The 71654-nt window shown below is 46.4% G+C and overlaps 2 protein-coding genes across 2 annotated transcripts; one reads left to right on the top strand and one right to left on the bottom strand.

The window, feature by feature from the left end:
- The first annotated feature begins 8065 nt into the window (after positions 1–8065).
- HSD3B2 (hydroxy-delta-5-steroid dehydrogenase, 3 beta- and steroid delta-isomerase 2) lies at positions 8066–15149 on the top strand. The gene is made up of 3 exons (XM_036090113.2): positions 8066–8210; positions 12018–12182; positions 14338–15149. Exons 1-3 carry the CDS (start codon positions 8066–8068, stop codon positions 15147–15149), a joined length of 1122 nt encoding a protein of 373 aa, XP_035946006.2.
- Positions 15150–31104: 15955 nt separating this feature from the next.
- Positions 31105–56507, bottom strand: ZNF697 (zinc finger protein 697). Its single transcript, XM_036090066.2, has 3 exons — positions 56395–56507; positions 33954–34234; positions 31105–32557 (listed from the first exon to the last, which is right to left on the bottom strand). The coding sequence occupies exons 2-3, from the start codon at positions 34195–34197 to the stop codon at positions 31143–31145; spliced, it is 1659 nt and encodes a 552-aa protein (XP_035945959.1). The 5' UTR covers positions 34198–34234; positions 56395–56507; the 3' UTR covers positions 31105–31142.
- Between the last annotated feature and the right edge of the window lie 15147 nt (positions 56508–71654).

Here is a 71654-nt window from a genome sequence, read left to right as displayed (position 1 = left end):
ATCTGTACAAAATCTATACGAGGAAAATTACAAAACTCTGAGTAAAGAAATCAAAGAGGAACTAAATAAATGGAGAGATGTTCCATGTTATGGATAGAAACACCCAATATGTCAAGACATCAGGTCTTTCCAACTTGATCTATAGATTCAATACAATCTCAATAAAATCCCAGCAAGTTATTTTGTGGATATTGACAAACTGATTCTAAAGTTTATATAGCTAGTCAAAAGACCCAGAATAGCCAACATAATATTAAAGGAGAAGAAAAAGTTGTAGGATTGTCACGACCCAAGTTCAAGACTTACTATAAATCTCCAATAATCAAGACAGTGTGTATGGGTGAAAGAATAGATAAATAGATTATCATGGAACAGAATAGAGAGCCCAGAAATAAACCCATGTAAATATAGTCACCTGATCTTTGACAAAGGAGTAAAGGCAACACAATGGAGAAAAGATCATCTTTTAAACAAATAGTGCTAGAACAACTGAACACCCATATGCAAAAAAAAGAAAAGAAAAGAAAAGAATCTAGACACTAACTTTATACCCTTCACAAAGATATTAACTCAAAATGGATCACAGACCTAAATGTAAAATGCAAAACCAAAAACTCTTAGAACATAACATAGGAGGAAATCTAGGTGACCTTGGGTATGGCAATGACTTTTTAGATACAACACCAAAGGCACAATCCATGAAAGAAATCATTGATAATGTGGGCTTCACTAAAATTAAGAACTTCTCTGAGAAAGAAATTGTTAAGAGAATAAGAAGACAAGTCACAGACTGGGAGAAAAATTTACAAAATATGTATCTGATAAGGAATGTTATCCAAAATTTACCAGAACTCTTAAAACTCAACAATAAGAAAGTGAATAACCTAATTTTAAAATGAGCAAAAAAATGAGCAAAAGGCCTGGACAGACTCTTCACCAAAGAAGACATAGAAATAGCAAATAAGCATATGAAATGATGCTCCACATCATATGTCATTAGGGAGCTACAAATTAAAATGACAAGATACTACTTCATACTAATTAAGATGGCAAAAAATCGGGTGCCTGGGTGGCTCAGTCGTTAAGTGTCTGCCTTCGGCTCAGGTCATGATCCTAGGGTCCTGGGATCGAGTCCCACATCGGACACCCTGCTCAGCGGGAAGCCTGCTTCTCCCTCTCCCACTCCCCCTGCTTATGTTCCCTCTCTCGCTGTCTCTCTCTCTCTGTTGAAAAATAAAGAAAATCTTTAAAATAAATAAATTAATTAATTTAAAAAAAAAAGATGGCAAAAAATCCAAAACACTGACAAGACCGAATGTTGATGAGAATGTAGAGCAACAGGAATGCCCAGCATTAGTGGTAGGAATACAAAATGGTAAAACTTTGGAAGACAGTTTGATAGTTTCTTATAAAATCAAACATACTCATACCATCAGATCCAGCAATTGTGCTCCATGGTATTTACCCAAGTAAGTAGAAAACTTCTGTCCACACAAAAACCTGCATGTGCATGTTTGTAGGAGCTTTATTCATAATCAACAAAATTTGGGAGCAACCAACCTTTAGTAGGTAAATGGATAAAATGGGGTACATCCACTCAACGGAATATTGTTCAGAGCTAAAAAAAAAAATGAGCTGCCAAGCCATGAAAAGACATGGAGAGACCTTAAATGCATATTACTAAGTGAAAGAAGCCAATCCAAAAAGGTGCATACTATATTATTCCAACAATATGACATTCTGGGAAAGGCAAAACTATAAACACAGTAGTTAAAAGATCAGTGGTTGCCAAGCATTAGGGGAGAGGAGGGGATGACTAGGTGGATCAGAAAGAACTTTTGGGGCAGTGAAACTCTTCTATATGATATCATAATAGTAGAAGCATGCCATTTTGCATTTGTTATAAGCTATAGAATGGACAACACCAAGAGTGAACTCTAATGTAAACTATGGACTTTCAATGATAATACAATATGCCACTTCACTGATTGTAACAAATATACCACTGTGGTTTAGGATGTTGTTAATGGGTCAGGCTGTGCATGTATACATGGGAATTCTTTGTACTTTCTGCCTGATTTTGCTGTGAACTTAAAAATGTTCTAAAAATATAGTTTGTATTGAAAATGAAATGAGATATTACATGTAGGTTCCACACATAAGGAGCTTGGAAATCACCACTCCATCCTAACAATAGGTGAAAAAGGTGAACAAACTGAAAGATTAATAACTCTTCTTGGATCTGTAAGAGAGGGGAGATTACAGGGCAAATTGCTGCCTCCAAGACTGGAGAGACAGGCAGATATGGGGAGTCCCATTAATATGGGCAGCTTTCTAGTACACTTATTTCTGTGATCACTGCTCTCTTCTATTTCCTTTTACATTTATGTATTAGTCCATAAGGTTTTCAAAAGCATTAAGACATTTTGGAAGACCTTGATTGTCCATGTATCCTTTCATTCATTCATTCATTCAGCAAACATTAATTAAGTGCCTATAATGTGTCAAATGATGTGTATTTCTTATGGGAATATAAAGATGTGTAAGACATAGACACTTCATCCAGTAAAACATTCAACAATTTTTGAACATCTACTATGTGCCATTCAGCAATGAAGGGAGCATCCCATTTCAAAAACAGTGTGACAACCACAGCAACAAACTCTTGACCCCACTGGCTTTAACATGTCTCTAGGGAGATCTTCATGGTGCAACTCCTTGAAAAGGTGAGGGTTTTGTTTGTTTGTTTGTTGGGTTTTTTTTGTAGTCACTCTCTTAACTCCTTTTGGACTCAATGCACTCCAATTGCACTTTCAATCCAACACATTCCAGTAGGACTTTCAACATACCTTTTCATGAAAATTGCTCTTACCAAGTTAATTATGAACTCTATATTGCCAAAACCAAAGGTCAATTCTTTTTGTCATGGCATTTGATGCCCAGCACCATTCAACATGGTTGACCACACTTTCCTTCTGGAAATACTTTCTTCACTTGACTTTCATAGAGGCACACTCTTCCAGTTTTCCTCCTGCCTCACACTGCTCCTGCTCAGGCTCATTAACTGGCATCTCTTCCTCTGTTAAACCTCTAAACATTGTCATCTCTGTCCCAGGATTTAGTCCTGAGGCTTTTCCTTTTATCCATGAATATTCTCACAGTACAGTTCATCTAATCCTGTGACTTTAAAATTATTGTATGCTTCCATTTCCCAAACTTACCTCTCTAGACGGCATAAGGGGTATAATTGTCCTAAAGTGATCCAGGAGTTTAGCAAGGTACCAAGAAGAGGGATCCACTCTTCCCGGCATGAAGGACTACATCCTGAATCACTCTCTGTGGAACCAGTGGCTTTCTTCCCAAACCCAGACCGTCTGGCACCAACATCATGTGCGTTGCTCCATTGATAAAACTGCTCTCTGTGTTTATATGATACAAACATAGAATAAAGGAGGCTAGTGTCCCTACACTGGAATGCAGACCCACACTGTGCACCACTTATGCATCAGTGTAGAATGGAAGGATGGGAAAATCATGCCTTCTATTTCTTTGCCAATTCTTGGTCTTTGTGAGTTTTCCTAACACAACATATTGGTTAACCCATGCTATGGCATATTGGGGAATTCTCAAACACTCATGTCAACTGGTAGTGATGCAGATGGGCCACACCTTACATGACATGTCCTGATCTTCCCTGAGCGCATAGACTCTCCAGCTGTCCCAGCACCATTTGCCTTAAAAAAAATCCTTTTCCTCCGTTGAATTTACTTGGCATCTTTGTCAAAATCAAGTAATGTAAATTATTAACTCACACCACAGGCAAAAATTCCTTCAAAATGGATCATAGACCTAATGTAAAGGCTGAAACTATACACCCCTTGGAAGAAGACATAGGTGAAAATCTTTATGACCTTGGGTTGGACAAAAACATGAGTAATAAAAGAAAAAAAAGTTAAGATTTATTTATTGATTTTAGGGAGAGAGTGCACCTGCGAGCAGAGATGGGGCAGACGGAGAACATCTTCAAGCAGACCCCCTGCTGGGTGTGGAGCCCAGGGCAGGGCTCAATCTCATGACCCATGAGATCATGACTTCAGCCGAAACCCAGAGTCCACGTTTAGCCAACTGAGCCACCCAGCACCCCCCAAAGAAAAGAATTTTTAAATGGGATGTCATCAAAATTAAAAATGTTTGTGCTTCAAAAGACACCACTAAGAAAACAAAAAGATAAGCCACAGACTGGACAAAATGTTTTCAAATCATTTATCTATGGAAATTAATAAAAAGAAATTTCATTTAGGATGGAGTCAGTAGGCCAACAGGGGTAGCGATTATGCCCAACCACTCATCGTCAATTGCATACCCAACAGGAGAGGCACCTTGCAGGTAGATACCACTTTACTACCCCAAAAGGCTTTCCTCCTCCCCCAGCAGGAGCCCAGCCAATGAGACTGTCACAGCTCAATCAATGAAAAGTTACTATGCTTCAAAATGGAAGTTTGCTCCAATGGACTTTCTGACTTTCTGTTTATAACAGCATCCCAGCTTCCCCTTTTCCTCAAAAAAAAAAAAAAAAAGTGTTCTTATTCTTTGTTCTATGCACTTGCCTATGGTTCTGTCCTAGCTTGCTTGTCTAGGATTGCAATTCTCTGCTATTCCTAAATAAACCCATTTTTGCTGGTAAATTAACTGGCAGTTTTATTTTTTAGGTTAACTTATCTATTAAAGAACTTGTATCCAGAATATGAAGTACTCCTACAATCCACCAATAAGAACGTAAATAACCCAGTTGAAAATGGGCAAAAGATTTGAACAGATATTTCATCTAAAAGGTATAGGAATATCCAATAAGCACATACTCAGCATCATTAGTCATTAGGGAAATGCAAATCAAAAGCATGATGAGACACCACTTCTTACCCACTAGGACAGCTATAATTTAAAAAAAAAAAAAGGTGCACAATGTGGAAAAAAATTGAAACATTCACTCAATACTGGTGGGAAGTATAGCCATTTTGAAAAGTTTGGCACCTTCTTAAGTTAAAGATAAATTTACCGTATGTCTCAGTGATTTCACTCCTACCTATCTACTCAAGAGAAATGAAAACATAGGTCTATACAAACACTTTATGTGGATATTCATAGTAGCTTTATCCGTAATGGTCCAAAAAGTGGGAAAAGTCCAACTACCCACCAACTGGTGAACCAATAAACCAAATATGGTATATCCATACAATGGAATAGTATTCAGCCCCTAAAAGGAATGAAATATGGACACATGCTACAACAGAGATGAACCTCAAAAGTATATCACGCTTACTACATGGAGCACTGGGTGTTATACGCAAACAATGAATCAAGGAACACTACATCAAAAACTAATGATGCAATGTATGGTGATTAACATAACATAATAAAAAAAAAAGAATATTTGCTTAAAAAAAAGTATATTATGCTAAGTAAAACAAACCAGATGCAAAAGACAAAATATTGTATGGCTCCATTCATATGATGTCCTGAAAAGGCAAATTCACAGTCAGAAAGTCAATTTGAAGTTGCCTAGAGCTGAGAAGTGGGAAGGAGGAGTAGCCGCTAATGGGCACAAGAGATCTTCTGGTGGTGACAGAAATGTTCCAAAACAGGATTGTGGTGATGGTTACACAAGCCCATAATTTTATTTAAAATAGTAGATTACACACTTAAAGTAAGTGGATTTTATGGCATGTAAATTATATCTCAATAAAGCTGTTTGGAAATAAAAGATATGTGATATTGTGGCCGCCATCTGCCTTGCCCTTCATTTATTTCTCATTTTCTATAGAATTTATAGAATTTATTCCACTCAGAGACTCTAAACTCTTGTTCTACTGGCTGTTTGGCTGAAAGCGATTCCCAGAGAGACACTGGCTAAATTCTGCCAGCCTCCAACACTTCCAACAGCTAGGGGAATGAGTACTCCAGTCCTGAACAGGATAGGGGGTGTGTATGGTTCACTTACAGCATTACTCTAGCAGGCAAAGCTGTATGATGCACGTTGGTAGCCTCAGGTAGGGCTCCACAGGTCTTCAGAGAACAAGCTGCTACAACTCAGTGACTACAGTCCATCTTCCCTAGCCAAGTGTGTTTGCAGCACGAGGAGTCAGGTCTCAAGTGGGAAGAGGAGAATGGCCACAACACAAGGAGAAAGAGAGACCCAGAGGAGGGTGTCAAACCCAATCTTTGTAGGGCATTTTTCCCAACAATTTAAAAAAACATTCTTTTCAAGCGCGTGTGGTGTTTTCACCAGGACCATATGCTAGACTTCAAAACAAGTCTCCATAAATATCTAAGAGTCAAAATCATACAGAGTGTATGCTCTGACCACAACAGTATTAAATTAGAAGTCAATTAAAAACAAGATATTTAGAAAATCCCCAATTTTTGAAATTAAACAACATACTTTGGAATAACTCATGTGTTAAAGAGGAAATCACAGGTAAATTAGAAAATATTTTTACCTGAATGATGATAAAAATCCAATACATCAAAATTGTTGGATGTGGTTAACCCAGTGCTTAGAGAGACATTTATAGCTTTAAGTGTCAAAAGAAAAGGGGTAAAATCAATAAGCTTTAACCCTAAGAACCTTGAAAAGCAAGAGTAAATTGAAGCCAAAGCAAATAAAAGGAAACAGGTTATTAAAAGAAGTTGATGGAAGAGAAAAGGGATAAACAATAGAGAAATACAACAGTAAATTTCTCTGTAATCCACACGGAAAATTTAATTTCACATGGGTTCTATATGTAAATATATCTGGAACCATAAAGACTTTAGGAGAAAAAAATAGAAGAGCATCTATTGGGACTAAAAATCAGAAAGTCATTGCTTCTGGGGTAGATTGGTGGGGGGAGGTGGGAGCTGACTGGAAAGGGGCAGGAAAGAACTTTTTGAGGTGAAGGAAATGTTCCATATGTTGTCTTGGGTGGTGGTTACAATGGTGTATGTAATCATAAAGGTTCATTGAACTAACACTTAAGATCTGGATGTTTTAATGCATGTAAATCACACCTCAATTTTTTAAAGTAGAAAAAAAGAGCTTATGGTGGTGGTATTTGGACAGCTCTGGGGCACAGGCTCCAAAAGCATTCACAGCATCCTCTGAGACTCTGCGGAGAGTGGTTTTGCAACCAAAATGTGAGATGTGTGCAAACGTCCGTAAGATCCACTGTGGCCACAACTACACCTATTCTCATTATCCAATTTACAGAACTAAACAGTCATCACTAGAGGGCTTCCCTTCAACGGAGATCTTCCTCCCCACCCCAGAGCTCTCCAAAGGTTGCCAGGATTGAGGTTCTGGATATATGGGGTTGGAAAAAAGTCCCTTCCCATAGAACTTCAAGGGTGACTGGAGCTGCCACCATTGCAAAGGTCTACACTTTGCGAGAGAGTAACATTTCAAATGGTACTCTGAGAGAGGAGCTAATGGACTGCACAGTGGATTTTCTCCCCAGATGCATTTACTTCACAAGGCAAAAATTCCCATTGTGCTGGCAGATTTTGTCTTTTCATTTAAATCCACAGACTGTGGAGCCCAGACACCTGGCACCGACTGCCGGATGTCTTGTTGTGGGGAGAACCAAGCCTTTATCACACTGTGGCCCTGAAACATGCTTCCTGTGCCTGGGAGGAATGAGAGATATGTTAAAGGTCACTACTTTTGGGGGAGGAGGGAACCTGGAGAAGGCATGAGCAATGAGTATGTGGTAAGAGTTCAAGGTGAAAAGGCTGAGCCAAGAACAAGAGTGCATAAAACTCCAGTCCTGCCTTTGGGAGATAATGAGACCAGAACCCAGGCTCTTTCAACTGGCTTCCAACAGTCTAACAGGTTAGAGTTTTCTCATTTTCTTTCAACTATTCCTGGGCATGGGAGTTTTGCAAAAACAGAGTGGAGGGAACAAAATGGTTTTTGTAAGCCTATAACAACTTGACCTCTCTTTCTGACCATCCCAGGGTCATCCTGTAATCTAATCTGCCCCCCATTTTTCTGTTCCTGGAGAGTGCTTCTTGGCAACCAGATCTGACCATGGCTGGGTGGAGCTGCCTTGTGACAGGTGCAGGAGGGTTTCTGGGTCAAAGGATCGTTCGCTTATTGGTGGAGGAGAAGGAGTTGCAGGAGATCCGGGCACTGGACAAAGTCTTCAGACCGGAACAGCGGGAGGAATTTTCTAGTAAGTGAACTTGAGTTCATGGATGGGTAGCTCCATCTTAACCCCCTCACAGGTATAGGGAAGGGGTTCTTGTCTAGCAAATCAAGGAAAGTTGTAGCCAAACCGAGGCTGATCCCCTGTCCAAAGTCATCAGAAAGGAAATCACAGGTGGTGTGGTATAAGAGATACAGGGCTGTCAGGAGACTGGGTCTGACCCTGATCCGGAACTAGAGATCCGGATGACTGTAAGCCAGCCACTCTGGCCTCTAGGTCTCTTTTCTTCTCATTTATAAAATCACGTTATCTCTCCCTTGTCAACAACTCTTTAATGTTCTGAGGACTGTGGACTTGGCCATGGCTGTGCAACATCTGCAAAGGTCAAGCAAGCCCCGTTACCCTGGAGACCCTGCTAGGGGTTCCCTGCCCTGCTTGAGTGCCCTGGTCTTTCTGTGGCTTCACTCAGCATCTCCAGTGAAGGTGAAGCTGAGTGTGTGTGTGTGTGTGTGCGTGTGTGTGTGCGTGTGTGCATGCGTGTGCGTGCGTGTGTGTGTGAGAGAGAGAGAGACAGGGTGCGAGGGAGGAAGGTGAAGAGGACACACAGTGTACAGTGTGGGAGGGAGCCAGAGACAGAGTGTGAGGCTCCAGAGTGTGGATTCCTCATGTGGATTCCCTGTACATCTCTTCTTCCCATTTGTCCCTGCTCATCACCACAAGAAAAGTGACTGCAGAATCTGCTCACTGCTCTGCTGTTTTCCCAGACTGCTGCCCCTGGTGCAAAAGCAAAAGCTAGATTTATAAAACCTGTTTCACCCCCCAAATCCTCAAAACAGCCCTGTGAGGAAAGTAGGAATGGGGTCTCATCCAACAGCATGTTGAGGAAATTGAGGTATACAAAGGTAAAGCGACTTGCGGAGGCCTTCTGATTAATGGACCTCAGGGCTCAGAGTAGAGCCTCATCACAGACGCCCCAGTCATAGGGCTCCAGGGCTGCCTCTTGGCAAAGTGAGTCTTCAGTCTCTCCCATTTCCCCACTGTGTGTCCCCAAAGCAATCCCTGTCCCCCTCCCCAGCCCCTGCGGTCTGGACGTCAACACACAGGCCCTGGGTGCCCAGAAGACCCCACCTCCCCACACGGAGACCCCCCACCCACACCGCCCTCCAGGACTGTGCACACCACTCTTCTCCTCTTCTTTCCTGTGCTCTGAACATCTCAGATGTCTTATTTCCTCTACCCTCTGCTTCAACGATGCCTCTGATGAACACACATGAACATACATGATCAACATCAACTGTCTGCAGCCCTTACGTCTCAGTAATACTTACGGTCTGACAGCTGATGCCCGGGAAAGGCAATGTTCAACCCAGACGAAGGGTTCCCCTGTGGGACCAGTCAGGTGGTGTCCAGGACGGGCAGGGCCTCTGTACAGCTCACAATGGAGAATCCTCACAGTGGTCGTTCTGCGCCAGGCGCTGTGCTCAGTGTTCTATGCGTGTCAACTCTGCTCCTCGTAACATCTCTGGGGATGGGTAATATTATCCTCCTCTTTTTTGAAGATGAGAAAGCAGGCACAGAAAGTTGTCTTAGTCTGTCAAGGCTGCTACAACAAGATACCACAGGCTGGGTGGCTTAAACACATCAGAAATTTTATTTCTCACAGTTCTGGGGGCAGAAATCCAAGAGCAAAGCAGAGTGAGGCTCTGGTGAGAGCCCCCTCCCTGGTTCAGAGCCGTGTCTTCTTGCTGTGCCTTCACACCGTACAAGGGGAGAGGGCTCTTGCTGGGATCTCATTTATAGGAATACTGATCCCCTCATGAGGGTCAAACCCTCACGACCTGATCACCTCCCAAAGGGCCCATCTCCTAACAGCATCACATTGCCATTAGGATTTCGACACGTGAATTTGGAGGGACACAAACACTCAGACCACAGCAAAGACTAACTTGTTCAAGGTCCCCCAGCTGAAAAATGGCAACACTGGAATTGAACCCGAAGGTCTAACTGCAGAGGCTGTGCTCTTAGCCACTAATTTGTCTAGTAGCTTCTCTTTGGGCCTCCCTACAATGCGGCCCACATAACATAAGCAAGTGTATATTTGAGCTACGCAGAATACTTGTCCCGTCCACAGAGCCTCGAGGAGGGAGGGAGCTCTACCTCCACCACCAAGACATCTGCAGCGCCCTCTTCTGGTCTCTCTGCACCCTTGCAAACTAATAGGTTGATCTGAGCCTGTCTGCTGAAGTCAGCACCAAAGAGACAGAAGAAGGTCGGGGAAAGGCAGAGGTGGAGACCCAATCAGAGAAAATCCTACTGATTCCCAGCAGCTTCTCCCCTGCCTTTCTCCCACTTTAGGGCCTTCTTGGAGCTGCCCAACCATGGGAACTAGCTCAGGGCAGAGCAGACTTGACAGAGGCTTAGGGAGAGCAGATGGTTCTTCCAAGTTGTAACCCAGGAAGGACATTTCCCTGCCCTGTATTTTTCACTCTGAGTTTCTCTCTCACTGTTCTCTGGCCTCCGTTGCCGATTTCAGTTAAATTGCCTTATCCTTTAAATACATACATACATACATACATACTTAGACTTATCCTTAATCTGCCTCAGAAAAAAAAAAAGCGCGAGTCCTGCACTTGGGTGACAGGGGAAAGAGAACAAAGCTTGAAGGCAGGGAGCAGGCTTGAGTCTTCACTGGAGGTGTGACTCAGACCTGCCCCTTCACCTGTCTCCTCCGGAGTTGCCTTGCCTGTATAGTGGAAATCGGAATACCTATGTCATGAGATAGCTGTGAAAGAAGAACCAGAACGCTGTGAAAGTTGTGTGCAAAGCAGAACGCACAAAGTAGGGTATTTATCCAAACCGTATGTAGCACCATGTTTAGGTCATGGGCTCGTCTGAGGTGATGATGTTACTGGCAGTACCGCCCCTTCCGGTGGATTTCAGAGGAGCTGAAGACCCTGAGGTTGAAGCCACTGTCCTTAGCTAGATGGCCAGAAAGTTAGTCCCTTGGTGGCGGACTCATTTTCAGCACTGATGTCTGCTTTAGATGATATCTAATAAGGTTTTTTTTTCAGTTAGACCTCTCATTTGGGCACTTCCTAAATTCCCCGTTACTGGCTTCCCTATCCTTCTGGTCACCTAAGCAGGAAATACTCAGGCTGACATGGACTCTTGCTCTTCCTCTCGGCCTCTCTCCAGTAAGAACAAGGACCCGGCTGCATAAGGTCTGAAAAGTCAAGGGTGTGTATCCCTCCCCTTCCCTGCTTCTGCTGTGGGAGCCCTGGTTCTGTCCTCCTCCTCCGAACTTTGCTGCAGACATTCTCTCGATTGCTCTCTCGATTGATCTCTCGATTGCTTTGCTCCCTCTTAGATGCACCACACCGATCCATTTCACGTACTGCAGCCAGGGTTGGCTGCAGCTGCACCACAACTCTGTTTATGTTTCTCTTCTTGTGCCAAATCCAGGCGGGATTCCTCATTCCCTACAGAATTAAATTCAGATTCTTTCCTCTTATATCCACGCTCCATAATCACCCCACTCTCCTTAATGAATTTTATGAACTTCCCATGAATCTCTTTAACAATTTTCGTCCCAGGCATACTTGACTCCTCACTGCACAAATTCTTTTTTTTTTTTTTAAAGAATAAAATGGGGTGGAAACGGATGTTTGCTCTTTCCCAATAAATGCTACACATTCTGACTTCTGTGCCTTTGTTTACTTGTTCCTCCCATGGATTTATCTCCCATCTCCACCCTCCCCCTGGGTAAACACCACCTTTATCAGGAAACTTCCAGATCCAGAAAGCCTTCCAATGACCTGATTCATGTTCACACAGAGCTCCAGAGCAAGACCAAGGTGATCATGGTGGAAGGAGACATTCTGGATGAGCAGTGCCTGAAGAGAGCCTGCCAGGGCACTTCGGTTGTCATTCACACCGCTTCTGTCATTGACGTCATGAATGTCATTCACCGAGAGACCATCATGAATGTCAATCTGAAGGGTATAGTATCCCAGGGAGGATATGGAGTGAGGTGGGCGAATGAGGCTCAGAAAACAGACCAGGAAGGGAGGAGAGGCCCCCATCACTGAACACCCGCTGAGCCTGCTCCAGCTGCTTTTTCTTATCACCACTGAGAGATTCAAGGCTGTTATGCTCAGTTTTTTAGATGAGGAAACTGGGGCTGAGCAAAGCTAAGAAACTTGTCCAAGTCCCCCTGAGTAGGAAAGCTAGAATTTAAACCCACACCTGTGTGTCTCCAAAGGCCACAAAAGCTCTCTTTACTGCAGCTCCAATCAAGCATCGACTCTAAGCCAACCTTGAACTCTCATGATCCAACTACCTTCTGCTTCCCCTGGGCGAAGACCAGATCTTACAAGTGCCTCCCTGGTCATCATTTTAGCCCTTCTGTGCGCCTCTAAGCTGGTGGTCACACAGTAAGGCCAAGAACTAAGAGCTCTGTGATAGAAGGGCCCCCGTGTCCACTGTGAGCGAAGGGCCACAGCTCCAGGCCAGTTTCCTTCAGGCAGGACTCCTGTGCAGGATCACCCAGCGTAATGAGAACATCTAGCACCTTCCTGCTCACCCCAAAGAAGGATTCCTCTCAAGAGACCTGCAAAGCTAGTTCACAGCCGTCTGGCAGGACAGAATTACCCAGGACTGGCCTCCCCATGATATCTTCTTAATGGTAATAGCTTCCCCTTCTCCATAAGAGTACTTCTTCAGCTCACTGCTGGGTCTGCTATTAAAGGGTCGTTTCTAGCTAGGTGCCCAAAGTACACCCTCCTTAGATCCTCATCCCTTAAATGCCTGGTGGTTCTTTCTGGATTGTGGCTTTCCAACCTACTTTAAAACTAGACACCTTTATGTAAGGGATTAGCTTAAATCCCTTATTAGCTTCACAAGCAAAGTCATCCTTCTGAGCCCTGGAGGCCAGTCTCTCTAGGACCACAGTACCCCAACCCCCAATCGCATCTGGTTCTCATGACCTGCTCTACAAAGTTAGTCGTTAGATAGAGGCTCCTTTTCTAAAGCAACTCATTGCTTTAGGGTCTCCAGCCTAAAGTAGCACAGTCTCAAAAAAGACCCTTTCTAGTTTCTACTTAGCCGTACCCTCATCACTCCCACACTGCAAGGAGGGTGCTGCTAAATTAACCAAGTTTTCCTTTTTAGCCCCCTCTGCTAATTCCTGCTCTCCAGGACTCCCAACAGCAGAGGATTTGAAATCCCTGAGAAGTGGTAGAGGCATCAGTTAATTAAAACTAATGTCAGTTCCGGGTTTAGAAGATACTTCAAATAATGGTCATTTTTCCCTCTGCAGGTCAATTGGCCCCAAATTTTCTCAGCCTCTAGTTTTGATTTTTTTTAAAAAATGAGTCTGTCTCTCCCAAAAATCAAATTGCACAAAGACCTTAAAAAGGATTATTTTTAATACCAAAAAAAAAAAGAGAGAGAGAGAGAAATAAAAACGATGCTTTGCGGGGAATGTTCTTTCTTGTGGAGAAGGCGCTCTGCATTACCTCCCCCAGCTAAAGGGATTCTGCAAGATCCTCCCATTATAGGTGTTAACCACCAGAGGGCACACTTCCCCTTCCGGTTCTCCACCAAGCTCAACATAGAAGGCCAGTGCCAGCCTCCAGAATACTAAGTAAAAGGAAGGTTTATCACCCTCACTTTTCAGACCTGGGTAAAGGGAGTCACAGTCAGAATTAGGAGTGGCCTTTGTAGGGAGCACTCAATCAGGACTAGGTAAAATTCCAGTCCATATTCTGAGAGTATGGCCTCATAATTTTTTTTTTATTTAAAATAAACTGTTTTTAATGAAGTGGTAGGGATAAATGATAATTTCCTAATGTCTTCCCTCAGCAAAATATAAAATAGCAACCCTCTGTCCTTTTCCAGAATTCAAGGTACACACACAGGTCCAGGAAATCCAAAAAGCCTAGAAATTCTTGCTCTCCAGAACCCAAAGGTCGGCTTCTTCTCATTTTGGCAATTTTGCATTTTTCCTATGGCTATAGCATGCTCAGATCTTAGGTCGGAGACACAGAGGAATGCACTCCTGATCTGCAATAACCACCTCACCTGGGGGAGGCGGTGGGCATGGCTGGGCCTTCGGGTTGTTTGCTGACCCTGACGGTGTCCTCCCCCCGGGCAGGTACCCAGCTCCTGTTGGAAGCCTGTGCCCAGGCTAGTGTGCCGGTCTTCATCTATACCAGTACCATAGAGGTGGCTGGGCCCAACTCCTACAGGGACATCATCCAGAATGGCCGCGAAGAAGAGCATCTCGAATCAAGATGGTCTGCTCCGTACCCCTACAGCAAAAAGCTCGCAGAGAAGGCAGTGCTGGCCGCTAACGGGTGGGCTCTTAAAAACGGCGGCACCTTGCACACCTGTGCCTTAAGGCCCATGTATATCTATGGGGAAGGAAGCATATTCCTTTATGACTATATATACAAGGCCCTGAGGAACAATGGCGTCCTGACACATCATAGCAAGTTCTCTGTAGTCAACCCTGTCTATGTTGGCAATGTGGCCTGGGCTCACATTCTGGCCTTGAGGGCCCTACGGGACCCCAAGAAGGCCCCAAGCGTCCGAGGACAGTTCTATTACATCTCAGATGACACACCTCACCAAAGCTATGATGACCTCAATTACACTTTGAGCAAGGAATGGGGCTTCTCCCTGGATTCCAGAATGAGCCTTCCTATATTTCTGGAGTACTGGCTTGCCTTCCTACTGGAAATAGTGAGCTTCCTGCTCAGTCCAATTTACAAATATCAACCCCCCTTCAACCGCCACACAGTGACATTGTTAAATAGTGTATTTACCTTCTCCTATAAGAAAGCTCAGAGGGATCTGGGGTATAAGCCACTCTTCAGCTGGGAGGAAGCCAAGCAGAAAACCATGGAGTGGATTGGCTCCCTGGTGAAACAGCACAGAGAGACCCTAAAAATGAAGACTCACTGATCTGGGGGTGACAAGGACGTAGATGCAGATGTTGTTGGGAGACAGCTATCAAGCTCTCCCCTCTGGCATCGTACGGAAAGAAACAAGGCCACGAGCCCAAGTCCTACTGTCTCCCTTTTACAAGACGGCCGTCTTACTGTTTTCCTCCTACCACCAGAAACCTTCCCAGTCCCTGGTCCAACCAGAAGCTTTCTGTCCTGCCCACGCTCCAGAGGACAGAGAAGGAGATTTGCTGGAGCTCCTAATACAAAAGTCTCTGCTGCTGGCTCTGAGCTATTCAGGCCTCTTTCATGTAGAGTTTTGCCTATTATTTCCATTCCCTTTGTTATGTGCAAAGCATTTCTTATCTTTTACAAATTCCTATTCCTACATGCAGCTCAGTGAAAAGAGTAATAAACATTTTAATGCCTAATCTGGAGGACGCCGTGGTTGATGTGAATACATACCTTCCCCCTCCCCCCTCCATTTCTAGGGGGATGGAATGGAGGTGGGCAGAAGTGTCTGGAGGGGGGGAATTAAGTTGGACTAAGCACCTGCTATGTTTCAGGCAAATATCACTTCATTTAACCCTCTTCAGAAACCTCGAGGTTGGGATTGTTACTGCCTTTTATTGATAAGGAAACTTGATCATCAGAGGCCACTCACTAACTGCTAAGTGACCAGGACATTTAGCCCAGAAACACTGATTTGAAAGCCTCTATCTGTCCACTGAATCTTGCAGCCTGAACTGCTTAATTTACAGCTCGATGGGGGTGGGGTGGAGGGGTTTGTCAGCGGTGCAGCAGAGCGCAGACAGCAGTGTGCCCTGCAGCTCCTTGGGGGAAGCTGGCTCCTTTGGGTCACCTCCTTCTTGCCCAGCCCGGTGCAGGAGGCTCCCTAGGACCCAGGAGAACCCCTGAGGGGCAGCTGGGAGGGTCTTCAAGCCCTTGCCCGATGGCCTGGGCAGGGGAAGGAGAAGCAGAGACGTAACCAGCCTCTACTGCCAATGTCAGTGTCCTTGAAGACCCCTAGGACCCACCGGGGCCACCCTGGCAATTCATAGCCAGTATCTAACCTTTAAAATCACATCATGAAACCACACCAGGGGTTCCCAGGAAAGTAAAGGGAACAGGTGTGAACTCCCCTAAAACTTTGTCTCCTACCCAGCGCAAGAGATAGAGAGGTCTACTACCCCCTCCCCCGCTCCCCCCAGAATCAACTCCTCCCTAATCTTTTCTCCTCTTCCCATCTCTCCCTTACACTGTCTGCTGGGATGAAACTCTATCCCTCTACCTCCTTAGCCTCTGTCCTTTCCCTCCATCGTCCCCTTCATCACTGGCCTTCTCTGTCGCCCTCAGGAGAGGAAGCCAACCAAGGCAGGTGTGGGGACTTGAATGATGACACAGTCATCAACTGAACACAGGACCAACAGTCAAAGGAAACACTTTCAGGGCCAGCAGAGGCCGCGTGGCCTGAAGCAGGTGAGGAGGTGGCTGTCGGGCTCAGAGAGTGGGAGGTGAGAGCTGCCTGTCTCCAGACTGGGCTGTTGCCCATCTTTATGAACCAGAGCCACAGAAGAGTCACACCCAACATCCAGATGGCTTCTTTCTTACCCAGGGAATGTACCGATTATGAATTCAGTTGAATTTGATTACCCCAAAGGAGATAATTTATGCTTTCATTCTAAGGAGAAAGGGGAAGAATATTCTGGTGGGGATGAAGGTTTCTATCACCTTCAAAACCCCAAGGGCCAGAGGATCAGCAGGGGGCATCGGAGCAGAGTGGCCCCGTACCATGGGGGTAGGTGAGAATGAAACACTCCCTCCGACCTCCCCGCAGGGCACAGAGCACAAGGGGTAGCCCCTGTCCAGCTCCTGGGTGGTGCACACACTTTTACACGTGTGTGCCAGGAGCCAGGAAAGGGAAGAAGGGGGGTGGAATCTGGGATGAGGGCCCCTCAGCTGAGTTTTTAGCCTAGTGAGATTCCGTATCTCTGAACCCACCAGGGCAGGGAAGGAGCACTGTGAGCAGAGACAGAGGAGAGGGCATGTGACCAGCTGGTGGTCTAGCTGAATAAGCATAAAGGCCTTGGAATGTTTGGGCCCAAGACGTTGGCCCTTCTTACTTATACTGGGCACAGAACTGAGGGCTTCCGGCCTTTAGAGCTAATGCACAGCAGCCCCCTTCCCTCCTCCCTCCCTCCTCCCTCTGCTCCCCTCCTCCCTCTCCCCTCCTGTCCCATTCCCTCCCTCCCTCCCCCCCAATCTCCTCCCCTTTGCTTCCTCTTCACCTCCATCTCAGTCTACATCCCCTTCTCCCCCCTTTTCTTTCCTGGCCCCCTCCCCCACCTGGATGCAGCACAGAGTAGGGTGAATGAATGAATGAAAGGGCAGGTAAGTGCTCAGCCACCCGGTTAAGCCCTAAGGGTAGATGAGTCCAGGGAACGGAGCTCACGGGGGGAGCCCCACAGAGCAGTGGGGCCTCACCTAGGCCTTTAAGGGTGGGTGGGGCTTGGGTAGAAGAGTGAGGTGTTCCAGACAGGTGAGGAGCCTGAGCAGTGGTGCCAAGGAGAGGGTGAAGGGGAGTGAGGAGGCTGGCCTGCCAGGTGGGAAGGGTTTACCCCAGGGGAGCTTAGATCGCTTAGGGTGTCAGACGGAACAATGAGGCTGGCCTCAGGGCAGAGGCGGATCGGGCAAGTGGGTGAATGGCTGGGGGAAGGGCCCACAGGAAGGTGGCAGGGGGCCTGAAGGGGTGAGAGGGGGTGAGGTGGACTGGAAAGCCAGCCAGACCAGCTGCTGTAGAAACCCAGAGACCCTGTCTTTCACCCCACGTATAAAATTCTCAATTACTTTATTAACATACAAAGAACAATAACCAAAACTGACCTCTCATTAGTAAGTCAAAATACCCAAGAAAGAGCTGAAGACTGGGACAAGGGCAGGGCCGCTCTGAGATTAGGATGGGCCTCCTCATCCCTGGCATCCCGACAGCTCCAGGCAGTCTGGCTCACCCTGAAATGGATGAAGCTACTGGGGGAGGTCATCGAAGAGATGTGACTGCTGACTGACCCTCAAGCTGGACCAGGGCTCTCAGAGGCTCCTCACCCCCTCCCCTATCCTTGGAATGCGGGCCCTGCTTGCCTTTCCCATTCCCAGAGGCTGCTCCAAGGATACAGCCTTGAGATAATGATGTGGTGTTGAGAACACCTGTCCAGTATCCATGACCAAACCCAGTGAAGGCCTCCATATAAACTTTTAAGATCTGGCAGGTGGGTGCAAGGATCCATTCGTCTTGGGGCCACCCAAGACAAGCCTCATAAGTAAGGTCCCTTTGCTTCTTATAACTGCCACCTACCAACCTGGAGTGGCCTCTTAGGTCTCTCCCTGCCCTCTGATTGTAGGAATCGGCTGCAAATTACACCCTTACACCCAGGAAGCGCCCATGAGGATGGCGAGTCAAGTCTGTACCACAGTTCGTGTGAATATTCACGCTTTTTCCCTGAAGATATTTCAATGTGTGCAATTACAAAGTCCTGGCCCAGAGCCTCCTGGGGGTGTTATGTAATATATGATATTACCTTATTACCTTATTAAAATCTAAAAGAAATCTGAATTTCAAAACACATCTAGCCCCTAGACTGCCTGGAGCTGTCGGGACTGTTGGTGGCCAAATTATGTGCCAGGTATTGCTTTACACATTTTAGATAATAATCTTCAAACATCACTCAAAAGCAGGTACTCTTTAATATCCTAATTTGACATCTGAGGAAACGGCAGCACAGAGAGGTAAATAATTCGCTCGAGGTCATCCAGCGAGTTCGTGGTTCAGGCATAGTAATCAAAGGACTTCCAGGGGTCTACATGAAGATGTGAAACTCACATGCCTGTGGGAGCCAGTCCCCCGGATTGTAAGTGAGGCAGGCTAGAGCTGAGAGGCCTTGAGGAATGGTGGGGACTGTGGTGTGCAGGAGACCCCACACTCTCTGCTCCTGGGAGGAGCGGCTGCAGCACTCCTACTGATTCAGGCCTGGGATGCACCCCAAGTTCCCAGATCTTTGGACTCGCCGAGGAAAGCAAAACCTTCCCAATCTTTATATGAAATTTCTTGATTTCTAAATATTGGCACCTAATTCTAAATTTCGAAAACAGTGTGAGGATCAGCTCTGAGAATGTGTGGGCTGGTGCTGCAATCATATCTGTAATATTTTATCTCTTAAAGAGTGGGCGGCCCGCGGTGTTCATTCTTGGCAGTAGGTCCTGAGTCTACGTTACAGCATAATCTGTACTTTTCTGTATGTTTGATATTGGTTGTCATTTTTTGAATAAATTAATTTTGATTAAAAAAAAAGAGTGAAAACTAATGAAACGCATCTGTGGGCCAGACCCACAGCTAAGGCTTCCAGTGCTCCATCTCTGTTCCCAGGCTTGTGGGGGCAGTAAAATGTGAGACATGGCAGGTACATACACAGTAAAATGTATGAAGGCCGTCAGAAAGAGGATCCCAGGGACGCCTGGGTGGCTCAGTCGGTTGGGCGGCTGCTTTCAGCTCAGGTCATGATCCCAGGGTCCCTGGATCAGTGGGGAGCCTGCTTCTCCCTCTCCCTCTGCTGCTCCCCCTGCTTGTGCTCTCTCTCTGTTCAGCTGTCCCTGGAAGATTACTTTGGCACCCGTGGGTAGGATGGATTGGAAGAGATTAAGAGGATACTTCAAGAATCTCAGTCCATATATACAATGGAATATTACTCAGCCATCAGAAAGGATGAATACCCAACTTTTACATCAACGTGGATGGGACTGGAGGAGATTATGCTAAGTGAAATAAGTCAAGCAGAGAAAGTCAATTATCATATGGTTTCACTTATTTGTGGAACATAAGGAATAGCATGGAGGACATTAGGAGAAGGAAGGGAAAAATGGGTGGGGGGAATTGGAGGGGGAGTCGAACAATGAGAGACGATGGACTCTGAGAAACAAACTGAGGGTTTTAGAGGGGAGGGGGGAGGGGGGATTGGTTAGCCCGGTGATGGGTATTAAGGAGGGCATGTAGTGCATGGAGCACTGGGTGTTATACGAAAACAATGGATCGTGGATCACCACATCAAAAACTAATGATGTGTTGTATGGTGACTAACATAACATAATAAAATTAAAAAAAAAAAATCTCGGCAAGAAATAAAGGCCTGATTTATGTTAACAAAACGGGACCCAGAGGGCAACTGGGGCCAACCTGAGGCGGAACGGACGCTACTCCAGGAAATGCCTGAGCAGGGTCACAGCACCCCCTACGCACCCACTTTCCCAAGCCAGAAACCTGGGAGGTCCTTCGCCCCCTCTCCCTCAGCCCGTCAGTCAGTCCTACCCATTTCCCCTCCACAGTGCCTGCTGAGTGTGTCCCCTCCCTCCCTAGGAACACGGCCTGGCTCAGGCCCGGCCTCCCTGCCTCAGAGCGTCACCATGAAATCCACTTGCATCCTTGTTGCCAGAGCTGTCCACCCAACACCAAATCTGACCACGGCGCCCCCTACCCGGAAACCAACCAGGACCCTTAGGATAGCCCTGAGTGTCTTAGGGTAACAGATAAGGCCCTTCGAGATCTAGCCCCTGCCCGCCTCTCTGGACTACTTACTACGTTGTCACCAGTTCCTGCCCTATCTCCAGATTCCCCAACTTTACGCTCCAGCGATAGGCCAGGGTTTGGCACTTCTTGCAAACATTATGTGTTATGTGCTCCCGCGCTAAAGCCCAGGGTCCCTCCTGCTCAGACCTTGCCCAGCTCCTGCCGGCACATCCTCCTCAAGTGCTTATTCACCAACCAAAGCTCCCAGCTCACCATTGGCGCGCCGTGTGCGTATCTAACTGCCTGGTGATTACTTATATAGTCTGCCCTCCCCCGCCACGCTGTCTTGTCCTTGAGGGCAGCCACTTGCCATTTCATCTCTGTGTCCCTAGCACCTGGGCCGGTGCCTGACGCAAAGCAGGCACACAGACGGACAGCAGACTGACAGGGGGACGGATGGGTGGTTGGATGGACAGACGGATGGATGGACAGATAGGCAGACAAAACACAAACAAACGGAATTGCTGAGATGGGGAGGGAAGGGAGTCAGGGAGGCAGAAGGAATGACAAAACAAGAAGGAATTTAAAGATAACGTCAAGAAATCAATGAGCCTGAGGAAGCAGGGGGTGTGGGGACACAGGAGCAATCCATCTGCACTGTATGAAGAGCGAGCAATTGAAAGAAATGTGAGAGGGAAAGACATGTATGAAGGCAGAATGTAACTGGTAAGATTTTTAAGGGGACTGGAAATTAGATGTACAATCTGAAACAAGGTAATGCCCAGAGAGTTTTTATACTACAAAAATAAGGACATTCTAGTTTTAAAAACTGAATTCAGAAGAAAATCTCATCAGAAAAAAAAAAAAAGAAAAGTAAATCACTCATTCCTTAAGTGATTAAAGTGGTTACTTACAGTGCTTCTTAAAGCATCAAGAGACTCTGAAGGAGTTTGCAGGGAGTCCTCCTTTATCATGGGATCCCACACAACGGTAATGGTGGGGGGAATGGGAGTTGGTGTTTCCAGGCATGAAAGAGACTCATTATGATGGAGTGGAGGGGGAGGGGAGGACTAACAAAAAGTGGATTGGCCACTCTGTCCCCAAGGGCAGGGGACCCTGGGGTCAGTTGCAAACTCTGGAACAGTCACCAGTCTGTTCTAGAAACCTGAAGCTCCCCACTAATAAAGAGTGCAGTCTTTCCTCAAGAAACAGAAGAACCTGCACGAGCAAAGTCAGCCCTTCTCCCAAAATAGGTGCTGGCAACAGTGGGTGGGCACGTCGGCTGCTGGCCCTGTCGTCATCTTAGCATGGACCCTGCCCTTATTGAGGTAGGAATATCCGTTTCATGTGCCAGGATCGAAAGTCCCCCTCGCACCAGCTGGCATCTGTAAAGTTGCCAGCTCAGTTGCAAGCAGGGTGGTTTCGTGGACATGTGGCTGGTGCAGTCACGGGGACCCTGTGTCTGGCGTAGCGCTCCGCCATGGGGCCCCACATTTGATTTTGCACCAAGCCTTGGGAACTAAGCAGCTAGTCCTGATTATGAACATTTCTTTCACCAGTAGGCAAAACAACTCCCTCCTAATCACAGGTAAACAAGGGAGGCTCCCTGTCCCCTCCCCAGGACAGATCGAAGTGTTTGTGGAATTCAAATTTTAGAGCTAATATAAGCCCTAGAGCCTCCAGCTTTTAGCTATGGGCTCCTTCCCTTCCTCATTTCACAAACGAGGAAACTGAGGACTGAGAAGTAAAGTGACTTTCCCAAGGTCACCCATAAATCAGTAGCAGAGCTGGGCTAGGGTGCAGGCCTCTCAAGAACACACTAGAATCCCCATGGTAACAAAAAGAGTAAAGTTTATAGCAGGGGCACCTGGGACCAGGCAACATAGAGTTTGAGCAGCGCAGCATATCCAGGGTGGGGGGATTTTTATAGCTTCTTACACCTCTCAAACCCCCACCTGAACACACTCCAGCCACACCCACCACACTCGCACCATGGCCACTCCTGCTGGAAACACATGCCTGTTTCCTGGCACCCTTCCCTCAGCCAACTTGTCCCTCAGCCAACACCTCCCCTGGAGAGTCTCCAGTCTTCCAGGGAGGGGTGAAGCGTGTCTCTCCACTAGGCACTTGTCACAGTCTAGGTGATTGCTTATTAACTTGTCTGTCTCCCTAACTAGACTGTGGACTCTGGAAGGCACCACGAGGACCCTGTGCTGATGACCTGCACACAGCTGTATTCCCACCTGTGTCTGGCCCAGAGCGAGCACTCAGTCAATACATAAGGAGTGAAGGAAGGAAGATGATGTTCCTAAAGAAAGAGATTCTGGAAGCACCTGGGTGGCTTAGTTGGTTAAGCGACCGGTTCTTGATTTTGGCTCAGGTCATGAGCTCAGGGTCCTGGGATCAAGCCCTGCATCTGGCTCCATGCTCAGTGTGGAGTCTGCTTGGGATTCTCTCTCCCTCTCCTTCTGCCCCTTCCCCTGCTCTCTGTCTCTCTAAAATAAATAATCTTTAAAAAAGAGAAAAGAAGAGAAAAGGAAAGGAAAGATAAGAAAAGACAAGACAAGACAAGACTCTGGACCAGAATAAACGGGATTGTAGGGAGTGGAGTGAAGGTTGTCCAAGTATGAGTTCCCCTAAACAAGACAAGTCTAGACTCTATACCCACCTGGACTGGTGACCTCGTTTGGCCTGAGAGCACAGTGCTCAGAACGGGTAGGAGACGCACAGCCTCCTGGAGGCCAAGAAGGCACAGAGCCAGGAGTCTGCCCTCCCAATATATTTGTTAAAGAAAAAGAAATAGGGATAAGAGAGAATATTTGGAAAGCGGGCAGAGGGCAGGCTTAACCAGCACACCAGATCCTTCTGTGGAGCCCATGCAGCCCAACCCAGCTCATGGATTGCCAGTCTTGCAGGAACAGAGACATGCAGGTGCTCCCTGGGACAGGAACAAAAGTAGCCAGGGCAAGGGAGGACTGGGGAAGGGTGAAGACAGGGGCAAAAGAGAAGAGACTATTCTCTCTCTTTGGAAGCTTCCATTTCTGCAAACAAGAGTGAACATCTTGTTCACTTTCTTTCACGTTGTTTCTCTTTCACCTTGTTCTCTTTCATTTTGGCTCTTTTCAAAGTTACTCAACTCTCTTTACTCTCCTGGGTCTGTTTCCTTACTGCAAAATGACGGTTGTGGCCCATTTCTACGGTCCATCCCAATGACACCGGAATGGTAAGTGGTCGCACCTGGCGTATGGCTCCCATCTGTACAGGGCACCATACCCCTCCCGATTGTGGATGACCAAGGCCAGACAGAGCAGGGGCCCACCGGAGAGCTCCCTCCCTCCTCTGTAGTCAGGGAACAGCTGAGCCCCAGAACCCAACGCAGACTTAGACAAGCTTTCGTGGCATTCTTGCGTTGAGCTATGGATGTTTCCCAAGTTTTAAGCTCTCTGACCACCACTAGACGCTAGAGTGGGGAGAGTCCATAGAGATAGTGTCACTTGAAGAGGAAAACAGGCCCAGAGGAATCAGAGCCTTGCTCAAGAGCACAGCCAGTGAAGGCCAGAACTCTGTCCCGCACTCCTCCCTCAAAGGACGGCAGGACCGGTTCCTCTATTCTCCTCTGTCCCCAGGAAAGGAGGGAAGGCCACGGTCTCCCGTACCCTCATCCCACCCCCCACCACCAGCACTTCCTCAGGAGCTGGAAATCTGAGAGGATGGAGTCCTGCATACAAGCAACCTCTTTTCTCCTTCTTCTAGGCCCCCAGGAGCTAGGATACGAGACAACCGCGCTGAGACTGTTTTGTTTCCTAACATTTGCACAGCCCCTAAACCTTCTGGAAGCTTCACGTTTGTGGTTTTGTTTGCTCTTCTCCCCACACCTCACACCTGCATCTTTCCTCTGGACAGACAAGGACAAGATCGAGTCCCCCTGTGGGGCCCAGCCTAGGCTGTGGCAACGTTAGGCAGTGCGGCAGCCTTCCGGCTGTGAAGTCATGTCCATGACCCCTACTGTGTCCACTAACATTAACCCAGAGAGCAGTAGATCCGCTTCAGTGGAAGCCTGGGGGTGGTCCTTGTGTATCAGAGTCCCGGCTTTACTCAGGCATCTTCGAACACTAGACCTGACAGAAGGGTCTAGCCAGGTCCCTTAGCAGCCCCTTGCTTCATTAACCCCTGCAGGTCACACTGCCTCTTTCCCCCACCCGCCAAAGCCAGGTAAAATAGACACTGCCCAATTTGCTGCAGCAGCGACCCTGGCACATGTCCTCAGCAGAGTCTGCTTTACCCTGCGCCTTTGCTGGAGGCCCCATCTTGCCCCGGCATTAACACCTGATGCCTTGGTATTAGGGAGTTCTTCCTTCCCCCACCAGGGGCCAAATCCCAAAAGTCACACTTCCGGTTTGCAAAAGAATTCACCCCTGGGAAGCTGGATTTGATGTTAGGCAGAGAACAAAACCAGCCTTCCCCTTCCCTGTCCTGGAGCATTAGACCATGTGAGCGTCTCTCTCTCTCTCATACCTATACCCCCAGCATCAAGCACCCCCAGCACAGGGGCACTCGGCGTGCTTATGGAGTGAGCCTCTCCGGGTCTCTGCTCTTAACGAGCCACAGCCTCAGGGGCCCGGGGAGGCCGCCCATATGCAGGAAATGTGTCCAGGACATTCTGGGAACACCTCTGCAGAACCACTCCAGCCCTCGTGGGTCAGGGAAGACATCTCAGGGGAGCCTCTTCTGTGATTAAATGACCTCAAACCCCTTCCAGGGAGTCCCCAGTTTCCAGCAACGGGTGAGGCCTGGGACCATTCAGTCCTTTCACAGCATGAAACCCCTCCAAATATAGATGTGCGGAGGCCAGCTTGGTACATGAAACACCTTGCCACCCAACTCTTTGGTTTCTGGAGCTAAGCATCTATAGCGATGAGGCAGGTCACCAGGGGGATGCAGACAAGTCTGGGAACAGTCGCCTGGATCCCCCTGGGGCAGCTTGGAAACTGAAAACCATGGGAATGGGCTTTGGGTGAGCAGAGGTGACCTTGAAACATAGGCGGGCAGCAGGGAACTGTAACCTGCAGACACTTGAGGCTCTGGCCAGGAAAGGGAGGAGCCCAACGCTAGTGTGTTCAAGCTGGAGACCTGATGGGTGAGCTCCTCCCCTTTCCCTCCAGCAGCAAAATTCAGAAAACAACTCTATTGCCAAGGGCAGCTCAGAAAAGGAGTAATGCATGGAATTTTGCTTTGTTAAGTGAGCTGAGACGGAATGAAGATCAGAAAGAAGGGAAGGCAGGCAGTCTGTGATTGGCAGACAAAGAAAGGCCAGCAGCAGCCTGTGACACCCACGGGCATTATCTGATGAAGAGCAAAAACAGGCCCTTCTCCTGGCCCTTACTTATGATCTACGTGGGGAAGGTGTACGTGAAAAGGAGGCCTAGCAGGAGTGGACAGACAGCAAAGCCTGCTGCATCTGACACTGCCCTTTGTCTCTATACCCCTACGGAGAGGAGAGGATGTGAGGCTTATTCCTTTTACTTACTGCAATCCCCAAGAAAGAAAGGAGGTGCCTGATTGGTCCTATACACTTCTCAATCCCAGTTGCACATAAAAGTTGCCTAAGAGGCCTACATAAAATTACAGGTACTTAGACTTCACCCCAGACCAACCAACCAATGTCTGGAACAATTATTTGGTTGCTGTCGGGTTTTTTGTTGTTGTTTAGGGGCAGAGGGAGAGGGAGAGAGAATCTTATGCGGTCTCCACTCCCAGCGTGGTGCCGACCATGGGGCTCGATCTCACCACCCTGAGATCATGACCTGAGCTGAAATCAAGATTTAGACGCTTAACCGACTGAGCCACCCAGGCGCCCCGGGGAGGGGGGGAGGGGGTTTGGAGGGGGAAGGGGTTGTTGGTTTTTAAAGCTCTCCAGGTTAATTCTACTATGTAGTTAAGGTTAAATTAACGAAATCTTGATCTCAAACCAATTCAGCCCAAAGAATGCCAAGTTGACCAGATACATCCTCTCCACCTGGAACACAGAGTCCTGCTCTAACACAAGTTCAGGCTCAGCATCCCTTCGTGGCATAGCCCCAAAGTCCAGGTTCATGGCTATGTCCCCATAGAGCCCCAAATACTTCACATACTTGGTTTAGTAGTCTTCCTAGGGACCAGGAGCTAGACTTGTGGCTGCTTCAAACCCGAATAGTCAGGTTTAGGGAGAAATGTTGCAATCCCAGAATGGAGTGGCTCTTTCCACAACCAGGACCCAGCATTCACTGGTCCTGCCAGGCAGAAAAGGGCTGGCAGACATTCACACAAGGAGGTGGTTGTGATCATTACAAGAAAATAAAGTACTTTTCACGCTTTGTCTTTTCTATTTCTTGGACTTATAAACTGCTTATAAACTGCTGTCTCTTTGTTTCCCCGAGGTTGGGCACAAACCAGTTAAAAAATATTTTAAGTAAAAGGCCAGCCTAGCTGATAAGTTCCATTCAGCATTATCAGTAGCCATTAAGTTACATTTCTGAGAGCTGAGGGAAAGAAAATACTTTGTGATGTGATTCAGGAATACATTTTTTTTAATAGATTAGAGGTGAGACCTAAGACTGCCTCCCTTCCCCAAATTGACTCCCCTGCCCCACTCCCTGCCACCTGCTGTCACAATGTCCCACACATTGGTTCCTACAAGGAATGAAGAAATCGATGCCAGTGGCATAGCATTAACACATTTCCCAACCTCCTAAAGCCACAAGAGTACAGAAGTGCCCCCGCTGAATCACTGGTTAAAAATGGGCAGAGTATGTAGACATCAGCCAGTTCCAGGACGATGTAGGATCCACCTGAACATTCCAACAAAGGAGTCAGCAACCTTTGTCTGTAAAGATCCAGAGAGTAAACATTTTAGGATTGCGGGCCATGAAGCCTCTGTCACAAAGACTCAGCCTTGCTGTTATCGAGCAAAAGCAGACATAGACAATACGTAAGCAAGGCTGTATGCACAGGACTATAATCCAAAACATTTTACTTGCAAAGAGAGGCAGGCTAGATTCAGTAGTTTGCTGACCCCTGTTCTATCAGACAATAAGCTTCCATTTACTGATCTCGGTGATATTTAATGGATGACAAAGAAGAAAGAATGGCATGGAAAAAGACTGATATGGATTTAATGACAAATATTCCATATTGGTTGCTGAACACCAGAACGCTGTCCAAGGAACCATCATTAAATAAAACAACCTGAAAATAAGGCAATTCTCACATATACAAGCACACACTCACACAAAACCTGTTACTTTTAGGATCATTAAATTATTCACTATTTTAACAAACAGCTGTAAAATAACATTACAGTGAAGGAAAATGTGCACAAACTTCAGAAACACAGTTCAGATTGTCTATGAACACAGGTTCTTCATCTGTACTTTTTCACATATGTACAGCCTCTTGATCCTGAAGAAACCACGTGGCTCAAGGGGTTAACTTCTCATCTTCTCTTTCCAACTCAGAGCTCAAGATTGAATCAAGCCATTTAAGCTGACGAAACTGCTCCAGCTTTTGCTAAGGAAAGAGTAGCCTGAACTTGACCAAACTCCCCAGGAAACAAATGATACACTTGCCTCCACCATCATGAATGAGCTGATGGAAGGAATCTTCAAATTAACATTTTTAAGGGTGAACCACAGTTAATGGGGTTTGCTGAAGAAAAACTATTATTCTCGAACTAGAATACAAGAAACAACCTCCTGACTGCATTTAAATTCACTTAATGCAGCTATGTTCCCTGAAGAATTGTAAGAAAAATGGAATCACATTTTAAATGCACCATGAGAGTAGGGGTCTTGGTGGTTGGGCTGTTTTCTTCTGCTGAGGGATTTGCTCATCAAAGGGATACTGAAGTGGTAGCTGACTCTCTTATCCATGGTACTTGAAAGAAGAGAGGTCAATGAAATCCAAACATTTCCACTGCCACCAAATTCTTTTATATTAGCTTCAACCTCATTTCCCTGTTGAATTCTTTCTTGAAAGCTGCCCATACGTTAACATAGCGGATGCAGACGAGACTGTACAACAGAGTACAATGGCAGCAAAAGGCCAAATAACCCATAAAGTGGATAATCAATCCATGAATAATCAAAAGTTGCATGAGATTTCATAGGCACAGACTTGAGAGAACTTAAAACGGCTGGAAGAGGTAGATGTGCATAAAAAAACACACAAAGGAATAAGATTACCTACAAATTGGCTATATTATTTTCAAAGGAGTCCTATACACTTAGTATTCAGAGTAAAGAGTCAGAATAAATAATGGACATATACTTTGTTCATATTACTCAACTAAAAGAAAATAAAGAATTAGTGTCTTGCAAAATTATCTTTTGAAAATCTATTTGCATTTGTAAATAACAATAAACTGATTAAGAGGGCAAGATCAACAGGCATTATACAAGCCCAGAATTCTCAGGATTTTTTTTTTAGAAGGTGTTTTTATAAGAACAAAAACATGCTTCCCTACAGTCCCCGAAGAGGTTCTTTGCTAAAATACAACTGATCAAGTATAAATTACCAGCATTCACAGAAAGTCTGCTAAAACTGTAAAAACAATCTTGCAGTTTTTCTTCTTTTCCTTCAAGTGTGTCCAACAGTTTGTGAAGATGCTTCCATGAAAAGTACAGGGCAACTAACAATCACTGGTGAAGAAAACAGGATTGCTTTCCACAGCTCTAACTTCTAAAGGCGAACCTAGGGGACGGATTTTCAGCATAGGTAACTGGAATCTGTACAAGAGTCATCTAACTACAGCCCCCTACTAGAAACAGAACAAACCTAAGACACCCTAATTATGTGACAAAGACCAGCTTTGTCAACAAGGACATCTTTGGCCCTTCTAGACTAGCCTTAAGTTTTCCACAAAGCGTAAGAATTTTCAGTGTCTTTATTTTATTATATAAATCATGACAGGAAGTCTTTCTAGCAGCTGAGCTGGAGAACACAAAAGGTCAGACCATGCCTATCCCCACGGTCATCAGTCTCTCTTCCGAACAGCCTGCTGTACTATCCCCAGGTCTTCCCTACGACAGGGGTCATAATACTGATCTACCTCACAAAGATGTGAGAAACAACTAACAATCATTAAAAAGCGTAAAGCACTTTACAAATATAAAAGTGCTATTTTGGCATTTATATAACAACCAGAAAACATTCATTGCTTGTGCTATTTGGCAATTTTGCACTTAGACCTCTCCCTGCTTGTGCCTTCCTTGTGTAAAGCCTTGAGCTTTCTGCTGTGCCTCCCTGTGTTGATAAAAGATATTTCTACTCAGACCAAAAGCCCATATCAATACGGATGGAGGTGGCTGTTCAATTATCTCCCCCATTACTACCAAGGGGAAGGGGGGCACTGGATACAGAGTGAAGGCAAATGAGACAAAGAAGCCTTGTACCCCAACATGTGCACATTTGCTCTCCTGGATTTCTCACATAAGGCTAGCAAAACTCTGAGCTAGACGACTTTTGTAGTAGGTCACTGGGGCAACTGTTGCTGATCTGAGATTCACTTCAAACAAGCATCATGCTGACCTGGGAAAGGGAAAGTCACACACAGCTGGGATTGTTTCATTTCCCTGCACAAGTGAGACCTGAAATACCGGGCTCGGCACACACCTAACACCTGACAACCACATAGACCACCCTGACCCAGCATGAAGCTAGACTACTTTAAAGGAAGTAGCAAAGAACCAGGGGCAGGACCAAGATTTCCCAGGTGATCTTAAAGCCAGTTATGAACGAATTCCCAAACCTCGATTTTGTCCTTGAAATCAGAGTGTGTAAGCTTTCCTGCCCAGTTTCCCCTGGATGCCTCAAAATAGCAGCTAACTGTGGCTCAGAGAAAGGAAGGGAAGAATATACAAAATATCCTCTCCTATAGGATCGACAAGGTTCCTCTACTTTTCATGAGACTATAGCTGATGTGGGGGGACAGGGCAAAACAGTGGCTTAACACCTGGTGAGACCAGGATAGAATTATTCATACCCGCCTTTTATTTTACCCTATAACTCTCTCTCTAACCCCACACCCTCTCCCGATTCCCACCGGCCCTCACAGCCCGACCTACTCTATTGCCTGACATCCCGTTCACTCCCCTACTCCCCTAACTCCCCTTCTTCAAGATCCTCAAAGTGCCTGCTCTTCCCCCCCCGCCCCCACTGTGTGTATTTGAAGAAGGCATGGCTCAAGCACATCTCCCAAACATGTCCTCGCTGGGGAGGAGGCAGGCAAAATATGACACCCCAAAAGAACAACGCTGACTCAACCCTCCCCATCAAGACCCCCTAACACCAAAAGACTCCCCGGTCACTCTCGGATTGTCCCTCCCGCCCCTTCCCATTTCTTCCTACGCGGTCTATCCCCAGGACGGCTACTCCCCACATGCTCCCCGAGGGCAGTGTGTCCCCCCCCCACGCGGCCCAGCCCTAGCACAGGTGCAGCTTCTGGTGCTGCGCCAGATGCGTTTTGTAGCGGAAGCCCTTGCCACAGCCCGCGCACTTGTGCGGCTTGTTGCCGGTGTGGATGCGGCGGTGGCGGATCAGGTGCGAGCTCTGGATGAAGCTCTTGCCGCACTCGATGCACGTGTAGGGCTTCTCGCCCGTGTGCGTGCGCTGGTGCTGCGTGAGCGTCGAGAAGTCGCTGAAGCGCTTCTCGCACTGGCCGCAGCGGAAGGGCTTCTCGCCCGTGTGCACGCGCAGGTGGTTCACCAGGTGCGAGTTGCGCCCGAAGCCCTTGCCGCACTCGCGGCACACGTAGGGCCGCTCGCCCGAGTGCGTGCGCTTGTGCGTGAAGAGGTGCGAGCTGACGCTGAAGGTCTCGCCGCACTCGGAGCACATGTAGGGCTTCTCGCCCGTGTGCACGCGCTGGTGCTTCACCAGGTCCGAGCGCCAGCTGAAGCGCTTGCCGCACTCGCCGCAGCCGTGCGGCTTCTCGCCCGTGTGGATGCGCTGGTGGTTGGCCAGGTGCGAGCGGCGCACGAAGCCCTTGCCGCACTCGCCGCAGGCGAAGGGCCGCAGCGCCGCCGCCCCCGCGCCGCTGGCCGCCGCGTGCGCGCGCCGGTGGCTCAGCAGGTGCGAGCTGAGGCTGAAGGCCTCGCCACACTCGGGGCACGGGTAGGGCTTCTCGCCCGTGTGCAGGCGCCGGTGCTTGAGCAGGTCGGCGCGCCAGCTGAAGCTCTTGCCGCAGTCGGCGCACAGGTTGGGCCGCTCGCCCGTGTGCAGGCGCAGGTGGTTGGTCAGGTAGGTGTTGCGGCTGAAGCCCTTGCCGCATTCCCCGCAGCGGAAAGGCTTCTCGCGCGGGGGCCGGGCCAACGCGGGCCCCGCCCCGAAGCCCCCCGCCACGCCCACGCCCACCATCCCCACCATGGCTCCGCACTCGCCCGCGAAGCCGAAGGGCTCCAGGCTGGCGGCGGCCGCGGCCTCCGCCAGGCGGTGGATGCGCTGGTGCTGCAGGAAGGCGGCGCCCGGGCTGAAGCTCTCCCCGCAGTCGGGGCAGATGGTGGGTGCGTCCATGATGCTGGCCATCAGGCTGTCGAGCTCCCCGAGGTCCATGGCCATGGGGTGATGGAGCCGGCGGAAGCGGCGGTGGGCCGGCTTGTCGCTCCGGTGCCGACTGCCCAGGGAGAGGTGCCGCCTCCAGGGAAGCATGGGAGGGGGCGGCTGCTCCTCTTCGTCGAGCCGGTTCTCCCCAGCGCTCTCCTCTTCCTCCTCCTCCTCTTCCTGGGGGCTCCGGGAAATGCTGTCGGACTCAGACAGTCCCGGGAACATCGCCATCTCAGCTACACCAGATTGGTAATCATCTTCGCGGAGAGCAGCCCCTTCTTCCTCACTCAGCAGCCCCTCTGCAACAGAGAAGGTGGCACAGGGGTGACTATACTTGGCGCTCAAAAGGTAAACCCAGAAAAAGCCAGTCTCAATAAGAGTGCGGGCCATGGAGTAATTCCCTCCCCCAGATACTCTCAACCTCTCTCTCCAAGGCCCCCACGACTCCAGCCTCCTTCCCACCTGGTGCCTCCTGGGGAAGACCTACAGGAGAGTGTGCTCTGAAACCCAGGCAAACAAAGCTCACTCACCCGCCCCCTTGGCTGGCCAGTTCTAGCAACTGTCTCTGGGGCCCAGGCCCCACCCATTGTACCTGAGGCTCTGCTCAGCAGAGCCATCTGAAGGCCTGACAGTCTGCTTGAAATTGGCCAGGTGGGACTCTGTGGGGTCTCGGAAGAGATTAGCTCACTCTCACAGCTCCCAATGCCTTTCAAGGATCTGGCCTCAAAAGACAAGGCCACTCCAGCCAACCGCAGGAAAAGATCACCTGTCCTAACCAGGTAATGGGCTGATTTTTAAAATATAACTTGTTGAGGGTGGGACAACAAACCAAACACACCCCAGCTTAAGGGCTTTACTATGTAAGCCAGGCAGGAGGAGTGAGCACAGGACCTGGAGGTGGTGATCCCGGCTTAGAGACTTCCAGAACACACAACTGTCTCTGGCTGCTTACCTCCAAGCAGAGGGCACTCCAGAGAGTTACTGAGATAGGAAACACTAGGTGTTGTGCACACTGCAGGGGAGAGCAGCAGGAAGTCTGGAATGTGGCACAGGGGAGGGGATGTAACCTCATTAGTCTTGACCGTAGGGATTTCCATTCATTTCTGTCCCCAAGCCATGCACAGAGCAGTATAAAGCAACGAGCGCCCAGAGATGGGACTGAGGAGGTGGACGGAGGCGGAGGTCCAGCACTCCCTCTTTCCAGGTCAGGAACAGCAAGGGATTTAGCAGAGGGCTTGAGCACTTTGGGCATTAGCCACATAAACCTGGGCAGGTCACTTACCACTGAGTTTCCTTATCTGCAAACAAAGACGATGGTGACTGTAACTGCAAACATCTGCATACTTTGTTAGCACAGGGCTGCGCTAAGCAGGTCATCGGAACTCCCCCCAACAACCTGATGAGGTAGGTTCTGATAGCTGTGTTCCCTCTGGTGTTAATTTCTAGCAGTGTTCTGTACGCCGTAAAGTGCTGCGCCAGTGAAGTTACCCTCTTCATCCACATCTACCAGAACAGCCCACCTCAGACTGGACTGAAGAAAAGGATGTTCCTCAGGCTTAAGGTCGTACAGAATCCATGTAATGGTCTCCACTAGAGGCTCTCCCACAAAGAATGCTGTGGCTGGTTCTAACTCTAGAGGCGCGAGAAAGAACTGTGAGGGGGGCAACTTCCACGGAAATGCCAGCTTTTCCTCACCTGGGCAGATGCCAGACACCAGATCCCTCTCCTCTGGGTCCCCTCCCAGAGCGTCATCATGTGGGTTGGAGCCCAGATCCTGCTCTGGGGGGCCTTCTCTCTTGTCTGCGTCCTGTGGCTTGGAGCCCATTCCTCTTTCTTCTGGGTCCCGTTCCCTGTCTTCAGAGTTCTCAAAATCAGAGCCCATCCCTTGGTCTGCTGAGTCCCGGGCTTCACACACACCCTGTTTATTTTCTTGTTCCATCCAGGAAGAACAGCACAAGGGAGGTGACCGGGGACCCCTGTTCCAGACAAAACACAGATAAAGGTCAGGTCAGTCTGGCCTCACCCCCTCACTGTATCTGGCTTTGGATTCCATGAAAATCAGTGGCTCGGTCCAAGAAAATGTGTAGAGTTCCAAGCCCCAGATGACAAATCTCTGCTTCACCTCACATTTTAAGATGCACAGAACCAAGCACAAAAGAGGCTAGTCTGGGTGGCACGGGAACAGTGCCCCCATGCCAGCTCTCACTGGACTGGATACAGTTTCATCTCCTTCCATCTCTGAAGTGGATTCGTCTATTAACGTGGCTTTTTAGCCTTAACAGCGGCTGTTTCCGTTTTTCGGCTAAGAAAACGTAAAGCTCAAAAAGAAGGACCCCAGCAGCCTTAGACCAACTTGTAAGCAGTAAGGTGGGGATTAAACCAGTGAGGACCTGCTGCTTTCCCGCACGCAGTGAGTCAAGAGAATTCAAGCTCTAGCCGGGCCGCTGCGGGGTGGAAGAGGATGTAGGGACCCTCTGTGTTAGAAGCCATCTCTATAGCCTCATTACATATTTTGCCTTATTAGATCCTTTCATTGTAGGGAGCCCCGAACAGGAACGTGACCCTCACGTAACTGGTAACCCCATCTACAGCACAGGCCAACGTGTGAATTGTAGGAAGAAAATGACATCAGGTTCCTAAACCTTTTGTGGATGTCAGGTTTACATGTAAAGGCCCCTTGCCAAGATGGAGCAGTTGAGCCAAAAATAATCGACTTCTGCCATCCATCACTCTTTCGGCTTAGCTCAAGGCAGCAAAGCAGATTATCGGTCAAGGATCTTGAACTGAGACTTTGAAGTGTCCAGCGCTGTCTGGCTCAGCAGCCCCCAAACAGGACTTACACGAATGCGGCTGAGCAAGATGCTCTTTCCTTGGCTGGGAGCTCTTCCTGCCTCTGTTGAGAGGACCTTCCCCAAGGCAGCCCTGGCTCTGCACTCTTGCCAGCCTTACTCCAGGGCCCAAGGCAAGTCAGTTGGCCTCTGCTTGTCTCAGTATCCTCATCAGTAGTGCAAGCAGGACAATGCTACTTAACCTTTCTCCCAGGGAGGACGTCAGAAGGAGACGTTAAGATGGGCTTTGGAGGGGCGCCTGGGTGGCTCAGTCGTTAAGCGTCTGCCTTTGGCTCAGGTCATGATCCCAGGGTCCTGGGATCAAGCCCCACATCGGGCTCCCTGCTCGGCGGGGAGCCTGCTTCTCGCACTCCCACTCCTCCTGCTTGTGTTCCCTCTCTCGCTATGTCTCTATCTGTCAAATAAATAAAATCCTTTAAAAAAAAAAAAAAAAAAAAAAAGATGGGCTTTGGAAAACACTGTAGAGAGGAATTGATACTTGGAGCTTTACAAATGTGGAATACACAGGTCATTTCTCTTTCCAACATGGAATACACATTATTTCTCTTTTTCAGTCCTGATGCCATCCCAGCACACCTCAGACATATTGGCACCACCATAATTTTGGCAGACTCATTGCCCTATCTAGCATATTCTACCCTTTCTCGGAGATGAGGATGTACTCCCTAGATTAGAGTGAAAAATCAAGCCTGTCCCTTAAACATCATCAGAAAACGGCCGTGTCTGAGGCTGTTCGGGCAACGGTGTCCTGGAATGTAGCTGAGTTTCTTTAGAAGATACACAGTTTAAAATGACAGGTTCCAAACACTCAGGATTAGGCTCTAGGAGAAAATCTCATTAAAGCCATAATCTTTTTAAGAGGAATATTACACAAGAGACTATTGACCCTAAATCACTTCCACCCATAACTCTCTTTGCCTTCTGGAGCTCAGACTCTATAACAAGTACATCATTTGACTCTGCATATATAACACACCCCTAGGGCTAGAGGTGGAGAGGTAAGAGTAGGATTTTCAAACTTGTGACCTATTGGTTTGCTAGTGGCTAAAAGCAGAGAAGGGGCGGGGGACCTAATCCCAGACCAGCAAGTAGAATTCGACATCAATGAAATCATAAAATAAGCATGTCACCAGAAACTCATAAAACTAAAATGGCAGGGTCTGGTGCCTGGGATGGCACAGAAGTTGCCCGCAGCTCTCCACCCAGAAGGGTGGGCGTTAGGGGTCCACCCTGGAAAGCAGAGCAGCTTAGGGTTTCTCCTCTAACCCCTTTTTAAAAAGGACACCATACCTTCTTAGTACCTCAGGCACAGCAAAAAACAGAACAAGAGTACTTTCTGATTTGTGATTTCTCAGGAACCAAGAGATAATTCATACCAGAGATATTAAACGAAGAAACATAGCTTTTATAGATTTAAGGGGGAAGAAGGAAAAGATGCAGAGGCTGAGATCCCCAGTTGGGGATCCCCAGCTGAGATCCCCTAAACATCCCCAGTTGGAAGGACCCCAGAGGCTGAGATCCCCAGCTGAGATCCCCTGGAAATCTGCATGGTCCACAATATGGATTCAGTTCCATTCACGCTATCCCATTATGAGGTTCCAGGCAGCTACTAAGTAATAGAGAAGACTGTTCAGAAGTAAGGAAAGGCAGTCATGATATATCGTTAGATGAAAACTAGTTGTGTTTTTTTAAAATCTCATTTTATTAATTAGTATATGCATACTATATAATATACATACACACACACACACATATATATTTACACATGTATATACAGATTCAGAGAGGAAAATCAACATTATTGAGGTGTTAATCAAACATCTCGGTCACTTCTAAGGGTTTTGCACCATTTAATCTAAACAACTCAATGATGCAGGGTATAATTTTCAACTTCGGAGACACATGAAGAAACAGGCAAAGAAGTTGTGACTAGCTCAAGGTCATACAAATCACCGGGGACACAGCAGGGATTCAAACCCCTGCAGGATAGTTCCAGTGCCCATATTCTTAGCCAAAAGCTGGTGTGTTGCTTGGGATCACTTTTCCTTTTTGTGAACATCTGTATTTTCTATAATAAAGATGTACATTTTTTTATCAGTAAAAAAGCCAACTTTGTTTTTAATGTGATAAAATACACTGAAGGAAAAGCTACATTATTTTAGAAACAACAAGAAGACAAGGACAGAAATCGTGCTTATCTCAATCTATGGAAGACAATTTTCAGAAGCGTTATCTAAACACTGTGGTATAACTGAAGTGTCAGCCAGTAGATCTGTAAGCACATTTGGTTCCAACTCCTTTCCCATTCATTCTCAAAATAAAAACTAGCAACATGTTTTCTTGGGCAAGGCCAGGGCTGGATAATGAATGGGTGGCAGGGCACTGTGAGAGATTTGCGGCTATACCGACCTAGGTTCAAATCCTCTGCTCTGTCAGCTACTTTACCTTGTGCAAGTTCCTTAACCTTGCTCATCTTCAGATTCTGCATCGATAAAAACTCTACTGCTGCCTATGAGACTTGCTTATGTTCTATAGGGTCTGTAAAAGCAGCAGGCGTGGAGAGACACAATAAATGGCAGCTGTAATGTTACGAAGCTTAAGCGAACTTCTTGATTTAAAAAATTATGTATACACACACATACCCCTCCTCAGTTGAAGGTCACAGCTGTATTCACCAAGAATGGCCTTTGGCAAGTACATCACAGAGCTTCCTGTGGCCTCGCTACTAAAAGCTCTGTAACGAACAGCCCACCCTGTGGACACAAGAGCCCGCAAGAGGGCCTGTGGTGAGCGAGGGAGGTGCAGTTCCACAGTGGTTTGGAGATGTTGATATACATCCTGCATTCAGAAAGTACAAGCTGAATAAACCCGGACGCCGCCTGGAGGGGACACCCCCTGGCCACCCCCACAGAAGAGACAGAAGTTTGGGGGGGGGGGCAGAAAACCAAACAGGTACTGGTGAGGGCAGTCAGGAATGAATTCTGCATCTAGCTCTAATCATTGAACGAGCAGCCATGGGGAGGAGCCCCTGTTTTTGGCCAGCACAGCCACTGTGCTGTGTGACTTCGAGTATTTGCCCCCCCTGGGCTTGTGTTCCATGAGGAGGTTGGGTCTGAATGTACCCGAGTCCTCTTCTAGCTTGTCCTAGGACATGCAGGAGAGAGTTAATCCAAGGAAGCATCACTGTCAGGGCCATGAGACATTTTCATTTTTACTCAACTAGCACAGCAAAGCTATTAATGCCCCAAACGCCCCCCACCAACACCACAGCTTTCTCTGGGGTGCAGGACACTCCAGGGTGGGATCAGTCAGCTCTGCCAAGACTACTCAAAGCCTAGTTTCTAGAATTTGCAATATTTTCACATCCCCTCCCAACTCCATGCCCCCCAACTCCAAAAAGAGTCTTGCTCATTACCCTGGAAAGTCACTAGGAAGATGCTCAAGTGCCTTCTAGACAAATCCAACCCCACTGGAAAGATGAATCAGATCAATGTGAAGCTAAAGCCACAGAGTGGAAGTAAATGGGATAAAGTATGCTGGAAGGAGGTGTGGAGGGAAGGAAGAGAGGGAATTGAGGTGGGGGAAGAGGAAGTGAGCGCATTTTCCCAGTGGCCCCCTCTGGGGCTATGTGCAAAACCTAGCCCTTTTCCAGAAGCGGGAGCCCCACCACTTTACGGAGTCAACTGCACTTCCTGGGAGCAGGCTGGGGCAGACAAGCGCCCCTTTCCCTCACCTTCCTGAGAGACAAGGCACTGGCCATCGTTCTCCAGGGCATCTGGCACAGGACCCCACACGCGCATGCCACCTCTGGCCAGGGTGGGCGGAGTAGCATGAGGTGCCCCCCAGGCCCCTGCTGTGAGACGGTCTCCCCCCTGGGCCATGCAGCTCATCTGACTCTAATAATCCAGTAATTCCGGGAGGCAGACACGGGGGGCCACCCACCCAGTTCTACACATACAGAACACCGAGCCTCGGCAGATGAGCTCCCAGTATCGTGAGGATTCCGGCCAACATGTCCTGGCCCCTTGCCTTGGCATCGCTGCCCGGGAAGGGCACGCTGAGCCCGGGAAGCCGGAAGAGGGGTAGCGGAGCATGGCCCACCCGGGGCCCTGGGCAGGCGGAGGGGTCGGCCAGTGCGCAGACCTCCCCCTACAGGCTCCTGGCCAGGCCGGGTGGGGGAGTCATGTGCCACGGCCACTGCCAGGTGGCCGGGAGCCAGGCCGGCGGGGCTGTCATGTCAGGGGAAGGAAGCGGCCGGGCAGAGGGCCAGGAGCGGCTCCCACTCCGCCTCCTCCAGGCTGCAGCGCCTTTCCTGTCTCCCTGTCCTCTCAAGGATGCCTTCCTTACCTCAGCGCCGACAGGCCGGCCTCCCAGCCTCCCCCGCAGCCTCCAGCCTTCACTTCCCACGCCCCCTGCGCACCAGCCGCTCCCTGGGGAGGGTTTCCATAGCAGAGGCCCGGGCAGGGACGCCCGACTGGGGAGAACGCTGGAAAAACAATTTAAGTCTGCGGTTCAAAAGGCTGAACTCATGACCATAACTGGGGTCTAACCAGGGATTCCAGGGGGTTAATCATTGGTCAGGCCTCAGCACCAACTGAGTAAACAGTCAACCAGCACTAGGCTCTCTGGGGAGATGGCCATCAGGGTCCTGCGTCTTCACGGTGAGCCTGTGGCTACAAAGAACCCCAAGGGCAAGGAAATCCACCTGACCATATTTGCCTGGATGCCTCCAGTGATCAAGCAGAGTGTGTCCACATCCAAAGGGGGCAGCTGACTTTCCCAGTCACACACCCAGATGGTCCAACCCAAAATGCCAACCCTCCCAAATGGCAGGCTACCACATGAGGTGAACGTTAATTTCCCACAGAAAGCCAAAAGATTACTGCAGCTAACTACTGAGTACTCACCAGACAGGAGAAGGTAAAATAATACGGTTTCCTCCTTGTGGTTACTGTTTTACCTGGAGGGGAAAGCCCAAGTTGAAAAAAGAGAAAGGCTCAAACCAAGGCAACAGAGAAATCAATTTACAATCCCATTGGCCAGAGCTAGTCTGAGACGCCTTCCAATCTCTTTGGTCGAGAATAGCTCAAATGTCCTTAGGGTCAGGCATTTCCTGTCTGTTGGTTGTGCTGGGGCCCCTCAGTTTGGCCGAGGGCCTCAGCTTGTCACAGCTGTCAAGCCTTCACCACCACTCTCCTCCCTCTGCAAGAAATAAGAATTCCTGCTATTCTGAGGCACATTCTGAGTGCCCTCAAAGTGAGACCATCCACCCTTCGAGGAGAAGGCATGAAAGCTACAGGTTCTCATGCAGGCAATTTACTCATCCATGCTTTACATGAAATGGTTAGAACGTCCTACCTGATGCACAGAGTATCCCCTCTATCCATGATTCTTTTCTTCACTGTGCTTGGCATTGTATCACCACCACACTACTGTATACATCCTCAGCTGCTTTTCTGATCTAGCACTCGGGCAGTCCTCAGAAGAACTGCTTCACATACCTCCTCAGTAGCTGGCTCAAATGTTCGACATTTGTTATTTCATGGAAACATCGAGTTGGAAATCCCTTAGCTCTAACTCCTTCTACAGACAGAAAAGTGAGGCTTGGAAAGGGAAAATGACCAGGTCAGGAACCAAAAGACAGCTTGCTAGAAGAGTTATGGCCAGAATCTCAATTTTCTGATGGCCTCTCCAGTGATCTTTCCATCCCTTTGATAGAAAGCACCACTTCAAAAACAGCCAGCTAGATAAATCCAGGGCATATACCGACTTGCTTTTTTTTCCCCCCACACCATTTGTCAGCATTCTCCAGAGAAACAAAACCAACAGGATGTGCATACAGGGAGTTACTATAAGGGACTGGCCCATGTGATTATAGAGACTGACAAGTCCAAAATCTACAGGGTGGGCCAGCAGGCTGGAGATCCAGAAAAGCTGATACTACAGTTCTAGTCCAAAGGACTGTCTGCTGGAGAATTCCTCCTTACTTAGGGAAATCAGTCTTCTTGTTCTAGTCAGGCCTTCAACTGACTGGATGAGGCCCACCCATATTATGGAGAGCAATCTGCTTTACTCAAAACCTACCAATTTAAATGTTAATCTCACCCCAAAACTCTGTCGCAGAAACACCCAGAATGTTAAATCAAGTATCTGTGCACCTATTGGCTCAGCCAAGTTGATGCATACAATTAATCATTACACACAATAAAAAAAAAGTCTACAATAATCCCATAAGTCAAAACCTACTCATTAAAAACATCTTCCTTTTTATAAAAACCATTCCTATATATGGATAGTTGAACAGGGTGTGTCTGTCCTGTACAGGACGACAGGGAAGAATCACAATTAATCGTACCTGAAGAGCTACATAGATACATCTATGGGTACAGGCACACGCTCCCACTGCAGAGACAGACACAGTTTAACAATCTGTTTCACTGAAGGACAAAAGACAAAGCCGACTTAGAATGCACAGCAGGTGTATGTGGGATACGGAAGTTAACAAACAGCTTTCTTCTGGAGAGTTGATGCTGGAATCCTTGTTAAGGTTACCAGATGGGGCCAGGGGACCTCAGGAAGTCTTTTCCACCCCAGATGATTCCGTGATCATATTTCCACTGGAATGAACAGTCCTCAAGAGGATGCTCACCACAACAGAGAGAGAGGAGCGTTGGGACCAAAGGGTTTGATGCATACATTCAATCACCCCAGTTCCCCTCTACAAATTCAACAGGCAAACTGCTCTTCCATTTCTCTGCCCAAAATAACTGTTTGGTGGTGTTGATGAAGAATGGCTGGCGTTCTAGCCCAGTTCATTTCAGCAGTGGGTAAGTGACACCCCTCCGTGCAATCTGCCAAGGTGTCTTCGAACAAAGAGAGAGCAGGAATAAAAATGTAGAGACATCTCCTGATGCTTCCATTTCCCTGCCTAATTAAATTGTAAACTCTAGAGCTAGGCTGTTTTCAACAAAAAGTGAAACATTTATATACATTGAAAACCACCTTTTTAACAAGTACGTACTTGTGTTACTCTTATTTCCTTAAAAATAACATTATCAGCAAAACCCAGATCATAGGAACTATAGGAGAACTACAGGAGACACATCAACGATGAGAAAATTAGCAAGAACGATAAAGAGAAAGGAAGGAAACCTGTATGTCAAAAAAACTGGAGATATATCCACCAACATCAGTGCATAGACCTTATTTAAATCCCAGTTCAATGGAAGTACAAAAACAAATTATAAGACAGGCAGGAAACTGCCAATGCTGATTAGATATTTGATAGTAAGAAACTTGTTCATTTTTTAAGGTGTTGGTGTTGGGAATAAATTTACAAAGGTAAAGGTATACACAATGAAATATTTACAGGGGGAAATGGTATGTCTGGAATTTGCTTCATTTGAAATGAAATGTCTGGAATTCCAGGACAAAGGGGAGTGAGCAGGGATACAGATGAAACAAGATGGCCATCCACTGATCACTGGTGAAGCTGAAACCTACTTTCGTGTTTGCTAGAAAAGTTATTAATAAAAAGTTTTAAAATAGAAAATATACACTTCTGTTTCTGAAATTGAAGGTTGATTAGATTCATTTAAATTCTGAACAGACTGTAATCAACGGTCAGTGACTTCCACAAAAGAACGAACTTGCTTTTACGAAGTATGCCAAATCAGGATTGATTACAATGCTCAATACTGAGCAGAGCCCGTGAGACCTGGGGGCAGAGGCAGTGGGGTAAAGATGCTTTTGAGACTTTTTTTTTCTTTTTATGAGATAGAAGAATAGCTGTTAGATGCAAAATAGAATCAGGAAACGGTTTCCATTTTCATCTACTTTTACATTTCCAAAGAACTCAGAAGAGGATCTTGCCACAGCCGGTGCTTATTTATTTCCACCATTAACTCAGCAACTTGATACCGAAGACCAAGGGGGAAATAAACCTGGCTACGAGTCTGCGAGAGGAATGCTTTTTCCCTGGGAAAGTCAAAGCGACGAAATGATGTGAGTGAGTATCCAACAGACTGAGTACACCGATAATTGGTCATCCTCAGAATGATCTTCTAAGGGCATGAAAAATGTTAAGGTGTGTGTCAGTGAAAAGGGAACTAATACACGAACTAGTGATGTATGAAAATGTGATCTCCATGAGATGAACTCAGGCAGGGACAGAATTACTTTACTGGCCCAAACTGAGAACTTTTAAATTTAGATAGTGTCCTTCTCAGAGAAATGCCATCCCAAATTTACTCACACCACGTTGCAAAGAGAACAGCGAGAAGGTATCATGTTCCCACTTTAGGCTGGAAACCAGAAGCTCACAGTTCTCATCCGTTTTAGCGAAGGGTTCGCGGAACTTGTCTCGGGTCACAGCTTTCCCCCAGGAAGTGGCATGCTTGTCAAGGAGACTGTGGTGTCCAGGGCTCATTCACGGCTCCAATACCATAGTTCCCAAGCCATTCATGAGGCTCAGGCCCTTCGAGTTCCTTAGGTCCCCTCTACCTCCAGCTCCTAGCATTTCCTGGAGAGAGCAGCAGTCCTGTACAAGCTTGGAAATAGAATAATGGTATTTTTCTTGCACGTGGGTTCTTAGCCTGAGGGCCTTCAGAGTCCATGAACTCTCTGAAACCTTTTCTGAAGGTGTCGGCAGCAACTTTCTTCTGATGAGAAGACCCATAGCTTTCTTTCCCTTGGACTCTGAAAGGATTCACGGCGTACAAACAAAACAAAAACCCGGCAATAAACATTGCTACACAGGACTCACGATACATTCCCTAGCATACTATTTCAGAAATCCACAGTGGTTTTGGGAAAGAGGGACAAAAGCCCACAGCACCACCTTATGCCACTAAATCTTTTGGTGGATTGGTGGAGAAGAGAAGATACTGACAGCAGACCCAAAATCAGGTGGTAGCAGAGACAAAAATGTCAGTTAATTTCAAATAGGGGCTACAGCAGAATGAGGGGTGCAGCAAGAGGGCAACCTGCCTGATTGGTTTGCTGGTCTCGTCCGGCACCCTATTTTACAGATGCATCAGGCAACAGAGTCTCAGAAAGGTTAAGTGAATTACCCATGAATGTACCAGTTAAGGGCAGACTCAAGCTTAAATTACTGACATCGCAACTTTTGTTCCAAATCCCCTTTCTATTCAACCCCACGCAGCCTATGGTGCTTGGCTGAAACTCTGACGCTGATGATTTGCCACCGCCCCCCCATCATTACCTCACCTGCTTTTCACTTCCTAATCACTTGTGTTACAGGGCAGGTGCACTAAGAGGGCCTTAAGTAGCTCTTCAAGCCTCTAACACACTGCTTCTCTGGGATGTAGCTAATTTATACAAGTTTGACCCTGGGTTTATGGCTCCCATCAGCTGCTTACTTGGGCAGTGAGTCAAAGCACATTAATCAAGCCATTACCTACCCAGGACACAAAATGCTTTGTTAGCTAATCCTCCTTTTCTCAAAGGAAAAAGAACTAAAATCTGGCCAAAGTTGCCAACTCATTCCTAACAAATCATCAAAGTGTTCGCAAAGTCATCCAGCCTGCAAATATAACTTGGAAATACCCAGGTGAAAAAGGGGGATTCTGGGAGTATCAAAAAACTCCGCAATATCAGGAGCCCTGGTTCACACGTAATGGCAAGTAAAAAAGTCTACCCCCATACTTATCCAACATGACCCATTACTACAAAGACAGTTTCTCAGATTCACCCTCTTTTCTGTTACATCTTTTCACTCCTGCTGTGATAGCTCTGCATTCCCTGTGTGGGAGGCGATGCAGAAGCAGGCCAGGTGATGGGAGGCCAACCCCCAAGCTAAATTTTGCTGAAGAGACAATATCCACAGACAATGGACAATCTCACAATTTTTTGTTTTTGTTGTTGTTGTTGAAAAGGTCTTTAAAGGATCCCTCATTTTACCAATAAGGAAAATGAGGACTAGGGGAAAATCGGTGGCTTGTTTGAATTCACAAAGGTAGTGAGTTGGTGGCAGAATTGTGACTACCATCCAGGTTATATGATTCCTTGGAAGTTCAATCTCCCCTGCACGGAACTCTCCCAGCCAGCTCTGTCATATTTATGGGTTTAGTGCTCTGGATTTACTGATACAGCACTTCCTTGTTCTCTTCCAGACTCCTGCTAATTTTTTTTTCTATTTTAATTATCTTGCCTCTAAAAAAACCACAGAAAATGTTCTTCAAACTTATCTTCATGTGATGCTTAGAAATGGGTCTCTGATTTAACTTTTTCTTAGACAAAACAGACATCTTACTGGCTAGAATAAAGCAGTCATTTGAATGAGCTTTGACTTAATGGAGTGTTATGGTAAACAGTTAATGATTCCAAGTCCTTGGTACAGCATTTGAAAGAAAAGTCATCATGAGAGAGAGAGGGTTAGAGAAAAAAGAAAGCCCAGGAAGCATCAACCTGAAGAATTAGTATTGGTTATGCCATTTTAAAAGAATTTTAAAAGACATTTTTCTATCAAACTATGAAACTCTAAGAAGGGGCACTTTTTCCTCACATTATCATCTTTTAAATGCCCCAAACCAATGATCAAACTATACTACATTCCCTTCCGCAGTGCCATTTTTTGGCCAACAAGTTTCACAGGCTCCCGGGACATGGAGGGATCGGTGCCAGTGAGCCCTGATACACCGCTTCATCATCACCACACACATCGGTTTCCCAGTTAACGGTGGTGGCCTTCCCAGGTGTGAGCCACCTCAGCAGACAGGATTAATTGCTAACATTTCGAGAGTCAGGCTCACATCAGTACCGGCTCTAATTTTCAAACTTCCAAATCCAGAGGTCTCCTCTCCTCTGATCTTGCCATTGTTTAAATTAATAAAGGGAAACCTCACTAAAGTAGAGTCTGGAGGGTAGAAGGAGAGGCTCAAAGAGACAGCCCTGCTACTCAAGTCAATTAAAGGAAGCATTGTCAATTACAGACCCCAAGAGGGAAAGATGTACATTGCATTTCCTGCAAGAAATCAACTACCCTGCAACTCAGCCAATGAGAAAGGGTCACCAGCCTAGACTTGGACTTTTCTGCAGCTGACCTGCATTCAAAACAACCTCTGTCCACTTCCTTCTTCTTCTCCATCAAATAATGTTCCTCTCCTTTGTTTCTTGGACTTGCCTATGGTTTTGCCATAGCTTTCATGTCTCAAATTACAGTTCTCTACTTTTCCCAAATAAACCCATTTTGCTAGTAAAATAACTGACTTTCATTTTTAAGGTTAACACCATCAACACTGTAAAGTGCTTGGCATACATAACAGGGATTCGATAAATGACTGCAGAAATCCCGTTGAGACACTTTCCTTGGAAATTCTCTCCTTCCTGAGCATCCATGTTATTACACTGTCCCAGTCCTTCTCGTGATCACTTACCACTTTGTCTCCTCTTAACTCCTAAAACAAGTCAACCCCCAAGGTTCTTGTTTACATTTTCTTCTCTCTCACCTCTCAATCGCCCAGCCCGTCTCCCTAGTTTTAAATAAACACCTCTGTCCAGAGACCTCAGTAATTTGAACCTCTTGCCCCCAGCCCTGATATGCACTCCAGGTCCATGTTTCTAATGATGCACTAAGCATCACAACTGAGGAGCTTTAATACCCCTCCTTGTCCTGACGTGCTGTCCTGCATGTCACATGGGACACAGGACAGGAGGCATCAACAGACCTGGGTTCAAGTAGACGTTTGCCACTTATATGTCATTTGCCCCTAGGACAGTTACTTACCTCTCTGAGGCATAGTTTGCTCATCTATGCAATGAGAAAAACAAGTGACCTTCAACAGCCATTGTGAAGACTAAATGAGTTTCCATTTGTAAGGTAACCATTTGTAATTTCCAATTGTAATCTGACCTTCATCACACCAAAAAACAGTAGTCCTTTTCCCCAATCTTTATTACAAATCAGCTCCTCACAGTGCCCATTTCTGTTAATGCCTCTCTGTCCTTACTCGAGGAGAGGCTCAAAACCCTTAAGTCAGACCCTTCGTCACCCCTTTCAATCAAATCAATTGCCCGGTGCTTCCTTTTACTTCTTTCCTTTTTCTGTGGCCACTATCACCGCCATAGACACTCCCACCAGTTACAGGCACCTACACACCACTGCTGGATCCATCTTAAAACATAGTTGCCACTCCATTCATTCTCCTGCTCCGAAACCTCTAATTGACTCTGCCAGAGTCTTCAAAGAAGCACAAACTCCAAGTCAACAATGTAGCCCAAGACTCTCTTACCTCTCCCTGACCTCTCATCAGCCAACCCCAGGCAAAAGGGATTGCTTTATGCCCCCAGCAGAAGGTTCCTCCTCAGAGAGAACAGCATGATGCAGTCTCTCCTTTCCTTGAGGGAAGCAATACCTAGAGTGGTTAAAAGCTCAGATTCTGGAGCCACACCACTTGTACGAATCCAGCCTCTAGCTCTATAACCTTAAGCAAGTTGCTCAATCTCTTCGAGCCTTTGTTTTTCTCATCTACAAAATGGGTCACAACTGTATGTACTCTATAGGATTATTGTTAAGTGCTCAGAGAGGATTATTTTGTTTCACGTCGTATGACTCTTTAAGGTACTTTTCCTTATCTTATTCTATCTGATATTAGTTTTTAAAATATAACCAGAGTTACAATAATTTGTATCTCCCTCCCACCTACCAACGGCCAGAGCTCCTGTTGGGCACATAATGATTTACTCACTTTGGTTATCCCACACATAATGAGCCCTTAAATATTTCTTGAAATGGATAGAATTAGGTGTACTTATTTCTCTCCCTCAGTCTCAAAAGGAAGAACTAACAAGACCAGGAAACAGTGATCTGGCCAAGATCACATCAGGTAAGGCAGAGCCCTGGAAACAACCTAGCTCTCCTAACAGGATCCAGTAACCTGTCACCATCAAGAGCCAAGCATGCGTAATTATCCTGCTAAATAAGTAGACATGATAGAAAGTGGTGATTAACTTCAGAAGTCAGACAGGATGTTCTCGAAAAAGAATCCTGCATCCCTTGGCCCAATGCCAGCACCCCTTGTGTGCATCCAATTGTCTCGCAGGAGTCCTTCCCTCCACTCCAAGATTTTAACACTCAGTTCAGCTCTGCAAAGAACAGAGGTGGCACAGAGCTGTGTTCATGTTTATGGTGGGAAATGCCACTAGACTCTGCCAGTCTGACTGGACAGCTGCCTCTCTCTCACCCCTGGAGGAAAGACAGGACTAGAACTAACAAAAATTAAATGATGACTGAAAAAAGACGTAACAACTTCAGAAGTTGCTTGGTTGGGGAGGGGGTCTGTGGGGAGGCACAATAGGAAGCACAATCAAATATAGGAAAAATTGATATTTAACACTGAGAGTGTCTACTCAGACCAAAGCTTATTCTCTGGCAGTTTTCAAGAGTTTTGTGTGTTTGGGTTTGGTTTTCTTACTACTATAAGAAGGGCATGAATGTCTTGATTTCTCTTCTCACCTACATGCAATCATCAGCCTAGAAACCCCTTTTCCTAAGGGTCCAGAATTAAGCTAGGATACACACATAGGCTCTTGAAGGAGTTTGTAAAAAGGGTACATGCTCTACAGAAAGTAGGAGACCAGAAATATTCACCAAACTACCAATTCAATCAATACACACAGTACCTAGTAGAGAGTAAGAAAACAGGAATTAAAGAGTTCCTATAGCAACTGCCCCCAAGCTAGTCCAGGCTGAGGCCACAGTCTGGTAGAATTCAACTGACATTTACCTTATTTAAAAAAAAAAAAAAAAAAAAAAAAAAAAAAGTAGGGGAGCATTTCTTCAGGTTTGTTTCACACGTGATTTCTCATTTCTGGGGTAAGCTGGTTTTACATTAAAATAGATCTGGCACATGTACACTCACCAAAAAGAAAAAAACAGAGGAAAAGTTCATATATATATATATATATATATAAAAATATCAAGAGAATGAGAAGACAAAACCACAGACTGCGAGAGGATATTTGCAAAAGACACATCTGATATAGGACTGTTACCCAAAATATACTAAGAACCCTTAACACTTAACAATAAGAAAATGAACTACTTGATTTAAAAAGGGGCAATAGATCTAAACAGACAGCTCACCAAAGATCTATAGATGGCAAATAAGCCCTGTAAAGAGATGTTCAACAGGATATGTCATCAGGGATCTACACATTAAAACAACAATATACCACCACGCAGTTATCAGAATAGCAAAAAATTTAGAACACTGAGGACACCAAATGCTGGTGAGGATGCAGAGGAACAAGCACTCTCTCTTACTGCTGCTAAGAATGCAAAATGGGACAGCCACTTCGGAAGACAGATTGGCACTTTCTTACAAAACTAAGCATTTCATCCCATATAATCCAGTATTCTCACTCCTTGGTATTTATACAATATACAAGTTACATTTATATAACTCATATGTAAATGAGTTAAAAACTTATATCCACACATAAAAACCTGCACATGGAGGTTTACAGCAGCTTGATGCATAATCACCAAGACTTGGAAGCAACCAAGATGTCCTTCAACAGATCCATGGACAAACTGCCGTACCTCCAGAAAACAGAATATTGTTCAGAGCTAATAAGAAATGAGCTATCAATGGGGCGCCTGGGTGGCTCAGTCGTTAAGCGTCTGCCTTCGGCTCAGGTCATGATCCCAGGGTCCTGGGATCGAGCCCCACATCAGGCTCCCTGCTCCGCGGGAGGCCTGCTTCTCTCCCTCTCCCACTCACCCTGCTTGTGTTCCCTCTCTCGCTGTGTCTCTCTCTCTCAAATAAATAAATAAAAATCTTAAAAAAATTAAAAAAAAAAAAAAAAAAAGAAATGAGCTATCAAGTCAGGACAAACCATGGGGGGAACCTTAAATGTCTATTACTAAGTGAAAGAAGCCAATCTGAAAAGGTTACATACTCTATGATTCCAACTATATGACCTTCTGGAAAAGGCAAACTACGGAGATGGTAAAAAGAACAGTGTTTGCCAGGAGTTAGAGGGGAGAGAAGGATGCTTTAGGGCAGTGTAACTACTCTGCTTGATACTAGGATGTCATTATACATTAATCAATACTCCTGGAATGTACAACCCCAAGATACACTGTGGACGTTGGGTGATGATGCGTCAGTACAGGGTCATGGATTTTAACACACCACTCTGGGATGGGAGGTTCATAAAGGGGAAGGCTGTGCATTTGTAGGGGCAGGGGCCACACTGGAACTCTCTGTACTTTGTGCCCAACCTTGCTGTGAACCTAAAACTGATCTAAAAATAAGGCTACCTTTTACAAAATTATATCTATTTCTCTGCCTTCAGAACATATAAGCATGCACCCTTTGCCACACCTCACTGTAGAAAATTGGCAATGCCAATTTTCATATTAGGAAAAAATCAAAATGAAATGTTTTAAAATATAACACATTCATTCACCTAACAAAGTTAACAAACATTTACCATGTGCTACCCATTATTCTGGGTTCTGCTCTTTGGAGGTTACATTCTAATGAAATAATCTTAAAAATGCACTGCTTTTTTTTTTTTTTTTAAGATTTTTAAAAATTTATTTGACAAAGAAAGAGCACAAGCAGGGGGAGGGATAGAGAGAGAGGGAGAAGTAGGCTTCCCGCTGAGCAGGGAGCCCGACACGGGGCTCGATCCCAGACCCTGGGATCATGACCTGAGCTGAAGGCAGACGCTTAACCCACTGAGCCACCCAGGTGTCCCAAAAATCCACTGCTCTTAAAAACCACCTACTGCTACCAGAAATCACTGTCAATACCTGCCTGAGAGATTATCAAAAAAAGAGAGAAAAGACTAGGAAATACACAAAGGTTCCTAGGTATGTTGGGAGGGAAAAGTCAACAAATGGCAATGTGTTCTTCCAATAGTGCACCACCTGAGTGTTATCAAGCATTGAAGGTGTGCTAACCACTTGAATATGCACAGCACTGAGATAAAAAGGGACACATTTCTTATTAATAAAACCCAGGAAGAATGGCTCCTGTTTTCTAACTTAACGATAAGATCCTAATGAAGTTCTCTGAAGACAATACATATCTAAAATACCTCTCTGAATACAAGTAGGCCCTTTCCCCCAACTACACATATTTTAGCAAATTAAACCTGCACATATAGGGCTATATAAGATGCACACTTTACCCTTCGCAGGAAGGGACACGAAGACTTGCACGTGGCCCTTCCACACACCTAGTTGGAACGCTGTTGCTAGCCTGTGGATACACAGTGAATGACTTGCTGAACAAATGTAGGAATCCCAAGAACTATCCTATTTGCCTTTAAAATGACTCATGTGCTTAATAACAACCCCATGTCACACTGTGTTTATAGTTTATAGGCTTCCAAAGTGCTGTGTAGCCTTAAGGTCACGGGAAAAGGTGGCAGTCAGCCTGGGGAGATGGATTCAATCTTGTGGTGGCTAAAAGCCTTTTCCACCCGAAGAGGAGAGGCCGCTAACCATTTTACCATCCCCATTAATACATGATGCAATAAAGCCCAAATCCATACGCCACCCAAGTGATGCTACTCTCCCAGAGGTAAAAATGGGATGAACTCTCTCCCTTCCTCACCCTAGCCTTACCTCCTGCCTCCCCCAACCATATCTGTAGAAGCAGGGCAACTTCTGATCTTCTCAGATGTGCAACAGAAGGCCCTTCCTACAAGATTATGGTAGAGGTGGGCATGACATCAAGGGAGAAAGCACTGAAGCCAAGGCCCCACCCATACTACCCAATATCAATAAAACTGTTAGTCAAGCTCAAGCTCAAGCTCGTGAAACTCAGCAACACACAGGTCTGCTCTGGCGTATTTCCAGAAGGTGTTTTTTTTTTTTTTTTAATTTTTAAATTGGGCATGGAGTCCAACATGCGGCTTGAACTCACGACCCTGAGATCAAGACCTGAGCTGAGAGACCTGAGCTGAGATCAAGAGTTGGATGCTTAACTGACTGAGCCACCCAGGTGCCCAGAAGGTGCTTATTTCTTGTGGCAGTCACGTGAAAAGGATGAAAATTCACTAAGAAAATGATCCCTCTGACCTATCTCCCAAACTGTCAACATGCAAATGATGTTTCGTGTCTACATTTCTGCATTTTCAGTCATTACCAATTTATTGTCAACTCAACTCAGTTCCTGAAGGTCCACCGTACGCCAGGTTGTGTTCTGGACATACGGTCCCTGCCATGCACAGGGAATATGCAAATATTCCCACACAGTGTGGGGGCTTATTCCGGTTTGCTTTCATCAGGAAGACATTGAGCTCCAGGTATTTCAGACAATGCAAAAAAATTAGAGAGGCTGCATGTGACCTGGAGTGTCAGGAAAGGCGGCTTGGAAAGGGTAAGTCTTGGCCGGAAGGGAGGAACAGAAAGAATTCAGATAGGCTGGGAGAGAAAGGAAAAGGATTCCAGGCAAACAGTTGTGTGCTCAAAGGTCTTATTAGGGGTTCTGAACCTGAGCTTTCTAACTGACGCCCATGGGAGTTTAAGGGCACAAGAATAATGCATTCATGAAAAACCAGTGCCTCTCAGAATGAGATCCACTAGGATGAATTTAAAAACCCAACGGTGTTCCTGGTAGGAAATTTGGAAAGTGAGGGATCTCAGAGGAAGAAGGAAGAGAGACCTGGCAATTTTCTCCCAGGGTAAGCAAAGATCCACCCATTCTGAACAGGATTGGGAGTCAACAGACCCAAATTCCAGGCTATCTCTAGATCAGAATCTGGGACTTGAAGCAAGTTTCTTAACTTCCCTCTGAGCCCCCATTTCCTCAGTTTTTGAATGGAGATATTATATGTAAGTCATCAGATCAGGGCAATGTATGGAAATTACCCAGTTCAACAGTCGATACATAGATGTTCAATAAACTGTTAACTGTTGCTGTCATCACATAAAAAAGGAAGCATGAAAAGCTGTCCAGTTAGGGTTAAGTGAGGGACTCCAAGATGGCAGCATCTTTGCAGAAAATCTGAGAGTCTGCTCTGCCTTGCACTTTTATACACAACTAATTTTAATCTGGTAGATGGCTCGGGCGGCTCGGGCTATAAAAAAATCAAAGCAACATGACATGTCAGTGGCTTCACTGCAAAATACTAGGATGGCCTCTGCGGTGCTGCTTTCTAGAAAGCACATCTCACCTTCACAATTGAGAGGGAACAGTCACCTTCCTCAGTCCAGGAGCCAGGTGAGAAGTCACTAATCACCCACCTGGGATTAATCCATTCTAAACCCTGTCTATAAGAGTTTGGAAAACGTAGGCTGGCAAAGAACCTATTCAACAAACTTTAAACGAATGTCTTTGTACTAGACACTGTGATAGATCCTTTTAGGGCCTCTTAATCCAGGAGCACAAGGAAAAGCACCAGACAATCACACACCAGATGCTTTAGATTCACAATTGCAAGGAATCCTCACGGGTCTATGAGAAAGGCTTCATTCCTTTTTTTACAGAAAAGGAAAGAGATCAATTAAGACATATGCATTCTTTCACTCAATCCTCATTTACTCATGCATTTCAAATATCTGTTCTGCACTGCTAGGTATAAAGCACCAGGTAGAGAGAGCCATCGCCTTCAAGGGGTTTACAGTCTGAAGCGCATAAAATTAACATCTAGCTATCACAAGACCAACCAGAGACGTGAGTCATCCAAAGGATACAAAGCACCATGGGGATGAGATGAATTCTGACTGGGAGGTCTGGGGAAGACTTCCAGAAGGGTACTACATCAGCCGGGCTAGGATTTGCAGAAACTAATCAGAGGCAGTGCAGGGACGCCTAACAAGCATGGAATTCAACCTGGTGGAGACACACTGGTGGAGACTACCTGTGGCGTCTGGAAATGGGGAGCTGTTTGCTGCAAGAATGGGTAGGTATTCTGTGGTGCCCTGGATCCAATGGAGGACTGAGGTAGGTGGGCACAGAACTGTGAAGGGTTTTGCATGCCAAACAAAGGAGGTACTTATACTGAGTACAGTAACATTACATAGTGCTAAGAAACCTGTTCAGGACAGGGGGGGCAAAAAAAGAAGGAAAAGAAGTCGGATCTTAGATACAAAGAAAACCCCACACACCACTGGCATAGCTTCAGGCTCCAGACCTCTTAAAATGGCACTGCAGTTTTGGGGAGGGAGGGTTCCACTCTCCATGAGCAGGCAGTATCTTTCTTGTCTTAATTTATCATCAACTTTTGCCCTATCTCCTTCCCTTAACTGGATGCTAGAAATTAGGCAAACATGTAGATTCTGAGGAAACCCAAAGAGCTTTTCTTAGGGGGTGGGGGGAGGAAATGTGGTGCAACTCCCATCAGCCTTAGTCATACAACCTTCAGTGAGGTCAGCCCGACCACCTCACTCCAGCAGCATCAGCTGGTTTGCCTCAGTCTGATTTGTTTCCATTTACCTCCCTAATCCCAGTGGTTTTTGAAGGCCATCAATGTTCTCCTTTGTGTGTAACCTGAAGGGTGGCCTGACTTCCCATTTCTGACTTCGCTTCACTCTGGTGCCATCTTATTCTCTTTGGGGCCCAGCTGGAATTCTGACACCAAATTCTCCCCCAACAACAACCTCCACCACACACACACACACACACACACACACACCCCAAAATGTTCCAACTAGAAATCATCTTCCAAACTGACAGAACTCTTCTCCTTTTTTTGCCATCCTCACGCCCTCAGCCTGGACAACTGGGTTTCCCCCTCCCCCTACCCCATTCTTACCTTACCTTCAGATGCTTCATCTCTCCTACACAAATCAGTGTCAATAGTGTGTTTCTCCCTACAAACCATTTATACAAGGTGCAGGGCTCCGTGCCCTACCACATCCTCCTTACCATGAGCCTTGGATGCTCCTGCCTCACCACCCAAGTGCCATTTTTAAAGGTCCATCTGGCTCTTAAAATATATTCCACATTAACTAATATCCGTATGTTGGCTTGTTAAGAGAAGGCGGTGACCATCTGGGTACAGCATTTAAAAAAAAAAGAAAAAAGAGGTAGGGGAAAAAGGAGAAACAGAGGTCCAAGCGAGTTCAGATACAGCAGGAACACTTGGGCCGTGTTCAAAGTTGCCCACTCATCCATCACAGCTCCTCCAAGACTATTAACTTGCTAGCCATTATCTGACCGCCTTCACCACACCCTCAGTCCCCCAGGGAAGAGGATAAGGCCAGAGTGGATGTAGCGTATTCATGTCACCCCACAGGTAAAGGACAAATAGGTCCGCTATAAAGGCGGGGATACAACATGACCAAATTGAATCCAGCCTAGCGCTCACGTAGCAAGGGGTGGGTGATTCACTACTGGGGGGAGGGGGACACTTAGGAAAAAGGAAAATCGTGGAAAGTTCCCAGAGGAAGTGGTAACCCGATTCTCGAAGCCTGGCCAGAATGTACACTGGCCCTTAGGTACACTCAGCGCCCCTGTTGCCGCTGCCCACCCCCAACCTCTTACTCGCCCTCTCCTCCCAACACGCGCCTCACCCCATGCCTCCGCTCACAGCATTATCCTTGCGTGAACGGATCAGCTTTGCCCCGCTCGCTACCCATCCATCGGCATACATGGACATCTGGGGTTGGGAAGTCTACCAGAGCTAAACGGCCACCCTCCGGGGCGACGAGCTGCTGCCCATCTCCCCACCCACTCATCCTTATTGTGCCATTTGCCCAGTCGGATGGCAGCGCAAGCCGCTGATGTGAGTCGGCTAGAATGCAGCGGAGAGGGCAAAGGAAGAACACATTTCACAGGGACCCAAGATGACCCGCTGCCCCTCCTTGGAGTGCCCCACCCCCACCCCTCCAGCTTGGAGTCGGGGCTGGGGGAGCAGACAGACAAGGGGAGGGAAGCACACTCGGTCCCTGTCCGCAGCTGCACACAAAGCCTTTCACCTTCTCCTTGCCTTCCAAGCTCCTCCCTGGGCTTCGCTTTTCCGAGGGTCTCGGATGCCCCCTTCGGTGGTCGGCGGGACGGTCCCACCCGCTCTCGCCGCTCTGCCTCCTCCTCCCTCGCGTCTCAGTCGCCTCCTCCCCGCCCCTCGCCACAGACCCCGGAGGGAGCTCAGCCCCGGGCTCGGGGGCCACAAGAGCTCTCCACGCGCGCGGGGCCCCTGCGCCCCCGGGGAGCGGACAGCGGTCCAGCGTGCGCCGCACAACTTCGCCCAGCCGCTCCGCCACCCGCTCCCAGGCGCACAGCCCATCCCCGCAGCCGTCGGGTCGGGTCCCGAGCAACCCCAGCCCCAGGCGGTCGTGAGCCCAGCCGCAGCCACGCTCCTACCTGCGCGGCGGCGAGGAGCGAGGGCAGCGCGCGCCCCGGCCGGAGCCCCGCGCCGCGGCGCGTCTGCCCGTGTGCGGCGGCGACGGCGGCTGCAACGGCCGCGGGCTGGCTGGCAGACTGGCTGGCTGCCCGGCTGACTCCTCACTGGGGCTTCCTGTAGGGCTGGACAAAGGACATTTCCTGGGAGGAGCAGGGGAATGTTCCCAGCATGCCTCGATTTGTAGTTCCTGGGGACTTCCTGCCACCACGGCAGCGGGCGCCCGGCAGGCCGCCCCGGCCGGACCCGGACCCGCCACGCGAGGACACGCGCTCGCTCCTTCCCTCGGCGCTCCAGGGCTGGAAGCTGCGGGGGCGTCGCGCCCTGGGCCCCGCCCCGCGGCCCCAGCAGAGCGCGGCTCCGCGCGTCCCGGTCCGCGCTCCCGGGGAAAGCGGCCGCCCCCGCCAGCTGGTGACCTGCCGCTGAGCCGTCGCGGGGTGCGGGAGGACTCTGCGGTGGGAGCGGCCTTTTCTTCAGAGAGGGGGAAGTTTGGGGTGGGTTCGCTTTGAGTTGACTTGTTTTTTCAATAGATTTTCTTTTTCTTTTTACTTGTCTTTTTTAAACCGCCGGAATCCTGCTGGGGGCGGATTAAAGAACTTGACTGCTCACCAGGAATTCAGGTTCCTTAAGATCTTGGCGCTTCATCCTTAACACCATAAGAGCTGATTGTTTCCAGATCCTGACCCAGTGACATTGCTCTCTCGGATGTTGGCCTTGTCCCAGGCATCTTTTCAAGAAAAGTAATTAAATTAAGCGATTGAAAACAAATTACATGAATTAACTCCAAGACACGTAAAAAAAAAAAAAACCACAAGCCCTGTGCTGCTGACTTAGGAGCATGCTGGAATTTCTGCTTCTCTTTCTCTCGTTCACCTTTGGAATTCGGTTTCGTCGGCCCTACAAACAGACGCAATGGCCACTGTATGGCCTTCTGTATCGGGGGTTTAGGGACGGAGGGCACTGACTGTAAGAGAGAACTCCACTTCCAGCCCAGCCTATCAAGAGTCTTCAACATCCTCCACAAATTCCTGTCTAATTCTGGAACTGCATATCCAGGACCCTCATGGGAAAAATCAAGGAAGGGCCACATGGAGACTTAATGACGAAAAGCAGTGCTCTCTCCTAAGGAGGGTGATCAGAATGTAATGGACGGTGCTAGGAAAGGAAGAATTCCAGCCTGCTCCAAAATGTGTTTGAAAAGTAATCAGAGAGAAGATCATAATGACCCTGCCTAGCCACTTGGCCTCTCTCATTCCAAATGCACATGAATTAGAACAAATGCATGAGGGATTCAGTGTGCATTTAAGAAAAGTGCATCCACTTTGCTGCTGTAGTTCTTTCTCTCGAGATACTTAACCACAGGGATAAGATGGGCTGGATCCATTTAAGGTGTAGCAATGGTGAAAAGTGTGCAGATATGATTACCTATCTCCCCAAAGTTCTTGCTGTATGTCACCCTGTTGACTGTCCACCTTGTCCCAGGCATCTTTTCAAGAAAAGTAATTAAATTAAGCGATTGAAAACAAATTACATGAATTAACTCCAAGACACGTAAAAAAAAAAAAAACCACAAGCCCTGTGCTGCTGACTTAGGAGCATGCTGGAATTTCTGCTTCTCTTTCTCTCGTTCACCTTTGGAATTCGGTTTCGTCGGCCCTACAAACAGACGCAATGGCCACTGTATGGCCTTCTGTATCGGGGGTTAATTTTGCTGTGATCCTTGCATTTGCCAGACCCTACAAATTACTGCTTCCTAAGGGTTTGCAGTCTGGTAACATTCTAGTGAAACTGCCCCCTCCACCACCACCAAGAAAAAAAAAAAAAGATAATTGATAATCATTTGGCAAATCCAGCGACCTCTTGTAGCGTTCAGTTTGAAAAGATGAAACACTTGCTGTAGCATTTAACATTGCCTGCTACGCCCTCAGCGAAGCTATTTTCTGCCTTCCTTCTAATATAGCACACTCTCCTCATTCTCCTCCTACATTTCTAAGTTAGCTCAAGATACCTAAAATTTCACTCGTCTCCATCCCTTACCAAACCTGTCTCTCTCTTTGTTGCCAACCCAGATTAACTGGTGACTTCAGTAAAGATCTATTTAACACTTACTACATGTTAGTCACCATGCCCGGAGTAGACATATGTTAACATTCCACTGTAAGACATTTACTGAGTAAGCTCTGTCTTAACCCTCAAGAAGTTCATACTCCTGGGCTCCATGCTGGGTGTGGAGCCTACTTAAAAAAAAAAAAAAAAAGTTTATACTCCAGCTGACATCACACAGACAATGACCACATAATATTTAAGTGCTATAACAGAGCCATACACAGAAGTTTGTGTTCTCAAGATGGTAGTGCTCTTTCTGTAAACTCTTTTGTTCCAGCAAGATCAGGAGTGGGTCAGCAATGGCCAGAGGAGGGATCAAGAGGCCAGGAAATGCAAATAGTACATAGGGACACTCACTTAGTATGTGAAATTTGGTTGTGCAGGGGTGGGAAGGAAGTAGGGTCTAAGGGGAAGACAGTTTCTGTTTGTGGGCTTTTTATTTGTTTAGTTTTTAAGATGAGAGCTCCTTGGGGATGTTTAAAAGCTGATGGGAAAGTTCTAGGAGAGAGGCAGAGGGTGAAGACAGAGGAGGGAGAAAGGAGAGAGATCAGGCATTCAACAAATACTTGTTGAATTAACTAATTCCTGTTACATATCATTGCTGAAGATGTTGAGATCGACATTAATAAATTGCACATTCCCAGCTAGTATCGGCAAAGTCTGAGACCGGACAGAAATGGCATTCCTTTCTCCCTCGTCATGCATCCTCCCCCGCCCTTCACAGCCTCTGGGGAGGTAGTAGGGAGTGAGGGGAGGGAAACAAGGGCTCCCTGATGTTACAGGATGGAGGTCAAGTTTTCCAATTCTACAACAGGTTCCAAAGGCACATGGCAACTTCAGAAAAGTATACACTTTTCAGCTTGTGGGTTTAATTTTTTAATTAAGCAAATATTTGGGATGCCTGGGTGGCTCAGTCAGTTAAGCTGCTGCCTTTGGCTCAGGTCATGATCCCAGCGTCCTGGGATCCAGCCCCACTTCAGGCTCCTTGCTCAGAGGGGAGCCTGCTTCTCCCTCTCCCTCTGCAGCTCCCCCTGCTTGTGCTTGCTCTCTCTCTCTCTGTGTCAAATAAATAAATAAAATCTTTTTTAAAAATTAAGCGAAATTTTACCCTCGCCTTTTTTTCCCCTTCACTTTGAGATAGAATAGGTAACTATACTCATCCTCACTTTTCAAAATGGGAATTGAAACTGAAGAGATTTGCCTACATGTTTTAAGCTTTCAAGCATAAGGTGGACATCTGTTGTTTCCTTACCCTCACAAGCATCCAATCCTCCCCCCCTACTTTTTTTTGGTAACGGCATCTTTGGGGAAACAATCCCCTTTCCACCTTAGTCCTTACCATTTTGAGAGGGGCTCTGCTTCAGTGGTGGGTACATAATCAGCCCCTACCAACTACTTCATTCCATTGCTGTACAAAGGATAAGCTACTAGAGGAAGCAGAGCTGAGAACGGTGGGTGTGTGTCTGCAGGCGCACACACGCACAAATGCAACATAGAGATACAGAGACCGAGGTCGGGAACGCATGCACAACAAATCCTATGATATTGTTTGATCACTCCTGAAGCCAAGGTAACCCTAGATTTTTTTGTTAGATGAGCCAGAACATTCCCTTTTGGGCTTAAGCTATTTTGAGTTAAGTTCCATCTCTTGCAGCCAAGAGAGTTCTCTACAGCTGGGTACGGGGTGCTGCCATGCAGATCCTTCGATGTGCAACTAGCTAAGTTGAGGAAGGGTGAGAGGTGAAAGGATCCCTCTGCACCAGGCTAGGGAATTGGAAATCCTTGTGATGTGGTAGTCAGAACACTGAATGAAAGGTCTCCAGGTCCCAGCATTTCAAGGGTGGAGTTTTAGAGGTCTTGATTGCAAATGTTAGCATTTTAGAAGGTTTGGACTGCTTGCAGTGTCTATAAATATTCAAAAGAAAGAGACATGCTAATGTTGAAAGTGGCCTCTGCAGAAGCAGGGAGGAAGAAATTACAGCCTGGCTAAAAGATACTCTTTCTGACTCTGGCCAGTAAACCCAAATGGTCAAGAGTCAGATATATTGAGCCATGCCACAATGAAAAAAGGAAATTCTCTGCCCTTTCCAGAGTAACAGCAAAGGCAGGAAAGCTAAAAAAAAAAAAAAAAAGGTAAAAAAAAAAACAACTCATCATGGAAAGACTGTGTCCAGGGTCTACATCAAATTCCTCCTGCTGTGCCATCCCTGCCTGAGAAAAGGAAGAATTAACCGCATTTTTTTTTTTTTTTTATTTGACAGAGAGAGACACAGCGAGAGAGGGAACACAAGCAGGGGGAGCGGGAGAGGGAGAAGCAGGTTTCCCGCTGAGCAGGGAGCCCGATGCAGGGCTCGATCCCAGGACCCTGGGATCATGACCTGAGCTGAAGGCAGACGCTTAACGACTGAGCCACCCAGGCACCCCGAATTAACTGCATTTTAAGTAGGGTGACCATAGAATTTATCATCCAAAATGGGACAATTTGGAGTGTGGGGAGGGATGCTATTAATAATTACACCTGAATGACAGCTCTAAAGCAGGTCTCCCTAATGAAAAGAGCTCACCACTAGGATCCAGCCTTGCATCAAGAGGCCAATCTGTCAGTCCTCCTCAATCCCAGTTAATTGTTTCCAATTGCCCCTAGGCAGAGGTCAAGATGGTGGCCATTAAACTGAAGACTGGAAAGTGAATCAACCCAAAGGTTTTTCATTAAAAGACAGAAAGCTCTGGGCCAGGGTCTGGAGTGTAGATGAACTCCAACATTGCTGAGCTACAATGGCAAGTGGGTGGCTACAGCAGTTCAGTCCTGAGAACGGAAACCCTCCCCAATTCCCATTGCAGTTGTGGTCACCGATGAAAATAATCAATCAGAATCTTTCTCAAGAGTTAAAGTGGAGACAGCTCCATTGGCCCAACAACTCAATTCCTTTCGTGGCAGGTAATTCTTGCTATTTCTAATTAGCAGAGTTGAATGCATCCTATAGGACAGTCTCGCTGCTTATTATTTTCCCTTTCCTTTGCTTTCAAGTAGGAGTTGTCCTATTTTCCCTTCTACCACTTTACATGGACTGTGTGGGGAATCATCAGATATGTAGTTTCACCACAAGGTATCAGAAAGAACAGAAATCACTTAAAGGTCAGGGACTAGGAACTAGACCCAAAGTGAAGTTCTCTCCCTTTAGAGTGTGGGTGAGTACCTTTTCATGCATGCATAGAATCTTTACATGCTATTAAGTGGGGACAGTTTTTAAATCATGTGTATGGAAGAAAGGAAGCCAAGAGATGGACTGTAGGGCACAGCTCTTATTTTTGGCTGGCTCAGCTTGCATTTCTCTTCTTAGAATAAATGCCTTAATTTTCCTTTGGAGGAACTCTCCGTCTCTCAACTTTAGTTTTGTCTAGAATAGCCTTTCACCTTCCCCACCTCTACCTCTTAGTCCTGCAGCTCCAAGGCTAGGTCTGTAACCCAGCGGGCCAGTCGGCACTCCCACAGACCAGTGATGGGTTCAGAATGGGCAACTGACCCAGAAGCTAAGGTTAAAGAAGCCCTCTTTCTCTATTCGAGCTGCTAATTGAAAAGACCACATAAATCTGAAGAGGCTGGAGGCTGGAGGCTGGAGGCTGAATGTGGCATCAAAACAGAAAAGAGTGGAGAAGAGGGAAAGACAGAGAGAGAGAGAGAAGTTTGAGGTCTTGAATTCAACCTGTCCCTGTATTTGTCGGATATATGAACGATTAAATGTCCCTAACCCTAACTGCGTTCATTTATCTAATTGAATTGGATGTCTACCCACTTCAACAGAAGTAGCTCTAACTAAACTCCTCCGAGAATGTTTTTTTGGTGTTTCTCGTAGTAAAAATACTCAGGAAAGAAGGAGAGAAGCAGGAGGCAAGAATGGGCTCACCTGGACCGCTATCGGTGAACTGTTCTTTTTCTCAGTAGACACCTGTACCCGCTCTCTAATTCCATCATCCAGGCTGCTTAGGACTGTGTGTGGGAAACGGACCACCTTCTAGGGTCAAAATGACACAGAACACGAGGATCAGTCAGTGCCTGACTTGGAAGAGATCAGACATGTTCTCATCCTTGTATCGGTACATTTGCTGAAAAATAAACAACAACAACAAAAGATTGTCAACCCTTACAGTTATTGTGTAACTTGGCTTGTTTATTACGAGATAACATATAGCTTTGCTTTTTTTGTTCTTATGTTTTGCTTTCTGGTGGCATCTAGCTTCTTCTTCCTAAGCCCTAAAACTTGGATTCCCACATCTGGGCCTTTCTTCCTCCTCTGCCTAGAGCTGGCCCTCCACCATCAGTCCCAATCTTTTTGTGGATAGCTACTTCCCACCCTAAACCTAACTGTCCCCTCCTTATAGAGAGCTTCTCAGACCACTCTGTCTACAGTAGACTCCCCTTCTTTCTCTCAGTCCTTTGTTTTCCTCATGTTTGAAACACTTTAATAAACTTTGTTTTCCTGTGTTTTGTCTCTCCGGTGCAGCTAGCTAGGAAACTCCGAGAGTGTTGTCTGTGTCTCTCTGATTCATAGTTTTGTCCCAAGAGTCTAGCACAGTGCTCAGCTCCTACAGCAGGAATTCAAAAGATACTTGGTGAATGCATTTAATGAAGAAATATTTTTTAAGCACCTGTGAGGAGCATTAATGTTCACGGTGGGCAACTTCTCTTAGATACACTCTTTTATTTTTTTTATTATTTTTTTAAGATTTTATCCATTTATTTGTCAGAGAGAGAGAGAGAGAGCACAAGCAGGGGGAGCGGCAGGCAGAGGGAGAAGCAGGCTCCCCGCTGAGCAGGGAGCCGGATGTGGGACTCAAACCCAGGACCCCAGGGATCATGACCTGAGCTGAAGGCAGACACTTAACCCACTGAGCCACCCAGGTGCCCCAGATCCACTCTTTTAAACTTTTTATTGAAGTATAATGTGTAAAAATGAAGATTTCATTAAAGTAAAATATGCAGATATCGGAGACTATCTTATTTGCTAGACCAGAATCTGGGGATGGGATAAGTGAGAGCATTTTCCATCTGATCAAAGGAAATAGAGGGAGGAGAAAGGGATGTTTTTGCTGGGATTAACTTGGCTGAGGGCTAGCTCTAGAACAGTCTGCCTCCTACAAATGTTTCCCCTAGCATGATCACAAGACTTTGTTTCCTTACTGGGCTCCAAATAGCCTAGAACCTCTTATCCCTCAAGGACGGGTAGAGGAGGAAAATAAATTGTGAGTACTGGGAAAAATTAGGTTAATATAGGCCAAGGTATATCTTTCAGGCACCTCTGTACTTCAATAACTGGAAAGATATTTAGTTCACTAAGTTTTTAAAACAAATCTGTATCTGATTTAATGGAGAAACTTTAGATGCCCCCTCCCTAAGATTAGAAGCAGGATAAGAATACCCAATACCACTGCTACTCTTCAAGATGGTACTGGAAATCTATGCAACCCAACATGACAAGAAAATCAAAGGTATAAACATTAAAGAAGCAGCAGCAAAGCTGTTATTTGCAGATGATATGATCATCTACATGGAATTCATCATAAACCAGGAGCCATCTATTTATTTAACATTCACAAATAGGCTCTATTTCACAAATAAGGAGGCTCTGAGAGGCTACATTAACCCAAGGTTATTCAGAAGTAAGCCTCAGAAGCTGAATTTTAGCTCACGAGGCAGGAATGAGAACATTTGGTGTGGGAGTGTGAAGGGCAGAGCCGGGAAGCTCCACCCAGCAGCCCTCCACCCATGCCTGCACCCTTTGTGCACAGCGCTCAGCATTGGGGACACCAAAATGACAGCCACAGGTCCTGATGGCAATGTGGTGAAAGACACACGGGGAGCACACGGGGAGAGAACTCTGTGAGTGGGCTTACATGGCAAGCAATCGGGGCACAGAAGAAACTGGGCTTGTCAGAGGTTGCTTTCCCAGGGGTGACACCAGAGCCGAGTCTTGGAGAAGAACAGAAGGGCACTCCCAGCGAGGACAAAGACCGAGGGGCCGTAGCGGAGTGGGTGGGGCAGGATGGTCCTGCAGGATGACAGAGGCTAGAGAATCAGCGTGAGCCCAGGTCCTAAAAGACACTGTGAGTCATGTGGAAGAGTGTGGGCAGTGGATGCAGCACTGGGGTAATGCGATAGACTGGAAAAGAAAGCATCTATAAGGGTGGACAGACTGGAAAGAACACGGCTCAGCCCTCACAGGTTGAATGAGGAAGTGGGGTTAAACTGCTTCATTTTCTTTGTGTCTGCACTCAACAGCAATGATTACTTCCGTTGTCATGCTCGTTTTCCTGTCCTTTACCACAGCTTTTTAAAGGGTGTTACCAAAACTTTATCCTATGCTGAATAAGATTGCATTAAGCCTCCAGCCAACTTGGCTAGTACCCCCCACCCACTCATCATCTTTTCTCTTTGATCCTTGTGGCTTCATCACTAGGTTTATTATCTCCGGTCAAGCAAGAGGGTCACCCAATATGGCTTCAACGAAACAGAAAAGAAAAATCCATTTATTCAACAAATATTTACAGAGAATTTATGGTGCTGGGATACCACAGTAAATAAAATATGGTTTCTACTCTGAAGGAGCTTACAGGCTTGAGTTGACCAAACAGATAATAATATTTAACACCAGAATCAGCAAACATTATATGATACTGTGTGCCAAGCTGTGTTCTTCCATACAGGAATCTGTCAATCATTTAATTCTCTGGACAACCCCATGAGGCAGGTTGTAGGTGACATCGCCGCCATCTTACCCGACTAGTGGGCCTGGAAGCCCAACAGCATAGCTCCGGTGTCTGGGACTTCGCCCCTTCACTTGAACGGCCTAACGACAATCTAGTGTGATAAATGATATGATGCAGACATGTTGTATTAGGGAAACATTCAGGGTAATTCTGGCACCTAACCCAGTCTTAGGGGTTAGGAGCCATTTTCTGGAAAACTTCCCAGCCAAGCCTGAAAGGGGCAGTAGGAGTTAGCCAGGTGACAAAGGAAAGGAAGGAGGTGATTCTGGGTCAAAGAAATACTAAGTGCAAAGTGTCAGAGCCCAGAAACAGCTTGGCACCCATTGCACAGCATCCTGGAAGGCCAAATGAGGCCCGGATGAGGGAGTGACAGTGGGGGTGGGGAGGAATAGAAGTTAAGTTGGCTGATTTAGATCTTAACATTTAGTGCTAGAAGAAAACACGGAGACAAGACACTGGAACTAAGTTCCAGAAAATGCTGAGTTCAAATATTATATCCCTTTCAAGACATGATGACTTTTTTTTTTTCCAAGCCAAAATTTGAATAACTTTTTTTGGATTTGTGGATTCATTTAATGTCTTAGAAAAGTATTTCTTATTAACCCCATGGAGTTTCATGTTTAACCATTCATCTTTGTTGAAAGGAATAGAATTGCATTAAAATCGGGGCGCCTGGGTGGTTCAGGTGGTTAAGCGACTGCCTTCGGCTCGGGTCATGATTCTGGAGTCCCAGGATGGAGTCCCGCATCGGGCTCCCCGCTCTGCAGGGAGTCTGCTTCTCCCTCTGACCCTCCCCCCTCTCATGTTCTCTCTCTCTCTCATTCTCTCTCTCTCAAATAAATAAATAAATCTTAAAAAAAAAAAAAAGAATTGCATTAAAATCAACATAAAATCACTCCTACAAGTCATTTACTACCACGATTGAACCATCATTCTTAAATTCAACATATATTTGTTGAGGACCCACCATATGTCAGGCTGGTGTGTGACACCAGAGGACACCTCAGCGAAGACAGGTCCAGGAGCTTGCGCTATGCATACTTCAGCAAATCCTGAGTATCGTAGAAGTCTGAAACCATGGTTTTCATATTTGTAGAATATATAAAGTTTTTTGTCCAAAGATCTCATCTTACAGATAAAGAAACTAAAGAGGCTAGGTGATTTACCCACATTCATACAACTCAGTATAGTGCAGTGCTGGGGACTTGACCCAGAATCACATACTTCCAGGTGATTGCTCTTTCCAGTCGCACTTTACTCACTTGTATCTCCTGAGCCACGGGTTCAAGAGGAGTGTTTGACGAGAAGCCAAGTAGTGCTGTAAGTCAGTATTCTCACTGGACTATTTCTTGAGCAAGCTAACATTCTCTCCCTCTCAAGAGATAACAGCCTAGAAAAAGCCAACACTGTCCAATTTACAAAAATGTTTTCACATTCATTATCTCGTCCGAGCTTCAAGTGATTCTATGAGGTAGACTCCATAGATATTAATCTCCATGCAGATGAGGAAACTGAGCTTTAGAGTTTCCCTGACAAAGAGCCAGGAGGGCAGCGTCAGCTGCCCCAGGCCACAATCCATAGAGGCACTGAAACTACCCGGGAATTAATCAGACATTCCGTGCCATTTAACTCAGATTTCCCCCAACACTCTCAACAAAAGTGGTGAAATGTAAATTGTTTCTATTCTCACTCAAGAAGTAAGTGTCCTTGGATAAAAATATAAAAACACTCCCAGGTCTGTGGATGTACCTTAGTGGAGATTTTCTGTGATACATACATGCATGTTTCTTGATGTAACTAAAGTCTTGTCCCAACCCCAAGAAGACGTGAAGCTGGCAGCTGACTTCTGAAACTCATGTATGACAAAGCACAGAGAATGAGAGATTTTTTTAAGTATAAATTTTAATCCCTTCATTATATCTCACATGGAGTCATGTAACTGGAAATGAAAACTGAAGAGAAAATAAAGATTGCAGTAATGCAGTTAAGTGTTTTGTGGGTCTCAAAGCCAATAAATAAATAATAGAAAGGAAAGGTAAAAAAAATATCCTCGGGTCATAGATGATACAAGAGAAGTGTGAGTACATCCTTGCTATTAAGGAATTAGAACAATAAGGTATTCAAATGAAAAATGAAAAGTCACTCTTCACATACCACAGGCGGTCTTGCTACTCCCACAGTGATTTAAGAAAAATATTTCTTTTAGGAAACATATCTTGAACAAGACTGTGCAATTATATTCAAGTAAGTTTTTGCTGCCTTTGGTGAGTGTGAGTGACTAATGCTTTCCAGTTATGGGCGCTGGGAAAACTGCGCCACAAAAGATCATTCCAAACAAGTAAAATATTCTGCTGTAGTTTGTACATATAATAAACCCCTTTATTTGAGCATAAAGAGAGATTTGATTTTTCTTAATGGAACTAACCGTCAGTGTTCACCAGCGCTCCCTATTAAAGACTATGAATTTGAAGGGACGCCAAATGATCCAGGGTCTGGATCAGCCCTCTGGGACTCAGTTCGTTGGCTGAGGCTCCGTTCTTTTACCCCTACAGTTTTTCGCTTGAAATTCTTTGCTTTTTCCACTACCATATTTCCCATCCCGAATGCCCAGAGTCCTGATAGGCTGCGCCACAGAACACTCGCACTCCATTTTATTCTGATTTTTTTAAGTTGAAATACAATCAATATACAATATTATATTAGTTTCAGGTGTATAACATGTTGGTTTGACAATTCTGTACATTACTTGATGTCCACCACGACAAGTGTTGTCACCATCTGCCACCATACGACGCTATTACAAATTATGGACTATGTTCCCTGTGCTGTACTCTTCATCCCTGCTACTTATTTATTTATAACTGGAAGTTTGTACCTCTTAATCCTCCTCACCTATTTTGCCTATCACCCCACCCACTTCCCCACTGGTAACAACCAGTTTGTTCTCTGTGTTTTAGACTCTGTTTTTTTGTTTGTTCATTTGTTTTGCTTTTTAGATTTCATGTATAAGTGAAATAGTATGGTATTTGGGGTCTTTCTCTGGCTGACATATTTCACTGAGCCTAATACCCTTTAGGTCCATCCATGTTGTTGTGAACAGCAAGCTCTCATTCTTCTTACAGATGAGGAACATTCCATCGTGTATGCACATACCACATCTTCATTATTCATTCATCTACTGATGGACTGCATTCTATTTGGTACTGTCTCCATTGGTTCATGAGATGTTTTGTGCAAGTTCTTGGTTCTGTCTCCTCAATTGGCCTCGGAGCTTCTTGGGGCAGGAATCTGGCCTCGTGCTTATTCTCACCTGCCTCCCCCACTGAGTGGCAGCGCTATGCTGTGCACAGAGTGGGTTCAGAAGCACCTGGAGGAGTGTAGCACTCCCCTTTCTCTTTTATAGAACTCAGAGTAACTGCTCAGCAGCCACGCGGGTACAGCCCAGAGCAGATGCAGAGTTCGTGTTCTCCCAGCATGGGGGTAAGGGGCCCTCGGCCCTGTGGGCTCTCCTCCACAAACTCACTCAGCTTTCCTGGTCCTGCTTCCCAAAGTAGACTTTCCTTGGTCCTATAGTTAGTACTCCAGCTGCACCTAGCTCCTGGCTTAACTTCCTGGTCACTTTCAGCCAGAGATCCTTTCTGGTCCAGGACTTTATGGACACTCTTCTCTCTTATTTTGCTAACTTTGTTTCCTCCTCCTACTCAGGATTCACTGTACGACCTTCTGTTTCTTCCGGCTGCTCCCAGAGGCACTTAATCTGTTACCAATGGACTCTTTAATAGTTGCTTTAATCATTAACACTTCTAATTATTTATGGCGATTACCCACACCAGCCCACGAAATGGGAAATTCTTTCCTGGCATGGTTGTGTCTTACGTGTTTTGATCGTACCTGCATGTTCTCCTGCCTGGAACAGAATCTGTAACTCTAGAGATAAAATAGTGTGGGTTTTTTTTTTTTTTTTCCTGTGAGATTCTACTCATGGTCATTTGCTTTGGCTATTGAATATAAACAAACCAGTTTAACAGCTTTAAAAGGTCAGCTGAAAAAGGAACCAGTCAATCTATGTACACATTAAAAATAAATGGAAGAGTTATGGAGAGTTATTATATATCTTATGTCAAGACTTTTTTTTTTGGAGGGCGAGTGGAATGCAGTGCCTGGTGGGAGGTGGACAGTTCATTGGGATTGTGCCTTGAGACACATCTGTTGGGATATTTGGGTTGACTCCGTTTAAAGACGCCAGAAAATCAGAACAAGGGTGTGTGCCAGGCTGGGGTCTCGAAGTTAAAGATTATGTGAAAGGTTTTGAAGGCATAGAAGCCAGGAGAATAACTATTCTAAGAATTCAGACAGTTACATATAGAATGCAGTCTTAACTAGAAGCCAGGGATAAAACCTCGCAGTCACCAGAAAACACCTGATGGTTCCAAGGACCATCCTCATCCTACAGTAGAGTCAGTTTTTATATCTGAAATCTCAAGTGTGTTCTGGACCAATAAACAGCTGAGGAGGTGTAGCGAAGAAAGGAATAGGTGGTGGGACTAACCTCTAGCCCCAAGGTAACAATAGAGCAAAAATGAGTTGCTGGATTCTCTTGGAGGTGGCAGATGAAGGAACCTATTGTTACCAGAGAGAGTTTCCTACCCAAGAGACCCTGAGGCATTACACCAGCAGACTAGGACACATGACTGTTTCTCAACTCTGTCTCCAGTTTGAAACCACATGTCTGCTGTAAGTGGTGTTTGGAGAGAAGGGGACGAGATGAAATATCTGTTTTTCTGCTTCCTGTGTCTCTATAAAAATACAGGTGCTGCGGGCAGGGTATTCATCATCTACTTTCTTGGTAACCCCTCAGATCGCCGTGGGCCACTTTGTGGTGCTGATGACATGGTCAGGGAGGATGGTTCATGCATAGCAGTGGGTGGACAGGGCCCAGTCGGTCCTAAATGTTTAGATCTGGTGCCCACCTCAGGACAGAGCTTTGGAAAATAATGGCCGGTGATTATTAAGAGCTTCATATGTGTGAGAGACTGCGCTAAGATATATCTTTAAATGTATCTCCTCATTTAACAACAAACCTCACAACAAACCAATTAGGCATGACTGTTTTTTCTATTGTAAATGTGAGGACATGGAAGCTCAGAGAGGCTCAGTAACTTGCCCAAGGTCATGGAGCCGGTAAGTAATAGAGTTAGATTTCAAATCCAGGTCTGACTCCAGATCTCAGCAGCTAATCATTGTGTTGTCCTAGGAAAGGCACCTGAAGGGAAATCTAATAATGCAGTCCTAGATTTAAAAAATAAGGGAAAGATGCTTATTTCTCTGCAACTTCCCCCCTCCCCAGTTTTCTTCATTTGATCCCATTTTACACCCCATATCCAGATGGGCCAAGATCGTGCTTTCATTTGCATGCTGAGTTGTGTAGAAGGGTGAACAGAGTTTGTTTCCATGCAAGAATGTTCATCAGGCAAACGGACCTGCCATTCCATAGTATCAACGTGGATGACACAGTCTACGCGGATGTGGAGCACGGTGCGGACAATCCTCACGCTCAGGAAGTTTACAACCTCCTGTAGAAGATAAGGCATGCATATCTAAAAGATCATCCAAGGCAGCATACGATAAACGCTAAATCAACAGGAAGGAGAACTGCTCTCCAGGATGGAGGAGGGAGAGATCACTTCTGAATGTGCAGTCCAGGCAGGATTCCTGGAGACAGGAGCTAAAGAGTGAGGGAGGATATTTACCTGGAGGGAGTGATATAAAAAAATGGAGGCATGGAGTGAAGAAGCGACAGGTGTGTTTGGGAGCAGTGGGAGCACCTGCTCTACTCTCGCTACACTCACCAGGTAGGAGCAGGAGGAAGACAGGAAAGGCCAGCTGAAATTAGATTGTGCAGAGTCCCTGGAACAGTGCCAAGTAGTTTGGGTTTATTATAAGAAATGAGATCCATAAGATAAAACACCAAACCCATGTGGGCACTTGATAAACTGGGAGGTTGTTGTACACTTAGTGCAGAAAAGGCAAGGGATTTGGAAAGAAAGTTACCTCTGAGTCAAGGTCTAGGTGTGCCACTTACTGGTAGTATGACTTTGGCTAGTTACTTAATTTTTCTGAGTTTCCATTTATTCATCAGTGAAATGCAAATAGTCCCCATATCCTATGGCTATAGAGCAGGAATCAGCAAGCCCTTTCTGTTATGAGTCAGATTGTAAATCCTTGAGACAATATACACCATATGGTCACTGCTATTGTCCGGTGAAGGCACAGAGCAATACGTAGACAGATGAGTGTGGCCGTGTTCCAGTAAAATTATCTGTAAAACATCTAGAACAAGATAGACTTTAAA

This window comes from Halichoerus grypus, chromosome 5, assembly GCF_964656455.1.
Source record: "Halichoerus grypus chromosome 5, mHalGry1.hap1.1, whole genome shotgun sequence".
Taxonomy (NCBI): Eukaryota; Metazoa; Chordata; class Mammalia; order Carnivora; family Phocidae; genus Halichoerus; species Halichoerus grypus.
Note: the sequence above shows the minus strand (reverse complement) of the source record. Positions and strands in the feature narration are given on the sequence as shown.

Excerpts from the sequence above, each read along its gene's own strand:
- HSD3B2 (XM_036090113.2), top strand. The coding sequence starts at position 8,066 with ATGGCTGGGTGGAGCTGCCTTGTGACAGGTGCAGGAGGGTTTCTGGGT. Across the intron at positions 8,211-12,017 it reads ACAGCGGGAGGAATTTTCTA|AGCTCCAGAGCAAGACCAAG; the intron begins GTAAGTGAACTT and ends ATGTTCACACAG. Across the intron at positions 12,183-14,337 it reads CATGAATGTCAATCTGAAGG|GTACCCAGCTCCTGTTGGAA; the intron begins GTATAGTATCCC and ends CCCCCCGGGCAG.
- ZNF697 (XM_036090066.2), bottom strand. The coding sequence starts at position 34,197 with ATGGAACAAGAAAATAAACAGGGTGTGTGTGAAGCCCGGGACTCAGCA. Across the intron at positions 32,558-33,953 it reads GGTGTCTGGCATCTGCCCAG|AGGGGCTGCTGAGTGAGGAA; the intron begins GTGAGGAAAAGC and ends TCTCTGTTGCAG.